At 43.9% G+C, this 68,944-nt stretch overlaps 1 protein-coding gene and 1 long non-coding RNA gene across 4 annotated transcripts; one reads left to right on the top strand and one right to left on the bottom strand.

Annotated features, from left to right (window-relative positions):
- Positions 1 to 22,072: 22,072 nt before the first annotated feature.
- LOC108895625 (prospero homeobox protein 1) lies at positions 22,073 to 51,795 on the top strand. 3 transcript variants are annotated; one of them, XM_018694513.2, is made up of 6 exons: positions 22,073 to 23,192; positions 26,352 to 28,427; positions 32,308 to 32,415; positions 37,677 to 37,871; positions 50,686 to 50,867; positions 51,152 to 51,795. In XM_018694513.2, the coding sequence occupies exons 2-6, from the start codon at positions 26,418 to 26,420 to the stop codon at positions 51,156 to 51,158; spliced, it is 2,502 nt and encodes an 833-aa protein (XP_018550029.1). In that variant the 5' UTR covers positions 22,073 to 23,192; positions 26,352 to 26,417; the 3' UTR covers positions 51,159 to 51,795. The 3 variants fall into 3 exon arrangements, with proteins under 3 accessions (XP_018550029.1, XP_018550031.1, XP_018550030.1); XM_018694514.2 differs by lacking the exon at positions 22,073 to 23,192 and adding an exon at positions 23,199 to 23,530; XM_018694515.2 differs by having other exon boundaries at positions 22,074 to 23,192; positions 50,686 to 51,795.
- A 2,858-nt stretch (positions 51,796 to 54,653) lies between these two features.
- Positions 54,654 to 57,582, bottom strand: LOC127142660 (uncharacterized). The gene is made up of 2 exons (XR_007813617.1): positions 57,255 to 57,582; positions 54,654 to 57,075 (listed from the first exon to the last, which is right to left on the bottom strand). It is a non-coding gene; the product is annotated as an uncharacterized LOC127142660 (long non-coding RNA).
- Positions 57,583 to 68,944: the final 11,362 nt, after the last annotated feature.

Genomic DNA, 68,944 nt, shown 5'->3' with positions numbered 1-68,944 from the left:
AAACTTTTTTGTCAAACTAAATTAATGTGTAGCGGCTGTCACGTGCGTTGAAACAATTTGGAGTATTTGTACATTTTCACACCATTAGCAAAACAAATTCCCTCAAAAGTTGACTGGCTTTTCTACCTGGCCACTACCTGTCACCCCCCCCCGTCTTCCTCCCTCCATCTCTGTTAACCTCCCTCTCCTCTTCTAAGAATGTAACGGAGAGGTCAAAAGGTCGGCGTGCTCCAGGTGCCCTCCTGGCATCAATATTTCAGAGCTGTGTGAATCCCTCCTTTCAGGGAGCCACTCTTGCTGACTGAAGGTATCTTCAGGACCCAGGGGCCGGCTGACGGATGAGCACAAAGCACCCGTCAAGCTCCGAGCAGCACTGCAGCTCGCACTGTCTGCGTCATGCGTGTGTGTTTGTGCGCATGTGAGCCTGTGTGTGTAAGCGGAAGGATCGGGCAGCTCCCCTGCGGTCTCCTTTGTTGGGTTAACCTGCCGTTTGAATGGAGTGGGAGCCGTGAGTGACAGAGGAAAGTGTAGCTGGCTGTAAAGTGAGATATTGACCTCTCAATCGCCATGGAGGGTGAGTGAGGGGGTGAGGGGGTGGGGGGGAGTTAAGCGGTCAACAGTTGTGTGTGAATGTACAGCATGTGTCTGTGAAGGTGTGTAGAGCCTATAAATAAGACTGTAGGTCAAAGGAAGGAAACTGGAAAGTGTAGATTCATTTGAGTTGGTGCTTGAGGCTATGCATTGAACTTGTCTCAGAGCCTTTTAAAGTGAACTGTTTCTGTCAGGTGAAGTGACAGTGCACCCAGCTAGCTGGCCCAGCCGCTCAGTAACATGAAACAAGATTCCCCCCAATGATAATATTCAGTTTCAGCTCTGCCAGCACGTCCTGTCTGCCCCTGTCCAGAGCCCCTCCAAGACAAAGGGGGAAGGAGCCTGGCGGGGGAACAGTAGCTTCTTGTTATTATGACATGTGGTAACATGAACTCCTTGGAAGACTTCTCCTGTCATCCCGGCCTGAGGTCCTCTTTATTCCACGGGCAGGGGATGTGGAGGTCACGACCTCCCGGACAGATTATGTTGGAACATGCCGCGCCGTGTTGAAACTGACTTGAATAAGTTTATTGGCTGAGCCGGTGACGGCCCTTTGTGAGGACTCCCTCGGGAGGCTGAATACAGATTAGTCCATGGATTGACTATTCATATCAGATTGTACTCAGTCTGAGTTTTGTCTCACATGACGCTACTCGCTGTCTTTATTTTAGCTTGAGGAATTCTTGCACTAAAATCAGAGGATCGCATTGACTCCAAATCCCATATGCTGACATTTCTTTTTCATTCTGATCTTTATTATTTCAGAGCAAATTTAAAGTCATACCCTTGAAGGTTTTTTTCTGTTTCAATCAAGATTTGTGATGTGAAGGAGACTTTGACTCATCACTGTTACAAGGCGCATTCAAATTTTATCACTAACACACTGTGCAACCCCTTAAATTATCAGAGTTTATAGTGAAACTATGACAAATATTCTTTCAAATGAAGTAGTTGTAAGTAATATTTTATGTTAACTGACATCAAAATGTCTGTACTCTCTGTTGAGCTGAATGCATTGTTTCCTGTAACAGCTCTTGTGTCTTATTGATGACCTGGGACACCTCCTGCAATTAAAAGGTGCCTGCAGGCATCTGTTGGAAACCCTTTTAACAACACTCGTAGTCTAACTTTTTGTAGCAGACGTTAATGAAAAGGATTTCTGGGAGCTAAAATCAAGAAAAGAAGATGTAAATGTTTTGGACCGGCTATAGGTTGGGTCAAAATGATTCTAAACATGTAATGTTGTTATAAAGGGTAGATATTTGTTTAAATGTTTACATGAGATAATGACTTTTGATTGCTAACTTCTGACGTCCTTGAAACTGTCACAAAACATGTGACAACATGCATTTTCCCCTCAACACTTTTTTTTTTTCCTCCAACCGGTCAGTCTGCTAGACAAAAAGTGTCAGTGACACTCGGCCTCTGACAGAACCCTGCTATTTTTAAAGTCTTGTTTGTTGCACTATTAATATTCTCACTCTGTAGTCCGTGGCAGGGTTCAAAGGCGCACGCCACGGTGTAGGAGATGACAAGTCTGCTGTGGCACCGAGCGAGCCAAAAAAGTGACAGCAACGTGGCCGCTCTCTCTTGTTAACGAAATAAATAAATGTGCTCTGAAAAGCCAATAAGCGGCGGGCAGGAAGCGGAGCCAAGGATCGCTGCGTCAAAAACAACCGCTTCAGCCATTAATCTCTCTAACTCTCTTAGCCCCCCTTCTCACTTTTTCTCTCCCTCTCTCTCTCTCCTCTGAGAGAATTACTGCCATAGATGTATAATTCACGGTGGTTTGGCTTTAGAAGGCAGCGGTTCTGTTGGAAAACACGGTGACAGCCAAGTTAGCGCACCCTCTCATTCAACTCAGCCACCTGTTCACTGGGGAGGGGGCAGAGAGGGACGCTTGATTTATATTTCATCTTTCCTCCCAGTCTAATGACTTTGTTGCGCAGTCGGGCTGGAAATCGTCTCATGTATTAAAGATGACAACTTAAAGGAATCCTAAAGCCCTGACATGATTGAGCACTTAGGCAGACACTTTTGGTTGTAGTTTAGATTGCTTGTGTCAAGTTTAACTTGTCAGGTTTCTATTCCCAAAGCCAACTCATCATTTCAAGTCCAATCAGTGTCATTAAGTTTAAAAGAATGGCAAAACTTTCTGCATTTATGGGTTTTAAACTCTGATGAACATTTTGGCAGCTTTCCCTGTCTTTCTCCGAACAGTATAAAACAAACATAATATTATTTCTTCATCAATCAAGACAGGTTCAAGAGATTTTTACAGTGAAGCCTATGTTGTTTGTGTGTTTCTGGATTTATGTGAACCTTTTTCCTGCGGTGTAACTGTACACGTGCATGCCCGCGTCAGTGCCATTTATTAGCGTGGCATGATTTTTGGAGGTGAGGAGGAATAACAAGTTAGGGCTTTGGCAGCCGCACGCTCTCGCCCATCTGCGCCGGCCCCTGCATCAGTCTCAGGGTTTCCTCGCCGATGATGAGGGCTGTCAGGGGCTTTTTAACCTCCTAACTGCTGCTCCCCACCGGCCCTAATCACACATTAATGACATCAGGAAGACCTCAGGGCTGGCCGCGTTGCTGCCTGCGCAGACAGAGTACTGATGAAGAGGGCAATTACCGACCAGCAAACAGCATAACCTCCACTGATCTGTACAGGGGTTATGGGCTATTAGCGGGCAGGTTACGCTCGCAAGATACAGCAGAGGCTTAAGGAAGGATCTGGTGCTGGACTGTAATTGGGGAGGTGTGTGTGTGTGTGTGTGCGTGTGTGCGCGCACACTGGTAAGGAGGAGGGAGGTTTTTTTATTCTTATTAAAAAGCAATTTTGAGTTATTTTGTCCATCTATTTTTGCATTACTTCCCAGATCTGTGGCCAAATTCTTACCTTTGACAAACAAGTGTGTGATTACTGATTACTATGCACAAGGAGTCTAACTGTGAAGCACCTCTGAGTGGGAAAACTATTCATATTTCATCAAAATGTCTTTGATTTCTCCCAGACACACCCACACAGTAGTCCCCTCACTCTCTCTCTCTCTCTCACACACACACACACACACACTCATGCTGCGCTCTCAGTCCTGTCCGCTCCCTCACTCGGAGATGAGTGAGAGTGTTTGTATGAAATATTAACAGGCCATTTGCTCCTCTGCTCCTCTGTTTGAGAGCTGGATGTTGGCCCCGTGTCTCTGGTCCCTCTTTGAGGCCATCTGCTGGGTACGGGCACCAGGGAGGTTTCTGGGAGGGGAGGAGGGGGCCCTGTCACCCAGGCAGGCCAGCCCAGAAAGCAGCACTGCCCTGGGGATCGATACACCCGACCTGCTGGGTGACGGAGCATCAAAGCTCTACCAACCTGCCAGATCACTGTACATGCTACAAGGGCCACTGATATGTAAACGCTGCTGCTTACCATCAAGACCCTCCGGGAGCCACCACAGTCTTTTGTGTCACTTCTGAGGGGCTGTTTTCTTTGCAGTTTATGTGCTATTTATGTTAGCCTTTGTAGAACGGCGGTTTTGGTCACAGAGCCCTTGACAAAATGCCCAGGATCCCTTTGGAGAGGTTTTCATTTCCTTTAAAGGCTGCTTCCCTTGTTTGAAAAACTACTTAGAAGATCTTTTTTATTCTCTCTCAATTTATATTCCTAAAAATTAAGTTTAAATTAAGAGTTCACTTAAGAGTAACAGGAGAGTTGTGGCAAGCTTGAAAACTTGCCAATCAGTGAGCCTCACTGTGACGATGGGTAACATCACCAGCTTTCTTCTAACGACCGGCATTAAAATATAAACTAATCACGTGGGCGTGTCAATAATTATTGCCACTGTTTTCTTCCCATACAGTAATTGTAGCATTTCATAGAGACACTTTCTTTTCATGACATCAATCAAATGCGCTTTGGAGCAAGTACATTCATTCTGTGTGTGTGTGTGTGTGTGTGTGTGTGTGTGTGTGTGTGTGTTTGTTGACATTTCATGTCCTTGTTTTGGGTAATGGATTTGTCCCTGGCAGAGAGAGGGGCTGGGCCAGAGGCGGTCTTATGAGGCCCCTGGGTTAAGGAGGCTGCATTAGCCCACTGCTAACTGATTACTGATCAGACAGCTGGTGCACACACACACACACACACACTCTCCACAGACATGCCTGTGTGCATACATATGTGCAAAGACACACATACATACATGCACGTGCACATGTACTCACCACTGCGCTATTACCGTAATTAAATGCTCCTGAAATTAAAACGTACTAATGTAAACGGTTAGAAACAAACGATGAAGAGTAATTGTATGAGGGTTTAAGAAGCTGTGGCATTATTTCTTTACATAGTGGTGCTAGTAATCATTTACTTATTTTTAACAGGCATTAAATGTGCTGCATGACCTAAATAAGCCCTGCAGGAGAATACAACATAGAACAAGATATGTAATATAAAGACAAGGATTAGCATTAGCATGGGGTTATCATCGTTATACTCATCTGCATTCCAGACCAACACTGGCCATCACTCAGGCAGAAGAGTCTCTCACACAGACACTCCACCAGGTCCAGGTCTAGTTTTAGCCTTGTATGCTACACGCACATATACACACATTTTCACTCTCTCTCTCAGCCACGTACACACACAAACACACACACCACGTCTTGGCCCTTCTCTGGTTGGTTGGTGCGTGTGCCAGGACACCGGTGCCATGAGTGTCCATGTGTGACACTGGCAGCACCTGGGGCCTCACAATAAAAATACAGCCATCATCAGAGGTCTTATTCACAGACCAGCACACCGTTACCTCTCAAACACAAGAGCACCCGGTATGATCCACTGGCTCTAATCTCCAAATTCAAACAGCATCTGATCTGTTCTTTACTGATAGTAAAACGGGACACTAACGATTTTCATGTTGAGAGATAAAGAATCTAAAATCTGACTTTGCTGAAAACATGTTACAGACTCATATTTTCACCAAATCTGAACTCACACAGTCAGTGTTTTGGCTTCAGGGCCAAGGATTTGAAAAAACTCTTTACCCATAAAGACGGCATCCTATTACTACGCACTGTGAACTACATTAAAGAGGCTGGATAGCCAAAGCACTAAAGCCACAAATGGCTCATGGAAGTGTGACACAACGGTGAAGAATAGCTTTGATAGTGTGTTAATGGACGATTTTAGTGTCGGATTACACCCCATGAGAGCAGCTATACTGTACAGTGTATGCTCACAATAAGGCTCAAAGGCACTCTCTCTCTCTCTCTCTCTTTCTCTCTCTCTCTCTCTCTCTCTCTCTCTCTCTCTCTCTCTCTGTCTCTGTCACACACACACACACACACACACACACACACAGAAATATTCTGTTGTTTAAAAACTGGAGTATAATTTATTAAATTCAGATTGGATTTCATTTCTCAAGAGATTTAGATTTGTGTTGGTCAGGGTTTGCTTAGCAAAAAAGGGGGGACAAATACTAAAACTGTGGGTCAGAATGTATGTGTGTGTGTGTGTGTGTGTGTGTGTGTGTGTGTGAGAAAGAGAGAGAGAAAGAGAGAGTGAGCAAGCGAGAGAGAGCGTATGTAATGGTTAAATAAGGCAGATTGAGGTGTTAACATCATTATTGCACATTTCCTCCCATGAAATAAAGCATTGTTTCCTCTCTTGCCATCACGATGGGAATACCATAATCCCAGATTAAAAAGGATGGGTTAGCGGACACACAGCAACACACAATGAGCCTTTTGTGTTTGCATGTGTGTATGTGTTTATGTGCGCAAAGCGTTATTGTTTACTGTACAGCTTAAACACCTGCGAGAGGGGGAGAAATGCTCTCATGCATGCACTTTCGCAATGTGCAGCTTCTCTATTCAGCACCAACGGCATCCTCAGATGCAGACACATGGTCACAAAAAGCAACAGAAGCGTCATATGGGATTTTAGTAATATGATTTGTAACAGGAAGGGTCTGAAAGTTGTCACAGTTTTCATGTTGATGCATGATTTCCTCATGACTTTAGTATCAGTGGTAGTGCAGCCTGGAAATACACTGATAACTGTCTGAAAACTGAGCAGATTCAGTATTATTCAGCTTTATCCTTCATGTTCGCTCCATATGATAGAGATTTTATTTAACCCCGTCCGTATGGGGTCTCCCAGGCCATGAGCAGGGGCTAAGACCTTCTCTAAAACTCTCATAGTTCTTGGTCAGTCATGCAAGAGAATCCATGGGTCAGAGGGAGGGCTGGAAAGCAGTTTCTCCATCACCCCTCTCCCCCGCAACCCCCACCACCCCATCCTCTCTCCCTCTCCACCTCCATCACCCATCCCTCCCGCCCGACCCCTCTCAGTGCTTCTAAGCTGGGAGAGAGCAGCGAGAGGTGATCCCCGGCCTGCTTAACCTACTTCCCAAGACCTTGCTCTTAAAATGGGTGTGTGTTTGTATATACATGTGTGTGAGTGTGTGTGTATATATATGTGTGTTTATTCATCAGGATAAACTCTCAGTACTTGTCCAACGCCTGTATTTGTGCCTGCAAATGCCTCTCCAGCACTTTGACAGACATGATATCATAGCACGGAGTCTAATGGAAGCGAGTTTTTCTCACTGATCTCAGGGTTATAAATGTTATTAACTACGTTTTACACTTTCCTCTTTTCGTCATTTTATTAATTTCTCTTTAACACTCTTTACTGTTTGAGTAAACAGAGTAATAGGAAAAGGGGTTTTCTATAGGCTCCTCACCTCAGGGTTTGTCTGCCACTACAGGGGATCACTGGTTTATTTATCAATGGGGTTATCAGATGATGATCATGTTTAGAGCTGAAACAATTAGTCGATTCACTTGACAGAAAATGAATTGCTAAATTTTTTGATGACTGTTTAATTGATGAGAGTGCCCTGGTTTCCACCTCTTAATAGTGAGGATTTGCTTCTTTTCCATGTTTGGCGTGATAGTAAATCAATATGTCTGGGTATGCATTAGCTAGACAAAAGAAACAACTGGAAGAGGTCACATTGAGTGTTAGGACATATTTGACAGTTTATTGGCACTTAAACAATAAATTAGCCAGAATGACTAATTACCTTTAAGTGTCTGAACAACATTAACTTTGTTGTGAGATTAAACAGGTATCTGAAGAGTATTTAATGTGTTTCTTCTATGTTTGAATTAATTTTAGTTGTACATGACGTACACTGTCATGCAAGTATTTCAATAGTTCAAACAGAGCAGACAGTGTTTTAAAAGACACAGCTTCTTCCAGGTGAATAAAGGTTAATAATACCCATTTGATACAAAAAAAAAATAAATCTATACGACTCTTTATATGATCTATATCTATGCAGTATTTACAGTGATGATACTGTAGTGGCTGTTTAGTTGGGTGGACAGTGGGAAATTCAGTTTAGGTGTATGGGTTTACCCTCTAAGCTGAGAAGAAATTCCAGTAAGGATCATTTCCGAATAATTAATGTAAATAAAATTTGTAATAATCTTGTCAGCAGTAAAAACAGTTTGTGCCGCGAGAAACCGATTTTTTTGCTGTGAGCATCTGTAAAGCCAAAGTCGCCCTCGTCTCCGCTCAGACACGGTGTCCCCGTCAGAGAGGTTGGATTAGGGGCCTCGCAGTAACTAACTCTTCCACGTCATTTGCAGTGAGACAAAGATCAATCAGTCAGATGAATGGAGGGAGTCTTTAGATAAAGAGAAATTAAACGGAGGGAGGGAGCGGTGAAGGGAGGAGGGAGTCTCTTAAATAAAGAGAAATTAAACAGATGAAGGGAATGGTGTCTTTAAATACCGCTCAGCCACTGTACGGCCTCCCTCATCCTTTAATGTAATGAGAAGAGGAGGAATAAAAGGCTTGGCCCTAGGATGAAAAGGTGATGGCATTTTTTTATTCTTCTTTTTTTCCCCCTGAGCGGTGAAAGCCTTATCGTAATGTAGATTAGATGTTAAATCTGACACACAGAAGGGTGAAGCTTTGGTTTGAGTCTGTTCACCTCATTTCACTTGGCCTGGCCGAGGGTGACTAGAGATTGTATGATGTTCTGACAAATATGAAAAGAAAATGAAAGAAAGAATCAGACTCTAAACTGTTACTTGTCTCAGTCCTGCATGGGTGTGTGGCATGTGCCTTTGAGTCATTTCCTGAAACTGGTAGAAAAGAAAAACTTGAATTAAATATATCACCAACTGGCAAAGACATACTGCTCATGTAACACACGCGCGTGCACACACACACACACACACGTTTTCTGCCACACACTCTTCAGTGTATCACAATGTCTGTTCGTCTCCCCTGCACTGAATTTGAGGATAAATACCATTTGTTGGTCAAGCAGGTCATTAGTGAGTGACAGAGAAGAGGAAAATCTGTGTGTGCATGTGAGTGCTTGTGTGTGTGTGTGTGTGTATGTGTGTGTGTGTGTGTGTGTGTGTATGTGTGTGTGTGTGTGTGTGTGTGTGTGTATGTGTGTGTGCATTTTCTCTGTAATAATAATCCCTACGAAATCCAGATTTCTCAATCCGGTAGCTCAAGCTGACACTTTAAATAAAATCATTCTAATCCCACATGGTAAGAGAAATGAAAATGAGGAGATTAACATGGGGAGGGAGGAGGGACACCCCCCACCCCATCTCACCCTCTCATCCTTGAACCCCTATTACTTCCTCCAATGCGACTGTCCTCTACTCGGGGTGACAGAGAGCGATATAAGGAGTTCATGGCAGGTACAGACAACTGACAAGCTTTTGGTATCTACTTTTTTTTTTCCGGGGGGGGGGGGGGGGTATTTATACTGTGACTTCTTAAATGTATGTGTATGTGTGTGGGTGTGTGTGTGTGGGGTTTGTGGGTGGGTGTGTGTTCAAATGCACACACTTCTGTCTATCAGGGGAATACAATAATTGGACACTGGCAGGACCACTGATCCAATCAAATGATGGGGAATGATCTCTCTCTGTATCACTCGGTCATCCCCCCTAAAAAAAAAAAAGACACGTACACACATGAATGCACACACAGTCTCCCAGTTCATTCACTCACACATAAATTCATGAATGGATGGAGTTCGAATGGGTTGGGGATTTAAAACATTTTGCATTCAAACTAAAACCCATGCTTTTCTTCTCCATCACACTATGAAGAAAACAACACAATACTATATACCCATCACAGGCAGGTATGTAATATCTTATAGTAAAACAATTACCTCCCCAAACCTACACCAACATTTTCATCAGAGAGAAGCACATAATGAATGTAAAAACAGCAGACAACACAAAGGTAGACCGTAATCCTGCCAGTTCTGCGTAAACATAAATTCTTACATGACACAACAGAAACAGAAATCAAAGGTTTCTTTGCCAATTCAGCAATTTAGAAGTAAAACAATAAGAAACTGAGGAAACTAGATCAAATGGTAGATGGAAAATCTGGATGATGAGAACTGTAAAGGGGAGAGCTGGAGGTGCATTTTAACTTACATACACCTTTCTCATAGAAGACATTTTGTAACAGTGGGAAAAGCAGGGTGTAAATAATAACAATGATGGCTGAATTCCATTTAGCTGCTTCAGTTTCAGGGTCCAGATATTGTTAATGCTGACTCACTGTCACACTGTCATGACTTACTGGGATGCATAAATAGAACAAAGCAGTTAATGTTATTAGTAACCCCTGAGGTTTTTCTACCATGACAAGTCAAAATATCTGCTGTGAAATAAAGCTGGGTACCATCACTAAATGATAAAATAAGCAACCAGCTGCCACTCACCACCGCAAAAACAATAACACTGTTGTAAGGGCTTTCACATGGACTGAAATTTCTCATTGTAAAGGAAAGTTGGGACTTTTTAAGAAGCGTTTTATGCGTCAGAGCTTCAGGCTCCAGACCTTATCTTAAAGAATCAACTATGGAAAACATGGATCTTATATTCATAGTTTGTGTCACTATTCCTATTGGCCACTTTACGAAAATCCGACAAGGCAAGAAACACAAGCACTCAGACGATTAGACAAGATAATGACACAACAAGAGAAATCTCTCACGTAAATTGACCAAAACTTCAGATTCTGGCAGAATAGACTTTTAATGTAGGATACTATTAAAAGGCCACAAGTTAGTCAAACTTATTTTGTACAGAAAATAAAGATAATACGTAAACTTGTCACCCAAACCCTGAATATTCTCTCTGTAATGAGGACATAAATCTAGGTTTCCACTTGCACTGTTGATGTGTGATAAATACAAGTCGGCATATTGACCCTATTACCCCCAAAAAGCACTGGAAAGGGTCTTCAGTTTGGGTAGTGAACACTTCATAATCACTGTTTTTACTGCTTAATCCAGCTCTTGTCCTCATCCTTCCTGCTTCCTCCTCTCTTTATCTCTCCATCTCTGCCTCTCTCTGTCGACCTTCCTCTGCTCCCTCTCTCTCTCGCTCTGTCACCTCAGCTCCATCTCAGCTTTTCATTTAGATGTTTCCCTCGATGCCGTATTTCTCTCCTCGCTTTTTTGTTAACCCTCTCCCACACACACTTTATCTCCATATGATTCATTTGCCCTCTCTCTATCTCTCTGACCGTCCTCGCAATCTCTCCCTCCATCCACCCCCTCTATTCATCTCTTAAGCACATCCTTTTTTCTCCTTCTCTCCTCCATCTCCACTGCCATCCCTTCCTTTTAAAGGATAATCTTCAGCTAAGTGGACAGCACTTCGCTCTCTCTCGTTCCCTCTTAAGTGACCATCAGATAATCTCAGGACTCTCGGATGAACCCCCACACAGAGGGGGAGAGTGGATGGATCAGGAAGCCCAGAATGGAAGCCCTAAACTGGGTCAAGACGAGGCCAGTGCCTGGGCCCTCTGGGTCTGATGGGACCAGAGTGGGATGGAGAAAAGGCTGATGCCAGATAAAGTTGGAGGGAGATCATCAGAACAGATGGACATCATCTCTTTGTCCCTTTATCTGTCTATCTTGCTCTCTCTCTTCAAGGCTGCATGGCCTCAACTTTGAGATGAAAAAAAAAAAATCAAAATAAGAACTGATCTGTTTAGAGCTCAGATAAAAGCTCATCACTTGGCTGATATGGGGATTTGTTGGGCTGTATTAATCTGGACACACAAAAGAGGCTGAAAAGAGGAAAGGAAGACGCATTCATGTTGGTGGGGGTCGGTTAAAGGACATTACACTGGATGCATACACATGACACACACACACACACACACACACACACACACACACACACACACACACATTCAGAGGTTGTGCTGAATGCACAAGATTCATCGTGCCTCCTTACTGGAGAGAAAAGAAGCCCTTAGTCAGGTTATACACACACACACACACTCTGTTTTGTTTTTTTCTCTTTCTTCCTCTGTCCTCTTCATGGGTCAGCGGGTGAATAAAGCTGCTGTCACTTTCCTCTGGGAGGCGTCAGTGACAGGCAGGCTGACCACGATAAACTTCCGTACAGGAAGAAGAGATTCCTGCAAGGAAAAGGCCAGGAGGATCAGGAACGGCCCCAGGCATCACTTGTCCTCTGGCTTAGCTAAAGACACTGAAAACAGCAGTGTGTGTGTGTGTGTGTGTGTGTGTGTGTGTGTGTGTGTGTGTGTCTGTCTGTCTGTCTGTCTGTCTATGTGTGAGGGAAGTTGGGGTCAGGGTAAACCATGTGTATGAGTAAACCATCACCCACTCACTATGCCAATTAAACAGGATAACTGAATTGTAGAATTGTATTGTGGATACTCAAACAAACTTTTTGAGGTTTTATTGTAACACAAAAATACCAAAACTGGATACAGATTTGAAGTAATTCTGGCTGGTTTCCCCTTTTACAATAACTAATTCATCTCAGGGTTAAAAGCAACAGCCTGTCTGGAGCTGTTCTGTTGATATAATGGAGATTTATTTACCTTTATTTAATTCTGAAACAGGATCCACTTTTTGTGCACAAGCCCCAAAATAAAATGGCTACTGTTATCTAATCTTCCTGGTTACATTCATAATCTTGTTTACGCTCTAGAGTCTCTAAATTAGTGTGATACTGCAGCAATAACAATACACTAATAAGACTAAACATCTACAGCCATACTTTGAGGTTGTACTTTGTTGTACTACACAACAGTGCTTTGAGCTAAATGCTAACAAGCTCACAAGTGACAATGTTAATACGCTGACGGTCAGCAGGTTTAACGTTTACCGTTCTCATCATCTTAGTTTGGTGTGCATGCTAACATTTGGTAATTAGCATAAAACAAGGTACAGCTCTGGCTGACAGGAGTGCCATTACTTTTGCAGCTGTCAGCTCATAAATCAAAGTACTGAACAAAATAACATTTTGACTGCTGATGATGGTGCTAAACAGAGATATATAGTTAGTTACAATTTATCCTGGAGGGGACATGAATATCTGTACCAAATTTCATGGCAATCTATCCAGGAGTGGTCCAGATTTCACTAAAAACCACAAATATTGACCTCATGGTGATACTAGTTGAAAAGTCACCAGATCACCACAGTCAAACGGATTCATCCTCTGGGGATCGTGAATGAATATTACAATGTTTCATGACAATCTACTTGGTTGTTTTTGAGATATTTCAGTCTGGACTGAAGTGGTGGACCAAGCAACCAACACACCATAGAGCCACTAATGCTGCAGTTTTCCTCTCAGCTATTTTTATCCTTATTTAAAAACGATTTACACAGGATCGCAAGGCCTAATGCTTTCAAATGATGTGTAGTTTAACGAGGCTGAGTGAGAATTGTAATAAGATTCTTTTATCAGCTGAAAAAGCAGGCAGCATGATCATATCAAATAACTTAACTATCCAAGACTGAAGAAGAGAAAACTGATGCAACTGATCACTTATACAGAAGACAGATGAGTACCAGCACTTTTCAAGAGGCTGCTGATGACCCAACACCAAATAAGACTTATACTAAAACCTCTGCAGTCTGTTTTCAAGGTAGTGAACTCTTCAGCACTTTCATTTTCGAGGGATTATTCTCCAAACTGGATTTTTCCTTCATCATACAACTCCCACAGGTACTTTCCCTGCACCTGGGGATGTGAACAGTCCATCTCAGAGCATTTACAGGACGGAGGAGGGGACATTATTCTTAGAGCTGCTATTCATACCAACCGAACAAAAGAGACAGCATCCTATTATGGGACTCTCCTCTGTCCTAACGCTGGATCTGTACCGGCACAGGTGCCACTGCTGCTCATTTATAGTCAGGTTAGCCCATGGTTAAGGCATGGAGCTGTGGTGTGACATTCACACACACACAGACACACACACTCATACTGTACGCGCACTGCATGCAGCTGGGTGAAAGAAGCTGCTTATGAGTGTATAAAGAGGAGATTACTCTACTGTCTCTTCTAGGAACTGCCCAGTGCGTCTGTAACTCTAATGCCTGCACAATGTGCGTGTGTGTGTGTGCGAGAGAGAGAGAGAGAGAGAGAGAAAACAATTGTGTGTTTCTCCACATGCATGGATGGATATGTGAGTTTTTAGTGGTTGTACCTCATGGTCCTGACCAGTGTGGATCAGTAAATATTTCCCTTTGAGTGTATGTTATGGTAATGAACACAGTGCATGATTGCTCATGCGTGTGCATATGTGTGTGTGTGATTGTGTGTGTGTGTGCGTGTGTGTGTGACCGTAACAGTGAGATCTTTTATCTCGATGACAATGATGCTACAAATAGGCACATGCCTCGCTATTCTTGTCCTCTCAAGGCTCCTCTGGTGTTCTGGTGGATGTACCCAGGCATACAAGGGGTTAGGGAGAGATTTGGATATGTGTGTGTGTGTGTGTGTGTGTGTGGTGTGTGTGTGTGTGTGTGTGTGTGTGTGTGATTGAGTGTGAGTGTGTTTGTGTAGTTTGCAAACACTCATGCATGTATGTACATGTGTTTTGTATAAGAGCAGTTTTGTTCCAAAATCAAAATTTCAACTTCTAAAACACGTGCCTCCTTTCTCTAACAGAATGGATTTTCAAATTAAAACACACTGTTGCATATCAGTGAATTTACTGGCAATTCTGAGCCTTTTCCTTAGAAATTACATTTTAGGGGGAAGTAATCAGTTGTGTGGTTGCATGCCAAGCAACATACACGTTTTCCAACATGGGTTTTGTCTATTATAAGACCTTCAAGTGGAATGCCAAGAACCAACTGCTGTGTGGCTTGTTTGCTTAGCTTCTCCCTCTGCAGCAGTAAAAATCAAGGGAAATAATCAGCAGATAACCCAATGCTTCACGCATTCTTTTTTCTTTGTTCGCTTTTATGTCTCTGTTGGGTGGTGGTGGGGGGTTTAGTGCTCTATTATGAGCCTGTATACTTGGCTCCTCTGGCCGGGAAGTAAAATCATCTCCTTTTCTTTCCAGAAACATTATACTTCCTCCAGAGGGGGTCATGAAGGAAAGGTGCACCTTCTCAGCCAAATGCGGCACACCCTGAGGTAAATGGAGCGGAGGGAGCCGATTGGCCCACAGCACCTGAACCAAGCCGGCACACGACAGGATGAGGGTGTCGGCATCCTCCTGTTAAACGTTTGCTTCCTGCTGTTTTGCTGTCCTTCTTTTTCTCTCCCTTCTTTCTTTCTCTCTGCTCTCTCATCCCACTCTCTAAGCAGGAAGTCATTAAAATGGGGGGAGAAAAAGTATTGGAGGAAAGATGGGAGAAGGGATGGGGAGTTTGCGTGTTGTTCCAAACAAGCAGAGCCCTGCCCAACCTGTCCACAGCAGCAGCTGAAATTCCTAAAGATAGAGAAGTTAGACAGAGGAGGAGGAGGAGGAGGAGGAGGAACAATGGCAGGGATGGAGTGAGAGATGAGCTGGAGGAAGGGAGGAGGAGGAGGGTGGTGGGAGGTGAGAGTGTGTGTGGGGGGGTCTTCTCTAGGGTCATGCTTCAGAGGGCGTCGGGCAGCACGAGAGGCAGGATGTTATGGTTTATTCAGCCCAGGAGTGGGGGCGACGTGGACAAGGTGTGCCTTGCCCTCAGCACCAGCCTGAACGTGATTTATGGCAGCGCTGGCAGACACCTCTGTCCACGGGGAAGTCTTTGAAAATACTGGGTGTGTGTGTGTGTGTGTTTGTGCGTTTGCATAAATGTAGGCCTGTGTATATGTATAGTACGTACTTGAGGGTGCATGCGTGCCCTCAACTGTGTGTTACATTTCTATGTGTGTTTATGTGTGTTCATTCACTTGTGTATGTGCACATGAGCACTATATCGGCGGCTGGTTTTTAACCTGTGGTTGGAGTGTGTTCATGCATGGCCCAACAGAGGATAGATGGTCAGGCTACTCTGATTAATTACAAGCTACACACATACATTACTCTACATAAAGACAGCTGGATATTACAGGCCATGTACAAGATTGTAATTAATGTAGTAATGAAAACAGTACTATTTCAGAAACTAGTGTGTAGTTTCACACTTCCACTAGTGTGAAACTACACACTAGTGGAAGAAACATCTACATGCTGCAGTACTATAAGTACTATAATAAAGTATTAACAGTTAAAGTCCTTATTATGAGAACGGTCCCTATCAGTGTTATACTATATTATTGTTAGTAATGCATTAATGTACACGTGTTATTTTTATGTTGTAGCTGGGCGACATGGAGTTAGTTTTAACTTTTTATATACAGTTGGGTAGCTTCACCTCTAACAAGTCATCTGGATTTTATGTAAAATCTGCAAAGTAATTCTAACTGTCTGAATAATGTAGTGGAGTAAAAAGTACCAGATTTCTCTCTGATATGTAGTGTAGTATAAGTATAAAGTAGAATAAAATGGAAATACTCAAGTAAAATACATGTACAATATCTCAGTAAATGTACTGGACTCATTTCAAAAACTGGAAATACATTGATTCAGCCTCATTTGCTAGAACCAGAATTTTAATAATTTTCAATCAACAAGTAACCAGAAAACACTGCTCTGCTCAGTCTCTGTGTGTGTGGTGTGTGTGTTTGTCTGCATCTGTGTGTGTTTACAGGGCCATTTATAACAGCGCTACCCTCCTCCTGACCTCCCCTTAAGGCAGCCAAAGCTCCTCTGGTGTGAAAGGTCAGCAAGGGGTCAAGAGAGGTCACCAGCGAAAGGCCTCTCTGCTGGGTGCCAGGCTGAACTTCTACAATGGAGGTGTGGGGTGGGGGGTGGGGGTGTCAAAGGTTACACAGATACATAAACCTGACAAGAGGGTGCCAACAGGTACAAGACTTGTGAATGTCCACTGCTGTAACAGGAGAGCGGACTGTTGCAAAGAGCTAAACTTATAACCGGAGACTAATGTGTGTGGTGAGAGAGGCACTTTAAAGCTACTTAAGCCTTGTACATGTCACTTCATACCCTATAGACGCCTCTCTTTATGGTATTTGGGGAAGTGCAGAAAGGCTGAAACACAGGTAACTGATCACTAATTACTGTTAATTGCCTCAGTCAGCTAGAGAAAGCTTTGTGTATGAGGGAGTGTGTGAGTGTGTGTGTGTGCCTGTTAACCAACCATACAGTCGTAGAAGCTATTAAAAAGTCATTAACCTGCGTTTTATTTGAAGCCCCCTGCCCCGGTCCATCATAGCCCTAATGTATTTTCCGTGAGGGTTTTTTTTCCTTCAGATTTAATTTAGCTACTCTTTGATTTTATGACTCGCCTCTGTTATTGTAGGATATCTTCTCCTTTCCTTGTAATTTTATTTTATGACATGGAGAGAGTCGAGTACAATACGCCCCCCGGGGAGGACCACTTACCTCCACGCCAACAAATATAATTACCGCTGATCAGAGGAGCGAAAACAGACCGCCGCTTATCTGCCACAGCCCGTTTTTTTTTTTTTTTTTTTTTTTTTTTTTTTTGTTAAGCAAAGCAGTATAGTTACAGTAGGTGATAATGGCTGTAAAAATCTAAAAAGGAAAAGAGCAGAGACCGGAGCTTGTATGAGCGACACTTCATTGAAAAATGTGCAAATTCATTGGATCTTGTTTATATACACGAAATGCATATATCACAGACAAAAACTTAAGACGGCACATGGATCACTGAAAGCTACTTTTTGATTCGGCATTCATTCAATACACGAATTAACACGCATTTTAAATTATCTACAACTTTTTTATAACTGTTAACCCTTTATTTCCTTAAGCGCCCATCGAAATACCCTACACCGTTTTATTAAATCAATGCGACTTGGATGGATGCCGGATGTGGCCTTTCGGTGGGACGCACACTCTCAGAAAACAACTCAAGTCGTGTTCTGGTAAAATATGCAGTCAAAGAGCGGCCGCATAAAAAATTGTCACATTACTGAACGCAGTTTGGCGTGGATTTAACCTCGCCTTGAAATGCACTCAAAGCACCCCGAGAACCAGCTGTGACCGCGGCCTCGCTGTGAATAAAACAGGCTAAGTCACCGCCAGAAGTAAACAGCTAAAGTCCTTTCGTGTTTACCAAGTAAAGTCCTCTGCTCCATGTTGACAGGTGAGAGTTCATAGGAGCAAAGTCGGTCCCCTCCCAATGGAAGCTGCGAGCCTGAGTGTGTAACCCCCAAGAAATAGAGTGTGTGTGTGCATGTGTGCGTGTGTGTGTGTGTCAGACAGAGGGAGAGATAAACAGGGAGAGTTGCTGAGGGGGCTCTTTGACTTTGAGCGCATAAGCCCTTATTTCATGGTGCCATTGTTTGTTTTAAGGACGTCAGGCTTAATACAGTTCCAGGCGATTTCCCAGCATGTCTGTCCGCCCAAGCACCTCCAAGGCGCTGTGTGTGTGTACGCGCGCGCGCGAGAGAGTGTATAAGTGTATGTTTGTGCGCGCGCGCCCTTCATTCCTGTTGACTTTAGCCTAACTCCAGTCATAGGCAGTGATTTTAAACATTTGTTCACTTTCAAGGTTGTTCCTAAGACATGTCGAATTAACTGCAGACATTGTGGAAATCACCGTGTTATTTTCTGCCAAAGAAATATTAAATATATAGATCATTTCGAGGATTTTACACACAGCTGAGACTAATTATGACGTTTTTTATGTATATGTGGTTTTAATGAGTTTGACTGCAGCCATATTCCCATCAGCATCACTGAGCAGCATGCTTTTAATTGCCTATTACCTCTACATAGGCCAAACATGGGGGGTGGGGGGTTATAATGTTAGAGCAAACAGTGTAAATGCTGAAAACAGGGTGTGTTAATACTGCATTTTATCACTCAGAGTGTGACCATGTGTGTGAGGAAAAGTAGATAGAGAGTGTGTGTGTAAATGTCAATTCTTATAGAAATGCTTGTGTATGTCATAAATGTTTTTCATTGCACATGTTATTATTATTAGATGTCATCATTAGGTTACTCAGAGCATGGTTCATATTTCACTGTTACCTTGTCTTTATATGATGTCACACATTTGCCTCTCCAACTATGGCCAATTCCCATTCATGCAAATAGAATATATTTGAATTTGAGTGCGAGTGTGTGTGTTTGTATAGTATGTTGTCTCATTGAATGGCTAAAACAGGCCACAGAGGATGACCAACTTATCTCTCTCACTCTCTCTCTCTCACACACACACACACAATCGCCTCCATAATCACCACTACTTGTAGCCTAGAAAGAGGGATGTGGGTCATCAGGGGCGACACTGTGCCAGCTATCACAGCCCTGGCAACCAAGAAGTAATATCACCAATAATCACATCCATGCAAATTGCTGTTATTTTACTGCAGCACTCAGACCTAACAGGCGTTTTCTTACATCATGTTCAGGTCACGCAGATTCCCTCCTTTTTTTTTAAAATGGGTTTTGCCTTGACAACAGAAAACAAGTGCACATTTTCCTGCAGCATCCTCATCTTTGTCATGGTGAAAGCTGAATACATCAAGTCCTGCACACAGGGGCCCAACAAGGACTTAGAGGATATGAGAGTCAGACGCCTACTCACTTATTACACTCAGGCAAATCCTGTATCCTCCTCTCCTCCTCTCTTCTCCTCTCTCCTCTGTCCTGTCTCCTAAACCTTTTTATTCAGGGACCCGGAGACCTCTCCGGAACAAAACAGCTTTTAGCGCTACCATCTCTCTCTGCTTGTGTTTTCGCAAATAGCTCTCTCTCTCTCTCTCTCCTTCTCTCTCTCTCTCATTTCTCTAAAAAAACTGTGTCTAGTGAAAAGAAATGGAGCTGTTGTAGGAGCTCATCAAGTCATTATCTGATTAAGGCCATTTTTATAACCGCTGCTGCTCAAGAGATAATATTCATTCTTTCAATAATAATTCAAGCAACTTAAATTCAGGAAAACTCAGCTTGGTTGTGTTTGTTGATTTTCTGCGTCAGAAAAAAAGAGATAAAAACAGAAGACAACAACCTTCTTTAGTAATAATAATAATAATAATAATAATAATAATAATAAGAAGAAGAAGAAGAAGAAGAAGAAGAAGAAGAAGAAGAAAAATAGCAGATAAACCGTCGTTGATCCAAATTAATACTGAGGAAAAATAGGCCACTGGCTCCTCTCCACTCCGGCATACCATCACCGCGTGCGCGCACTTACTTGTGGTCAGAACGTGATAAAAACGTACCTTTATAACACCTCTGGGAGAAATATTGTTTTCACTGCCTCCCTCCTTCTGCATTTGGGCCCAACTCTAATAAATATGTCAATAAATTCAGCCATCAGCTGTGCGCAGTGCCAGAGCGCATTATCAGTCTTGGGCATCGAGGTGTGTCGCACTCGACCCAAAAGAGAGAGAGAGAGAGAGAGAGAGAAAGAGAGAGAGAGAGAGAGAGAGAGAGAGAGAGAGAGAGAGAGAGAGGATAAAGTGTGTTTGAAATAAATACACACTCGTTGATCCACCTGGAATGGGCCGCGATAAGAGCAGCCCAGTGTTAACCAACACGTTTCCTCTACACCTCATCCGAGTCTTCCTTTTCCAAACACGCGTTTCTTTAATGTCCCGGCCTGTTTTTCCAGCCTGTGTGCGCACTGGACGACGGCACCCAGGGGAGCCGAGGCCAAATCAGCCACAGGCCAGTGAAAAAAAAAAGTGTAGGGGTAGAGGGGGGCAGCAACGGGGCCGGGACACCTGCTTTGGAAAAGACACTCCAGACACTAAACTTTGCTGACTTCGTTGCAATTCGTCGGTCCTAAAAAACACTTGCTTGCGGCATGGAAAAGAGACTCGCCTTTTCCTTTCTGGCACCTGACACAGTGGGCATATGGAAAATAAGATTTCTCATTAAGTACTGTAGGATCCTGTTTGCGTAGAGGATAAAAAAAGATGATTATACGTGCAACAAATGAATCCAGAATTTAAAAAAAAAAAAAAAGATGAAGGGGAAAGGGCAAATGCACGCTCATCTGATATCATGAAAAACTTTCTGAACTGGATTCATCAAAGTGACTCACACAAATAAACGCAAATCGACTTACCGATAATAATAATAATACCAATAATAATAATAGTAGTAATAATAAATGTTTTATAAAATACATTTAAGTAATATCTTGCACGTGCTTAATCCCAGGCGTATGATTTCTCTTACTGCAGGAGCGCAGGCTGAGTCGAAAAATTTATGGATGTGACCTGGTTTCTCCACAAATACGCTCACACCCGCTGACAAAAATAATTCTCCAGCATAAAGATTAATTTCAACGACTCAGAAAAATCGATTATTTCCTAATAATATTACTAAACAATTTGTGTTTGCACCTGTTGTAGTGAAAGGCTAAAATATTTTGCAGGGCGCAAAAACTGCAGTGTAATTAAGTGTCTAATTTGGAGGGACGCAGGAGGGATGAGGGCGAGCAGCCGTCATCGTTTCATAAATCAGAAGCGTCAAACAGGTTTTTTTTTTATGTGGTATGGATCAGATGTCAGAGTCCGCAGGGTTCAACGTTAACAGGTGGGGAAGTTTTTTTTCAAAGGGAGGAAAATGTAATCATTCCTTTAAAAAAAAAAACTTTGGATTTGTAAACTTAAAGGTACATTTTTGTGTTTGTTTTCCTGCCACTTTTACTTAATAATCACTTCAGATGACAGTGCCGTCTTTACGCACGGGGATATGTTAGTGGCAGCAGGTTGTGTGGATCCCAGTGACAGACGTTTCGTGATGATATTCAGCTCTTAACCGAGTGTTTCCACAAAGAGACGCTCGGCTCTCCTCTCAGTATACTGGCTTCTCTGAATAATCTGAATTCCAAAGCAAAGCTGGGAGCCTCTGTGCTGCTTTGCTTGTTCATAAATCAGACTTTTTTTGCTGCAACCAATGAGAAAACTGCACGGAAAAATATCTCCACAAGCCACTCTGAATCTCCAATACCCAAGTGACCCATTCCTGTTAGTCCCTTTGAGAAACTGCAGTCTAAATGTGGACTAGCTGTATTTGCAGAAAATATGTATATACTGAAGTTTAAAAAGCATCATTATTTAGACATATAAAAGGACCAAATTACAAAGTTGCTAGTCATTAAAACTGACTGGGCTTGAATGAATGTTAATACATTTTAATGACTCTCATAAACATAACAGAAACACGTATTAACACAAGCATAGAAAAAGTGGTTCGTATGTTCAAAGACTCTTCATTTATAATTTTACTGCCACAAGGAAGAAGTGTGGAAACATTTGCATTAAAACGGTGCAAAACTGCCTGCCTGTACAATTCATTTAAAGTTGAATTCATCTTAAAACCTTTTTTCTTAACTGTAATTTTACACAACAGGAACAGAGTCCCGAATAAAACCAAACCAATCAGCTTGTTTTAAGGATTTTCTCAGCCGTTATTATGGTGAAATTATTCTTATTCTCACCTATTTTTTTATACTTCATTTGAAATCTGAATACAAGCAGCCCTGATACTTTCATATTTATTATAGAAACTTTCAAAAGTGACATAAAGTATGCAGTCTATGTGTTTTATTACTGCGGATTAGGTGGTGTAATGTCAAAGTGCGGAACGATTCTTACTCGCGCAGCTCGGTGATTTGAGAAGAAAGAGATTAGTAAGAGTGGTATTTCCTTTTTCTCTCTCCCCCCTCTCTCTCTCTCTCTCTTTAGTCGCATGCTCAAGTCCCCGTTCTCTGGTCAAGTTCAGTGCGTTGTTCTCCGGACCGGACGGACGCCTCTTATTGGTTAGGTTGCGACGGTTACATCACGCCGCTCGTGACGCGCACGTCTTCCTGTTTCCTTCAGCCGTGTCTTAAAGTGAATCTTTAGTGGCGGAGGAGCGCTCCAGCATCCCAGTCCTCTGCAGCCGGTGCGCCTCGGAGACGCACACATACGCACGCACACATACACGCAGACTCTCTCTCGCGCTCGCTCTCTCTCCCTCTCTCGCACTCTCTCTATGTCTCTCACTCTCTCAGTCACAGCAGAGGATAGAAGGAGAGACCGACGCGCAAGAGCTCTTTTCATCTTCTATATTTTTCCTATTTTGTTCCTTGCGCTCGCGTCGCTGACTTTATTCCAGCTCTTCCTTCTCTGAGAAACTGTTATATCCCAGAATCCAGCGAATCCGCCGTGTCCTGCGTGTATTCTCTCTCTTTTTTTCCGCCGTAGGAGTTCAGGTTGTCCCCCTCTTCATCTAAAGGGTAAGTAACCTTGTCCTCGGATACCTCCCTCTCTTGTTCTGGCTCTGCCTCGCCTGCGCACGGTGGGCGTAATAAAAAAAAACAACAAACAAAACAAACATCATTAACGGAGGGGAAATTTATTCTGGTGATCAACAGTAAACGTATCTGTGCGACGTTATTTGCTCTTTTTCGCTCTCCTCGTCTTGATATGTTGGGTGAGAGTTGCGTGAGCTTGACCGTGTGTGTGTGTGTGTGTGTGTGTGCGTTTTTTTTTTCTTTTGGCGAGGATGATTTGCGGACGGTTGCCCAGCCTTCCTCATCAAAGCGGAGATCAAGTTGATTTGCAACTTTGCGAAGTAAGTTTAGGAGGCAAGTGTGTGTTTTTCTGAGAAACGCGATTTAAAATATGAGTTGACTTTAGCCGGAAACTTAGATTTACTTGTATTTGCTCTCTCATGTGAGTGCTGAAAACACAGAGTTTGCCAACACCTCAGTCTTTATCCTGTGGGTTAAATCTCATTGGTGTCTTTTTAATCACGAAAAAGAAAATTCGTCCAGGCGGTTACGCAGCTTGTCAGTTCCCCTGTTTTGTCAGTTTGGCGTCTATCTTCTGCGGCACCACTTTTTTGACAGCTGTGATTAAAAAAAACGCTGCCGGTATGTTGTTGTAAGTGTACGCAAATCTGTCTCTCACAGGTTTTGGTATCTGAGTCTGTCCACTAGCAACCAAATGTACAAACAAACAGTTACAATCGCTTCTTCTTCTAGAGTAAATGTTGTTGGACTTTTAGTTTAACTTTTAAGTCAAAGCAGCTGTATATTATTTTTTACTCAGGCCAAGTTTCAAGTTATTTATTTATTTGTTTCTTACAAGCTGAGTGTTTGGTTAAGAGATCAAAATAAGAGGAGGAACCGGGTTCACATGATGGGGTTTAAGAGTTGGAGTGGAGGTCGATACCTCGGTGTTCGTTTGTGTTGTACATAGTTGCTTGAAATTGTTGAAAGGTTTTTTTAGAGGAGAGAGAGAGAAAGGGAGAGAGTGCGCATGGGCAATGGGAGACAGGTGCGTGTTCGGAAAAGACAGGTGCTGGTGACTATTTCAAGCTCATTGTTAAGATCCTGAGGCAATCAAGTCAAGGTTTTTTTTTTCTTGGAGATGTATCACCTCTTGTCTGAACTGCTGGATATGGCTGTCAAGACTTGGGCCAAAGCCATTCATCAAAGGGTTTTATTTTAGAATCCTGGTGTTACTTCAATGAGACGTTTTTTTCTTTAAGGGGAAAAACATTTAATCCAACGGGTGCTTCTACAGAAAATTTGGACTTTTACAGTTTTTAATTGTCATTCTACAAAATGTCAGATTTGCTAAATGTTTTCTTCCAGAGAGAAAAATCTGCCAATCCATGTCACTTGTGTGGTGCATCACACTGTACAGTTTCTAACAAAGCCAACAGTGTGTGTACAGCGTGAATGTGTCTTGTGAGGCTTAGTGACAAGAAAGAAGCCTTTTAATTTATATATGTATGAAAAAGACACACATGATCACATGGAGTTAAAATGTGAAGATAATACACCTTTAGTTAGAGCAAGCAAATAATCACTTAAGGAGAATGTTGTTAAATCTCATCAGAGCTCAGTTTTCCTGCGGTTTGCCCCCACTTACCACTGAAACTGAGCCTATAAAATAAACATCTTTGGATGACTTTTGTCTTAGAATATCATATCAAAATTAAACAAGGATCTGAATCTGTCATCTACATTTTTGTATTTAAAATTCAAAATCTGTATAGCTACTTTGCAGCTATATCTAAAAGTCAACTTGAATCAAAGCAACATTTGAGTATATGTGCAACATGTAAAATTTAAGTAAAGTTTTGCCATGTAATTGTTTATTAAATTTTATTTTATTATTTTCGACTGAGCCTCTGTGAGTCTTAACAAGTGCTGGTGTTTTCCTGAAGAGTGTAAAAAGAAAAATGTAAATTGTTTCCCTACATTCCCCACTTTTATGCTGTTAAAAAAACATTGTCAAATTTATACATTTACTAACCTCAGCAATATTTTTAATTTAATAGAGGAATACAGATTAGTTTTGAATAATATTGTTACATTTAGATTGGATGCATCTGATATGGCTCTGACTGAGACACTGCCACCGCTGCTTACATAGCATTATTGATGCAGGCCTGTACTGACAAAACGTTTTGCTTTCAGAGGGGCATTAGGGTTTTTGTAAGAGCGCTTTAAGTTGCTCCTTGCCGGAGTTGACCCTTATGACCTATTCATTTGAGCAGAATTAACTGCCCTTGCCAGATGAAAAGACAAACAAAAAACACAGAAGTGAGCTCACGCTGGCACCAAAATCAATAGGCCTATTTTGTGTTTCTTTTATGTGTCACTCCCCCCATTGCTTGAGATATGATGGCCATATTGATTAAAGTGAACACAGGACTTGCATTTTAAAATTATACAAAGTGTAAACATGGTTTAAATGAGAATATCTTATTGAACTTACCAAATGATAGCTCACTTACTGAATAAGATTCAGTAATGAGTATATAATGACATGTACAATGTTCATTGCCTCTCCGTGTTTACCTTTTTTTTTTAAGATAATCTTAGCCCTATTTTTTTTATTTTATTTTGTGAGTTAATAGCTCCTATGTTGGCTCACTCTGCACAAGCATGGAAATGAGGACAAGTACTTAAGTAATTATCATAATTTTATGCAGCTTTGTGTTCCGTGGGAACTGGTTCAGTGTCGCGCGGCGTGTAACAGGGGACAGGATAAAATGTAGGACTTTGCCCTGGAATGTCGAGCCAAGCCCTAATTCTGACCCCATCTCGCCTGTTCCCTTTACCCCTCTGTCATTGGTCCTTACTGCTTAAATGTAATCATGGATGTCCCTGTCCTTGTATAAACATATTAAGAGGGATTGCCTGCTGGCTTGAGACAAAACTCCTCAGTTTGTATTCATGATGTCGGCTAACAGCAGTTCTCTAGAGGTTGATAGATTTTCATTGTTTTAGTCTATCAAAAACTTTCAAGTTTCTCTATTTGATGTACATTTAGTTTTGAAATTGAAGTAGTTGAGGACACTGCATGAGTGAGTGGCTTGGTTTCTGAAAATATTTTTCCCTTTTGTGAGTTATGCATCTGTGAATTTTTGCCCTCAGGTACTCAGAGGCTTTGATCCAAGAGGACTGGGTTTGTGGGATATGGCCCAATAGCAGCAGCCCGTGATGCCGGACCATGACAGCGACTCCCTCCTGAACAGACAGACCAAGCGAAGACGTGTGGACATTGGTGTTAAGAGGACCGTGGGCAGCACAGCCTCCTCCACAGCAGCAGCCACAACAGCAACCACCGATAACATTGCCCGCGCCAAAGCAGCCATCTTCAGTGCCATGAACTCTCTGAGCTCCCACTCTCACCACGGATCAGACACCGACTCCATGGAGTGCTCTGTAGTGCAGCCACATGGTGGGCCTGGCGTTGTTACAGCCAGCGATAGTGAGTCCAAGTCCAATGTACTCCGAAAGCTCCTGAAGAGGGCCAACTCATATGAGGACACCATGATGCCCTTTCCTGGCACCACCATTATCTCTCAGCTTCTCAAGAATAACATGGCTAAAAATGGAGGAGGACCTGAGAGGGGAGAAAGAGGGGACAGGGGTGATAGAGGGGAATCAGGATTCCCCGGATCAGGGCTCTCCAATGCAAGCTCAGATGCTCCCCAGGAGGATGCTTGCAGTAACTCCTCCCAGGACAGCACCCCTCAAGAGTGCTTGTCACCATTTGGCCGTCCTCCTGGCCTGGCCACCTTTGACATCGAACGTCTCAATGATGAACACCTGCGTGCCAAACGAGCCCGTGTAGAGAACATTATACGTGGTATGAGCCACTCACCCAGTGTGGTGGTACCCGCTGCTTCCCGTCACGAACGTGACCATGAGATGGATGGAGAGCGGGAGATGGACCTAGACTGCCCACCTCCTCAATCTCAGCAGCAGGCCCCCAGCAGTCCAAGGGGAGGCGAGGTGTGCAGCAGTAGTAATAGCAGCCGAGAGAACAAGCGTAAGCAGCGTCTGCCTCAGCAGCAACAGCAGAGTTTCACCCAGCTGGTGTGCCAGAGGAAGGAACAGAAGCAGGAGGAGCGACGGCAACTGAAGCTGCAGCTGGAGGACATGCAGAAACAGCTACGCCAGCTGCAGGAGAAGTTCTTTCAGATCTATGACTCAACTGACGACTCAGAGCACAACGACCTCCACAATGACCTCCACAATGACATAGGAAACATGTCTGAGGACAGCCCAGCTAGGTCTGACACCGGCGGCGATGACCGGGGTGGAGACGACTTACGCTCTGACAATGAGATGTCTGACCTGGACCCAGGCCATTTCCTGGACAGGGCGCGGGCATTGCTTCAGGAGCAGGCCCTGCTGGCTGACGGAGAGAAGCCAAGAAGAGAGGGGCTTGGCCGGAGCAAAGGACAGGGAGGTCCAGGCTCCTCCATGCATGCTGAAGGTAAACAGCTGGCAGAAACACTGAAGCAGGAACTCAATTCAGCCATGACCCAGGTGGTAGACACAGTGGTTAAGGTGTTTGCCAAACCTCCACGCCCTACACCGCAGCAGGCCTTCCCCCCGCTTTCCATACCTCCTGAAAGATTTCCTACTGCTGTCAATGGAGACAATCCCAATTTCCACACCACCAACCAGAGGCTGGGCTGCTTTGGTGATGTCATCATTCCCAATCCACTAGACTCCTTTGCCAGCATGCCAGGGATGCCAGGCGCCGCCAATGACCAAACCGAGGCACTGCCCTTAGTCGTGAGGAAGACACCCAGTGAGCACCACCATCAGTCCTCAGCTGTAGGTGCCCATGGTGGTCACCACCACCCCGCCCTTCACCCTTCATCACTCTCTGCCTCCATGGGCTTCAGCCCCCCATCCTTTAGACACCCTTTTCCACTGCCCCTCATGGGCTACCCTTTCCAGAGTCCCCTAGGTGCACCCACAGGTGGCTACACAGGCAAGGACCGTTCCTCTCCAGACTCCATGGACCTTTCCCGGGAGACCACCAGCCTGAGGACCAAGATGGCTCCAGGTCACCACATGGGGCACCACCATCGCTCTTGTTCACCAGCACACCCTGGCAGCACAGCCGAGGGGCTCTCCCTGTCCCTCATCAAGTCTGAGTGCAGTGATCTCCAGGACATGGCTGACATCTCACCTTACTCAGGCAGCAATGTATCCTTTACAAAAAAACTGGGTGGTGGTCGTGCATGTGTGAGAAGTGCATGTTTTGAGGGAGGTGACAGGTTATAAGGAGCGAATGTGTGTGTGACAGAGGTTATAACCCTACACAGCCCAGTTCAGACCAACAGTTAGGAAAAATCTGGTGGCAATTCCCTGCAGAGACAGGTGCGAAACATCCCATCTGAACCACAAAGAGTTAAAAATCAAATCTTTTTGAGTCTGTTTGAAACTAGCCCTAAGAAACTGAGAAATTGTTGATGAATCACTTTTCCTCCCACTGCTGTTCTCTTCTCCATTGTACTGCATTGTTGTATTTATTTTTATACTCATACCTCTTCCTTCTCACAGCACCATACAGCCCTTTCTTCCATCTTCAAACCTGAGTGCTTTAAAAGCTCTCTTGTCACATATCACTTACTCACGAAGATTAGGTCCCCACGACATTTACTGCCCCAATTCCTTTTATAAAAAATGGCCTGAAAGAACAAGGAGCCAGATAGCATCCTGAAACTTGGCACACAATGGTGTTATATAGCTTCCCTTATAGTTTAACCCCACTGTGCCCCAATCATGCCCTGTGGATAAAGAGGCTATCCCCTATGGGAGGCTCAAATTGAATCCCCCGGGGGCTCAGGACTAATAGCTTAAACAGATATTCAGTCCCTTCTCTGTTTCCCCTATACCTCCTTAGTCCCTGAGTATTCAACACCCCTTAACCCTTATGAAAGTTTGATTCGTGTAACACCGGCTGTCCTTAGAAAGCTTTGTCTTCGAGTCATTAACATTCATTACATGCTTTTTACCTGTTGTGGATGTATTAGTTGAGAGAATACATATATTTAACACTTTGGATCCCTCGTCTTTACTATTGCGTGCACCTGAGTGCCTAGGCTTTTTCATGTGTGTCTTTGTGTGTGTGCATGTCACAAAAGGTTCGCCTGAGGACTCAGTAAAGATGTATATTTATGATTGCTTGTGTTTTCTCTTGTGTTCCTCTTATCATCCATCGCTGTTGTAAAAAGCCCACAATCATTGTCGTTTCTTTTCTCTTTTTTTCATTTCATAAAGATCTGTCAACAGCCCGGGGGGCCCTTCGGCTGTTGCTTGGCAGCCAAATACTTCTTTTTTTGTTTTCCCTCCCTGCAAACCCCCCTCCTCCCTGTCTTTTCTTTGAAGCGGACGTTAACAGGTGTTTGCAGCGAGCTGTTTATCTTTCATTACCTCGCCTTGTCTTGTCTTCTGACCCAAGGGTGAACGCTTTCCAGAGATCTATAATCCTTTGCTTCTATGGGCTCCCGATGGAGGGATGAAAGAGAGAAAAGGGAGAGAGAGACATACAGAGACTGAGAGAAAGTAGAAAACAATCAAACAATAACCACATATGCCAGATGCTGTGGCTTTCATTGTAGCATTTATAAATTCAGGGCATTAACAGATGTACACCCCTAAATGGAAAGAATAGGCAGAACAACATGTCCACATGTGTTGTTCTTCTATTTTTTCTTTTTTTTTTTTTTAATCTTTTATTTTTGATTCCCAGAGTTTATTCCGCAGAACAAAGTTTGGTATTTAAAAGATATAGTTTTGTACATTTTTATTATAATTAGTTTGACATTTCTGAATCAGTTTATTTGTATTTATACTCTCTCTCTGTTTATAGCTGTTCCTATTGATGTATAATTTTTGATATTTCCGTCGCGTTCTTTTTTTTCCCCGAGCTTCTGAAGTCAGAGACAGCTTGTCAGACATTTTGCGAGGTGCGTTCAAGTTCACCAGCTCTCGGCAGCACTGTGGAGCAGATGGCTGCTATCAATTTCCTCATTTGTTCTCACTCCGACTCCAAATTTTCTTGTCCTTACACCTGGAATTAGGAAGTGGAGCAGCTATTTTCCTCTCATGACTTTGGGCTTTGGGGAAGTGTTGTGAGAATGATGATGTCTTGTCAGATGTGGCAGGCAAACAGTGGGCCAGCTGGTATGAGTGCACCATCATGACAAAATAATAGCCTTGCACGCCACCCCTAAGTCCAATCACAATTACATTTGCAAGCTGTGAGTGAATTGGAGATGAAAATGTCTCATCAGGAGATATGAAGCTTCTTAATTGTCGTCTGAAGGGAGGTGATATTGCGTTTATGGCTGGAGAGGTAAAAACCTTGGCGTCTTTGTTTTAAAATATTTTTTAATTTTAATGATAAGAGGAAAGCGATGTTAATCCTAATTGAAAAAGCAAAAACAAATTAATCTAAGTGTAAGTGCGCGGCTTTCGCAGCAAACAAATCCCACCTTGCCCTACTGAAAAAAAAGAGCTCTCTTTTTCTCTGTCTCTCCCTCTCTCCCTGTCTGAGGATCCATTGTATCCCCTCCACTTGGAGCAGATGGTGTGGTGTGGAGAGTGAAGTGCTGCTCTTTTGGCCAGGCCTGACAGAGTAACACCAGTCTGCCAGGGTTTCCCCCACAAGACCCTCGCCGCGTATACAACTAACTCTCTCTCTCTCCCTCTCTCTCACTGAATCAGACAAAGTAGACAGGGTCTTTAAGGAGCCAACCCAGCGTGGTTCAGCATTTGCTGGCTTTGCTGTGTAACCCTGAGGCCAAGGGCAATCCAATCTAGCAGCTGATGCCTTCTTCCCACTCTATAGTTACAGCTACATCTGGACACTTGACTGATTTTAACGATCACAGCCACCCCTGTACATCATAAATAATGTCAAGCAATGTATTTTGTCCACTCGAGTGTAAATAGTCTTCATGAAAACTTAGGGCTGTATCTTCTGTGTAATTTAAAGCCCTGTCTTGCTTCTGCTTGATGAAAAACCCTTGTTGAAACAGCCTGAGGTTTTAACATGCAGCCCACCCCCATCCTCGTTCCCTTTTCAATGTCTTATCCTCCCAGATTGATATTATCAGATGCATTATACGGCCGTTAATTCACCATGGAAATGGCTTGGGCCGTTCGGTGGCGCAGATGTGTTTCAGTCCCCCCCATCACTGGCTGAGTCCAAAGCCTCAGAGCCCCTCTTCTCCTTCTCCTCCTCCTTCTTTTGCTCCTCCAAGGGTTTGGCAGCGGCAGAGAGGCTGGGGGGGTGGTAGGGGTGGAGCAGAGGGAGGAGGAGGGGGATGTAATTGAAGGTTGGAACCACGCTATCCCTCAAGGTGCCCCCACCAGCCCATCTCCATCCTCGCTGTTGTTCAATCCAGGCGATCCATTAGGAGGACAAGGCCTCTGACATGTATTTGAATATGGCCTATGCGACTGTGAGAAGGATTTTCATGTGCTTGGGCCAGTGTTTGGGACTATCTCCTAGACCTTGTTTTGTCACTGATATGAAGCCAATATCAGACAGTCATATTCAGGCTTGGCATGTGTTGTCGCCAAGCCATTAGGCCTTCTTGCCCGTCACTGGCGTTAACTGCTGTCTTTGTCTGTGATATGCAAATGCCTTTTCTTCTTCCTTTTTTTTGGGGTGGAGGTTAGCGCAGGGTGTAGGCAAAGGCGTCTGCTTACTTTGACTGTGAAATGAGCCTCCTTATGTAAAAGCATCGGCTGTAGTGCTGGCCAGCGTTTTATTTACCGTGACGCACTCACACCTGATACGGACGATGCTAATTGCAAGCAAATGGTTTTGCTTTGGTGCACTGTCTTCAGTCATCCCCCCTCACTCACCCACCCACTCTCTCCCTGCATTCGTTGCCTGAAAGGAAATTTGGTTACCCATCATCCAAATGATCATTTTTTTGCCAAACTTGCTGCCAATTCTCAGCAAGTACATATTGTATTTCTAATATCTCCAGCTACATTTGCTTCATCTACCGTAAGTTGTTTGTCCCTCTGAACATTTGTTAATGTCCTTAACGGCAGCTGTTTGCAGATCCAGGAGGGTCTCTCCCCCAATCATCTGAAGAAGGCCAAGCTCATGTTTTTCTACACCCGCTACCCGAGCTCTAATATGCTCAAGATGTTCTTCTCTGATGTCAAGGTAATATGCTCTTGCCATTCATTGTTTCTTTTACTGTACAAACTTTGCCAACATTTTTTCTCAATTATCCTCCTTTTTAATTTTGGTAAACATTACTGTGACTCTCTCTAGTTATCTGGCTATTTTCAAACTCATTTCTTCTATCTTTATTTTCTTGAAATGGTGACTGTTTTTGCAACAAGTTTAACAAGTGTAATGACATACAGCACTCCTCCACCTTTGTTTTTTTCTTTTCTGTCTTCTACCGCATCTCTTCCGCGTACATTTGTTAATGCACCTGCTTTAAAAGGGGAAGTCTGATTTGTTAATTGTGATTTGCCGGCTTCAGTTGCTGTGTTACAGTGTACGTTTGTGTAACTTAAAATGGGGCCCTTTTCCTCACTAAGTTATGGTTTTATGCAAAAGATGAAAGAAGAGGAAGTTGAATGGGTTTACATGAGGGAGCTGGAGAGCCTATGAGTATTCTAAAGATAAAGACCGGGATGAGTAATGGAGGGGTGGAGAGGGCAGAGAGGAGGATGGAGCCTAGAGACGGAGGAGTGGTTATCTGAGCAGGTGTAGGGAGGATGGTTAGATGGAGGAGAGAGGAGAAAGAGTCGGTTTAGGGAACATGGCAAGAATGAGCGTTAGCTCCACCGGGAGTTTAATGAAGGAAAGTTGAAAAACAAAGCACAATATGTAAGCTGCACAAAAAAACTGCACAATGGCAGTTGTAGTCTGCACGACCGAGGTTGTACGCGTCGTTGTTGCTGTTGTTTTCTATGTGCGCCCCTCTCGGACCATACGGAGGGGTAAACACTGTGACAGATCCAGGCCATCTTATTCAAATCAGAAGATAAAGGTTCCCTTTTCTCCCAGCTGCCCCCTCTTGGATGCCATCACCACCAACCATGACTCGCTGCTCACATGACTTTCTGAGAATTTCATTGGTTTAGTTTGAAAACGGGAAATGCTGGTGGGCACCTGTCAACAGCGATTCATTACAAAACTCGTCAATATAACAGCAACCTACTGATTTGATATTTTTTAGTGTTAAAAATTTGCAGCAACAATTATTATTTAAGGCTTTCAGTGACTAACCATTCCCAAAGAGGTGGCCTCCTCATGAATGGCCTCATCATATACTTAAACAAGGTCAAACTAGTTAAGGGGATTATGAGTCATTGGTTTGTTTTTGTTTTCAGTAGAGAACAATGGACTCCAGCTTTAAGTTAGTAGACATGTATGGGAATGAGACTGACTATCTAATTACATTCAGCCTTGCATGGCCTCTTAGCGAGTGGCTGTCCTCAGACAAAAGTCTTGAAGGCTAATCAGGTCTTGACTAATCAGGTCTTGACTGTCAAGAACCTAATGAACGTGGGAAGTGGGTTGCCCTAACAACTGGGGGACGCTGCAACAGTTTTTCCCCTTGATTAAGCTCCTTTCAAGACAATTGTGACTTTTTCTTGACTTTTAGTGTTTTAGAAATGTTTTGACAGCCTCATAATACCATTGTTAGTGCTACTAATGACGGCCTGTAGTATCATCCCACCAGCTTTAAGACGTCTCATTATTATTGAAGATATTGTTTTGATTAAGGGTGAATAATTATAATAGATTAATGAACAGATTAAATAAATGTATGAGTCAATTAATAAAGTCAGCTAAAGTTATTGCCTTTGTAAAGAGATACAGTGTGTGGATGTACTGTTCTTTAGATATGGGGTATTTGCACCTTCATGTATTGTAGATAGCGGAATTTTCTTTCAACACACACACATGCACATACATACAACACCCCTTCTTTGTCCATCTCTCTGTGGTTTTTTTAGCAACAAGCCTCAGTATTTGGGCCAGTCATGTGCTGTGGAGTAGCGGAGGTCAGGAGGGTTTTCCCTTTTCTATATGTCATTCCTTCTCTTTTCTTTTTTTTTCGCTGATGGTGTGGCATGGTATGTGTGCCTCGGCGGTGCCGGGGAGAGAGAAAAGCCAGCGGCTGGATTTTGAGTCGCTGCAGTAACAAAAGCCCGCTTTCCAGGGCCGCTTTTTGTGTGCAGTCAGCCAATAGGCAGCCGGAGATTATCTCCCACAATTCACCCCTGCGAAAACAGGAAACGTTGGAAAGCCCTGATGACTGTGAAGGGGCTTACGAGAGAGAGAGAGAGAGGGAGAAAGAGAAAGCGAGAGAGAGAGAGAGAGAGAGAGAGAGAGGGAGGCCCGTACAGGCTTCTCTGTCTTTCTGCTCTCCTCTCCGGTTGTTCTGGATGTAGCTTAGCATTCTGAGGTCATCTGTGTGCTTTCTGCTCCATTGTTGACCACTGTGTCACACAAAGTGTTGGAGCGACACACTTGGCTTTTCATCCAAATGCTTTTCAGCTAAATATTTTTTATCCTAAACAAACCAAAATACAAAACTGTAAAAATCAGTTTTAGACAGTATATTAATAAATTAGCTGATATGTGTGTGGAACTTTGGCACTGACAGTCAAAGCGCCTGAATGTTTTTGGCAGGCGACTAATATAGTTTAGACCAAGGATACTTAAGTGTTCTCCTATTCTGGACTGAAGTATGTGTCTGTGCATGAGCAGAACGTGTGTGTGTGCGCGCGCCACTTTCTATCTTGTGCTGTTAGCACTAACCGCTGACCTTTCACAGGCTCTTGAGTGTGAGTGTGAGAAACACGCTCTCGCTGTCTCTCTCTCATCTGCCTCTCAGCCTGGCGCACACACACACACACACACACACACACACACACACACTCCCTTATACACTATGCTCAAATGCAGCGTGTCGACTCCAACACACACACACACACAGACGCACACATTTTCCTCACTGCATCTCATGTCTGTGCTGGCTGACCCCTGCCAGCTCTGATTAAGGAGCTGCAGTGATGTGCTTCTTTGAACCGATTCCCTCCTTTTACACTGAACACACTTGTCCTTAGCTGCTATCAGGGGGTCTCTGTCCCCCCACCAGCAACTTAATGAACCAAGACTGCTGGAAGCTGTGGGGGTGACTTGCCAAAATTGAGTCCCTAGGCGTAACTGACTGCTATAGATGCGGGCATAATGTAATTTAGTGTATTTACCTGCATGTCCTGTAAATATTGTATCTTTTGTGTGCTCTGCACTGTGATTGAGCCACAGCTCAGTTCAGATGCATAGGCCCTAATACATCTTCTCCTGAGCTGTCGGTATAATAAAGTAATCCTTGTCCAAAGTGACAAATCTATCCGTCACTCGGCTGCAGTGACACCAAAGGTCTCCTGCATGAGCGATGGCAACTCTTTCACTGACTTTAATCTCAGTATGTAGCACTCGGTCTCTCGCGCGCTTAGATGCATGTACACACACACGCTCGCACAGCTTGACGCCAATTCACTTATGTCTCAGATTCACACCCAGTAAGACTTGTTCTGATCTCACACACCGGGGAAAGGTTTTATACTGTGCTGACAACTTGAGTGTAACGGTGTGTTTGTGCTCTGTCACCCTCCAACTGTCTGCTACATTGTGTGTGTTTAAGAATAGCCCCGTGCAGCCAGTGTATTTGTAAGTGTCAGTAGTTTGTTTGTTTGACACTCCGATGTCACGACCCCAGCTTGCTGACTGCTCACGTTCCGACCCTCTCTGCGCTCACCCTCCAACCCCCCCGCAAGCAAAACGCCATTGTCTGACAGCGCTGACCTGCACCCATACTCCTCTCCTCCCTCCCTCATTTCCCCATTTATGCTCACCCTGCACTTTAGGACAGCCACCATGCCACCCCCCCCACACGCACACACCCTCCCGAACCCCTGCCAAACAATGTCGAGCGGACTTATTCTTTTCCACTCCGCCATTATGTCATCATTCCAGAAAGGCACGGCCCCCTCTCCTTTAGCCCCGTCCCACCTTGGTGCCCCAACTATTGCCCCCCCCCCGCCCTCCAATTCGCCAACTTTCCTGCCAGTCTGTCCGTTTGTGTTGTCTCACCCTCCCATCTTCATGTGCTTGTGCGTGTGTTTTGACTGCCATCCCAGATCGCGAGGAGTGTGCGTGCGTGTTTGCGTGTGTGTCTGTGTGTGTTGTCGAACAATAGCCAGAGCCTAATCTCCATGTCAAAACCGCTCTGCCTCCCCAGCGAGCAGTCCGCTCAGCGTTTAGTAGCGTTTTGTCCCCCCATTCTTCCAGCGCCACAAAAAGAGCAGAGGGGAGGGAGGAGTGAAGGCCTGTGTGTGTGTTTTTGTGTATGTGTGCATGAACGAAGGGCGTGGGTGATGGCTGGGGGTATGAAGTTTTCAGAGACCAAAATTTTGAATTTGTGAGATGTAATTACAGGGAGTCACTTAAGAGAAGTAAAAGTGATATTTGTATGTTTATAGGGGTTTGATCTGAGCAGACTGGGCTGGGAAGGATCCTGAGCCTCTGAGGTCCTTATCTAGTGGTTTGGATGTTTAGACAGTGTGTTTTCACTGCTGAGACCAAGCAGAAAAAGAGCCGGGACCAGTCGAGGGGTCTTAATAGGTTTACCTCGCCCTATTGAATCCAGCCGAGCGGCACAGATCAGATAGCCACAGCCTTCTCTGCAGCGCTTATCGTCTCTGTCTTTCTCTCTTTCTCTTTCTTTTTTTTCCCTTTTGCTCTTTTTCTTCTCTTTTCTTCCTGCCTGGGAGGTGCGGAGAGAGGGGAGGAGAATCAGGGTGTAATTGGTGAACGGGGTTAAGTACATGTTTGAGCCCCCTGCGGGCCAGGGCGCTTCAGATGATGACTTAATCGTTTTTCTGGTCAATTATGTGTTTGCGGTCCTGCCTCCCTCTCCTCCACCCCCTTTCCACCTCTCCCACTACTGTCAGGGTTATGATTGGGGGGGGTCTGCTCCCAGTGGGGCAAGATGAACCACACACACGCTCTCTCCCACTCTCCCCCCATCCCTGCCACTTGCTCGCTGTCTTACTTAATGTCTCTATTATCTTCCCTCACTCTCTCTTATTCTTGTCTCTTATCTTTCTCTCTGAGTTTCTTCACACTCTTTTAAGTCATTCCCTCACATCTCACCTCTCTAATGTGAAATGACTTGTTTTCATCCTTGCACTTGTTCCCTTCCTGTCCTGCTCAAATCCAGTGGCTTAATAAGGTTTAGACACAATAGCCTTGCTCCTACAAGTGTATTTACAGATCCCATGTATTTCCTCTCAGAATGTCTTAGGATTTTAGGTGATAATTGAGAATAAAAGCACAGAGGCTGACATCCTAAACAGTGCTAACCCCCAACCCCTCCTCATCTCTCATTTCAGTTTAACCGCTGCATAACCTCCCAGCTGATCAAATGGTTCAGCAACTTCAGGGAGTTCTACTACATCCAGATGGAGAAGTTCGCCCGCCAGGCCATCAACGATGGAGTCACCGGGGCCGAGGAGTTGAGCGTCAGCCGCGACTGCGAGCTCTTCCGTGCCCTCAACATGCACTACAACAAGGCCAACGACTTTGAGGTAAAACACCCAGCGCCTTGAGTGAATGGATGAATGAAAGCAGACCGGGTTGTATAGGGCTGCTGTTATGTGCTCAGGCGAGAGGAGGAGGAGCTGAGAGCTGACTTGATGCAGTTCCATATCAAAAAACGTTGAATTTCACCTGATGCCTCGTGATGCAGACGGGTAGTGTGACACCGTCTCACTGTGTCCTCTCTGACACCGCCTTGCTGAGACTGCTCTCAATGCTGAGTTCAAGTCTCTTATACATCCTGCCGCACTCTGCACACTGTACTAGCATGTACGTGGTCACTTTGCAGTGAAAACCATCTCCAAAATAGCCCGAGGTTTCAGCTTTGTGACAGTGTATTTTCTCAGAAATACCTAATGATTTTTAAAGAAGTACAACAATTAAGTGTAATAACTATTTTTTCTAAAGTGTGCATCAGCCATATAGAGATGTGAGGAACTCTCGTCCAATGAGGAAGAAACCTTACCGACACCTCGCTCGTTTTGCCTCTTCCTCACTGTTAATTTCCCTTTGGTGGTTCTTAGCGTGTCTGTGTGTTTGTGTGCGTGTGTGTTTGAGAAACCACATTTTACTTCCCTGTCCTCATTTACCTATCATCTGTGGTGAAATGTTTATGTGTGTGTAACTATCTTCCAGTGCATTGTAATCATAAATTCTCAGCAGGCAACTTCACCTTTAATATGTTTCATTTTTCACACACTTCTCCTTTTGCCACCTTTGTGTGTGTGTGTGTGTGTGTGTGTGTGTGTGTGTGTGTGTGTGAATAAGCGTTTCAGGATCACCACCGCTCTCTCAATGTCAGCTGACAATAGACCTTTAAAAGGCTTGTGTTAAGAAGGACCTGGAGTGATCTGGGCTACGTTGTGTGTGTGTGTGTGTGTGTGTGTATCTGTGTATGTTGTTATAGAGAAGGAGTCTATGTGCGTTGGTGTATGTGTGTGAGTGTTTTGTTGTTGCTGCATTTCCCAGTGTCCTGTTCACCTCGAAGGGTACAGCCGTCCCTTGGACCGGCCTGGCATGCTGGCAAAGCACTTCTCTAGCGTGTGTGTGTGTGTGTGTGTCACTTTGAGGGGGAAAAAATCTCACTGTTATCAAGGTTAAGCGTCCTACTGTTTTAGTGAGAGGAAGGGGAGAGAAAGAGGGGGAGAGGGGGGAAGAGGGAGATGGATAGATAGGGGATGGGGGTGAGAGCTCAGAGACAAAGGAGAAAGCGATGAAGGGAGGGGAGAAAGGGAATCAGGGGGCAATGGAAAGGGGAGAAAGAAGGGTAGAAGGAGAGGGGTGGGGGAGAGAGATGACGTGCAGGAGAGAAGTGCCCTTGCGAGCAGTGGGAGTTTTGCAAGCGCTCACATTTAAAGTGCTTCACTCTCTTTCTCTGCCCGTTTCCGTCTGTCTCTCTCTGTCCGTTATTTGTCCACTGGGGCTCTTCTGTGTGCACCCAAACACACACACACACTTCCCCACATCCATCTTCAGCCCTCTTAAGGGAGGCTTTGAAAGACTCTGGCAGGCAGAAGCACTTGTATATATGAGGTCTCAATAAGCCCAAAGTCCATCAGAGCAAAGCACAAAGAAAAATGACACCATTCCCTCCATTCAGCTGCTCACGACTAACACGGAAATTATTTGGTTAGTGACAGGAAAACAACTTTAAATCAATAAGAGAGTGACCCTTCACCTACAGCCTCGCACTGACATTTTACACTCATTCAGAGCAACCTTAAATGGCTGCAAATTAGACCGTTAAAGGATAATAGTATTTCTTTTGAGTCTGTTCTAATCATTTCGGTTTCATTTTTCCTGATCCAGGAATCTTTTTATTTTTTTTATCTTGCAGAAGCTTGTTTTCTGTTTTCATATCAAATTATGCTCTGCTTATGGTAAATCACCTGACACTCAACAGGAAATGGAAGTCCCTGTTGGGAAATAATCTCCTAAAAACACACAGCCCCACAAACTTGATTGTTCATATCCATGTCCTTGTTTGGTGGGCATGGCGGGGTCAGAGCAGAAGTTAAAGATTTCCACCAGACATGTTTTGAGAAATGTTTTTAAAAAGTTCAATGGTTTTCTTTCACTGAAAAATACAGTAACTGAGAATATACAAATGTTTTTTTATTTCAAATGTTTAACACCTGAACACAAGATGCCTACTTCGCTGAGAGTTCCATATGTGCAGTGGAAATTTAAAGTTTCCCCATTACACATGTGTAAATTGTATATTGGACAAAGGCTGACCTTCAAACTATTTGTGAAGTCACATAATCACGCTCTTAAACTAAAATTTTAAAGGTGAGCACAGAAAAACTTTTCCCCTTCAGTAGATTAACGTGAAAAGAGCCTTCTAGAGTGAAAACACACCTTAATAATAAGTAAATGTTAAAAATCTATTAAAAATTGGAAACTTGTGCGGCAGAATTTAATGCTTCAAATGCTTGAAATAGATCCAAAAGATTCATAGACGGGTTTGCCTGACTCATGACCAGCCACAGAAACGGTGCAATTGTAAAAAGTTTACACACAGCACCCAACCAACACACTGTGCCTGTCCAAACTGTGGTAACGGTAACATGCCACCCCCCCACCCGACAAACCCCTTCTTTCTGAAGCATGCATTTCCTGTCAGACCTCAGACAAGACTGTCATTCTTCTCCTGGCACCAGGAAGCTACTGTTGAAAAAAAGGCTTAAGGGGAACAGCCTATTTGCATACATAAATGTGAAAATTTGCAAGAAGGTAGACAGAGAGGAAAAGAGTGAGAGAGGCCAGGTGAATAAGTCTTCTGTTGGCCGAGGAGCTGCAGTAGTTGGGGGAATGAGGGTGTAGGGAAGGGAGGGAAGGTGTTTTGCATATTAAGGTTTTTTTTGCTGGGCAGGTGTCTGAGAGATACAGGAGCTGATTAGAGTTTAACACAAGGAAAATTTGCCCAGCCATGCAAATTCTAACCCCCCTGACAAACCAACCGCCTTGGTGAGCACGAAGACTGTGTGTAAGTGTTTGTGTGTGGCTTTCTGGTCTGTGTGTGTGTGTGTGTGTGTGTGTGTGTGTGTGTGTGTGTGTGGGGGTGTTATTTGTGTGTATGACAGTGTGTGTTTGTGAGTGTGGATGCGTGGGTTGTGTGTTTTTTGCTGTTTGATGTTTGTGTGGGAATGATGTGTTTGTGTGTATTATATATGTGCATGGACACATTTGTTATGTTTTTCCGTCTTATACGTGTGTGTGTGTGTGTGTGTGTGTGCATGTGTGACTCATAGAGGTAATGTGGAGATGGAAATGTACTGGATGTGTATCAGGATGCCCCCAAGGCCCTTTTCTGTGGATCTCTCCCCTTTCTCCTCCACCTCCTCCTCCTCCTCCTCCTCTTCTTCCTCCCCTACCTGCCTGCACCACCACTTGAAACAGGAGCCTACGCAGATTCAGCAAGCACACACACACACACACACACACACACACACACACAGAGTTTTCCCTTTGCCAGCTTCTGCATCATCAAAGTTCCATCCACCTTGGTGGCGTCTTTGGAATGAATATGTCCTCTGTTTCAGTGATCACACACACGCACACACACATAGACGCACACACACACGTCTGTGGCCTTTCTTGTTTGATGCTAATCTGCTCTGTCACTGTGCTGGCCTAATACGCTCCCCATCTCCCTCCCAGCTCCTCTTTTGTCGCGATTGTTTCCCCTTTTCCTTTCATATCCCTCCTCCCTCACTCCCTCTCGTCGTTCTCTCTTCCTTCTGTTGCCTCTCTCCTTTCATTCTTTCATCCTCCTCTTTTGCATGTCTTCCGTTATCCACCACCCCCCTCCTCCTCCTCCTCTCTCTCGCTTTTTCCCCCCATTAGGAAGTTTTAATGGCATAATTGTCACATTCCTTCTGGCACAATGAACACCAGCAGTAATTAAAGAGCTTGCCGTTAATTACCTAGACCCTGGCTCTACTTTCCTCTTTTCTCAGCCCCCCTCCTGATCCCCTCTCTTCTTCTCTCTCTTCTCCGCTTCTCATTCGCTCTGTCCATCACCATCAAAGTCTTCCGAAACACACCCGGCCTCCCAAAGCCTTGACTTTGAGCAAGCAGCACTTTCATGTGAGGACTCAAGTGAAAATTCTCGCCTAGTGTCCTTTTCTTTTTCTTTTTTCTTTTCTTTTTTTTTAACTCCACAGCCCCCTCTTTCTGTCTTTGAACCCCCAATGACAACACACATCATCTTTCATAAGACAGGAATGTGTGTGACCTGGTAATGGGTTAGAGACAGCGAGGGAGAGAGGGAGAGAGAGAGGCGGGGTCTGATAAAGAGGCAGTTTTATGATGGCTCTGGGAAACTCTCAGATTTCCATAAGACAGACTAGGCCAAGTTTCCTCTGTCAGTGACCACTCCTCCCACAGAAGACACACACACACCCGCACATACATGCGTACATACACACACCTCGGCATTTAAAAGAGGAAGTCCCTATGATCTCTATGTGAGAGGGTGGTAACCAGCGAAAGCGGTGAGAAGCCTTCATCTGCACACACACACGCAGGTATCGTGTGTCCTCTCTTATCAGCTGCTCTTTCTCCTTTTGGAAAGATGTGTCATCCCTTTTGTCTCTCTTCCTCTTTTGTCTATCCATCCGTCTGCCATCCCTCTATTTGAAGTGATAACACTCTTCCACAGGCACGCACCCCTCTGCTGTGCTTCCATTTGTTTTTTCACCAAATGACAGAAAACTTTCTAAAGTTTGACTTTTCCACTTCTTTCCTCCCCTCCTCCCCTTTGCCTTATCCCTCTACAATCCTCTCTTCCTCCCTCATTCACTCCCACTTTTCATCCCGCTGCCTCTCCCTTTCCCTCCTTCCCGCTCTCTCTCGGTGTCTCTCCAACTCTCCATCCATTACCAGAGCCACAGAGAGCTGAGAGCAGATGCTGTCTGTCCAACCGCCGTGCCCCATAGCATTGTGTGCTTCACCTCTCCTTCCCCCCTCTCTCCCTCGTTCCTCCTCTTCACGTCCCTCTCGGGGCTCCATTTGTTCTCCACCCAGAGAGGCTAATGTCTGTTTTCTCCTCCTCCTCCTGCTGCTGCTTTCCCCCTTCATGTCTTCCACTCCTTCATTCTCGTCTTTTTTTCACATAGGGCACGATGTGTTTATGTCCGTGTGGGTTGCGTCTTTGACCGGGGTTCAACCTCAGGGAATTTGAGGTGAAAAGGTCGCCACTGTTGCACCGGATGCACAGGCTGAGACACAGATACAGATTTGAACGCGTACAAATGCGTGTAACTACATGAAAACACACACAGGTTTGGTGTTTTCTCTGAAAGGCTCTAGGGTTCTCTTTGAAGAGCGATTGAAGACAAAAACAGGTAGAAGATACAAGGAGAGAGATGAAAAGCCGGCCGTATAGATTTAGGTTCAGAGCTGCCAAAAATACAACCGATACAATTTGCCAGTGGGTTTATGTCAACAACAACAACACACACACCTCCCCCTCGCCCTCTTCTTCCCCCTCAAATCTACAGCATCTCCTGTCATTCCCCTGGTCTCCTTCAAGATCTCACCGCACCAAACATCCTGACTCGCACATGTGCATTCATCACTGGCCCCTTACAGCTGCACAGGACTCTGTCATATCCAGCAAAAAAAAGCAAAAAAGTAGAGTACTTGCTGTTTTTGTATACATGCAACCATGTGTGTGTATGTGTGTTTGCACCTGCTTTTCCCACCTGCTTTTTAAAAATTATCTTCAACGTGAACTCAGACACATATTTGATAGATGACCATAGATGCAGACTAAGATGTAGAGACCAAAATTTGTGATGCTAATAGCCTTGACAGATTGGTGTAACCAAACTAAAATACAGGTTTTCACAAACCTCACACAAATAGGTTCAGTTTAATTTGCCCAGGTTTGAGGATCCCACATCCCACTCTTGAGATTTCTGCGGCTACCACACAAAAGCAACATCTTTCTAGGAATGGGATCCCTGTTGCTTTGGGTAATCCACAGAACACACTGTCAACAGTTTTCATTGGAACTGCTTTCTACTGAAGAAGTAGTCCCTGTGAAACCATTAACAGCATGTCCTGGAGCAAAACCAGGGCAAATAAAACAAAGCCGATCTGCGAGGGAGGATACCACTAAAGATAAATGAGAAGGTGTTCTTTTGGAGTGAACGTGAGACCCAATTTGTCTCTTGCAGTCTGCAGGCGACAACAAATATGTCCACAAAAGATTCAAACAAATCTTCAGATATTATCCTGGACCTTCACCGTGTCACGAGCATCATTTCCAACTTGTCTTATGGCTTTTTAATTCTCGTGTTGAGAAGAGTTAGGGGAAGAAAAGAACAGAGAGCGAGATCATCTGCTTCTCAGTGAATAGCCGGGGGCTATTGAGGGCCCCCGTTTGACGTAGCCTGACAGGTCTTTTCTTCACCGTGTGTGTGTGTGTGTGTGTGTGTGTGTGTGTGTGTGTGTGTGTGTGTGTGTGTGTGTGTGTGCGTGCGCGCACGTGTGCATGTGTGTATGTGAGAATAAGCCACTTTATTCTGTGCACTGATTAAATGACCAGAGCTGCGTGTAAAGCCTGGGGCAGCAGGGCTAGCAAAGAATCACTTTAACATAAAGAACTACATGATCCCCTCTCCCGTCTTCTCACCTGCTCTCACACACAAACATATCCTCTCGCTGCGCTCACCCAACATTTGATTCTCCCTCCTCCCTGCTTTTCCACCATACACCCCCTCCTCCCTGCTTCTTCTCCCCTCTCCTCCCTCCTTCATCCCCTCCTCCTTCTGTCCCTGGTCACCTTGTGAGGGGCAGCCTGCTCTGTGGCACAGCTGCTGATTATGTCATTATTTCTGGACCATTTTGGTCTCCCTCCGTGTGTGTGTGTGTGTGTGTGTGTGTGTGTGTGTGTGTGTGTGTGTGTGTGTGTGAGAGAGAGAGAGACTAATGAAGCGTGGCAAAGGGACTCATGCCAAAATGACCAGGGCGTGCATCAGAGCTGCAGATGTGTCAAAGCAACTCCCCCATTCACACACACACACACACACACACACACACACACACACACACACTTTCACTTCCCATTCCCCCTGCTGATGCCAAACTCTGCCTCCTTCAATCCAATCTGCAGTTTATTATTTTTCTTTCTTCTCCTGCCATCTTGTTCCCTCACTTGCCCTTCCATCCTATCTCCTTCTATCCACCCATCCATCTTCCATCCTCCCTCCTTCTCTGCAGCTTCTTGCTCCCCATCCTTTATTGTTTGCCCGCCCACCCACACCCTCCTTCCTCCTACCCTTCTATTCTTCCTCTCCCTCCCTCCCTCTGTTCTCCTCCTCTCCAGATGTCCTGTTCCTATCTTCCAGACTCCCTTGCTCCTTTCTTTTCCTTCTGCCTCCTGCTCTCTTGGTCTCTCTGAGCCGAGCTGACTTCCTGACCTCCAGAGGCCCCTGTTACAGCTCTGCATGACCCTCCCCCGCTAACCCCCCTCATTTAGATCACTTTCTCTCAGCCTGTGTCCACCATACAAGCTCAGACAATGAATTTTTAAGTCTCTAAACAAGGGCTGAGCGGTGATTTCTGGCTTCATCTGCTGTTTGCAGTTGTTCTGAGTACAGATTATTTTTCTGTCTGTTGTCTGTCTGTTGCTTGGCTTGATATAAAGCCTGAAATAGAGGGATCAGCAAGAGGGGAGGAAGGAGATGTCAAGCGAGGCCATGATATGATATGAATTCTCAGCCCGTGAAAAGTGGGGGGATGAGGCGAGTAAAGGTGGAGGGAGGAGCAAGGAAGATGGGATAGGAAAGCGACTTCATCACTGTCTTTGACCCTGTCCTGTCCTTGACTCCCCAGCGGAGGTGCACCTTGAGAAGAGCCCATGTGACGCTAGTGCCAATGTTCACATATGTACACACGCACACACACATACACAAATGTATACACAACAGTCCCTCAAGGCTCCATGTTTTCAAGGCTATCAGTGGAGTGAGGGTGGCTGATGTTTGCTCAGCTTTGAGGCCAGTTTCCCGTCCCAGTCATCTCCTGAGGAATGAGCCACTCTCTCTCATTCACAAACAGGAGATCTGAGAAGGTTGTGAAAATGAAGAAAATCAAGCACTTGAGATAAATTTTTAAAAAGCCTTAATGAAGAATCTGCTGTGTTTCTGTCCAGTCAAGTTGACTGGACTCTTCCGCTCATGGCACAGTCTTATCAGCGGTAGAGGGGGCTGGGAACAAGCGCAGTGAGGGGTAGGAAGAAAGGGGACATGGGTTGTGTTTGCCTAAAGTGACAGTGCAGGCCAAGGGCTTATCAAGGCCTTTGTAGATTATTGATCAGAGCAGATACGTGAGGCACAGGGGCCCATGTGTGAGCGTGTGTTCGAGGTTCGGGAAGCTCTGGTTTGACTCACTGAAATGTCACAGGCCTGCTTCAGTTTCAAGTCTTGTTTTTAAACTTAGGTTTCACTGTCAGCAGAAGTGAGAATGTTCTTAAGATGCAGTCGCTTCAAAGAGATATTAATGACAAAATGACCCCATCTGGAATTTTGTGCAGTGCAAAATCTATAAATTTCCTGTCTCACACACAAATGCAGGGACCGAAAACCATGGGAAGTGCTGGTATTCCCAGGCTGAGTCGGGGTTAGGAATTAACCTGGCTGGCAGTGGGGGCTGATGTTGTGTCCCTGCATTTCATCCTTCAAGGCTGCAGCTCGCTAAAGCGTGCACACTCACTTGCACACACAGCCTTATCTTCCAGGGTCTCGTCTTGTTTGGCCAGCGCTGTGCAAATAGAAGGTGCAATACATCTCCTGACAGTTCCCAAAAAGCAAGGGGGAGAAACACGCTGGCCAAACAAACAGCCAACCCTGAGTCACCGAGAGAGAAGAGATTTCTCAGGCTTTACCGAAACACATGCAAAAACACTCTTGCGCGTGCACACACACACACACACACGCACGCACGGTGTGTGTAACAGTAGCCTTTATTTGAGGGGCTTGGGCCTCTGGCTACCTTTTTAAACGTTTGTCTAAGCAGTCTTAAGACAGGGGCCGCTGCTGGAGTGAATAGCTCCCAGCAAGCCGTCCACAGGCTCCTATTGTCCTCCGTCATATTTTATTATCTCATCAAAAAGCAGGAAATCCGATTCCCTCTCTCTGAAAAAGAGCTTATCCTTCTGTCTCAAAGCAACCTGTCACGAGAGAGGGAGATGGAGAGAGCGGAGAGAATGGGGGAGAGAGATGTGGGGGAGAAGGGGGGAGTCGGTTTATGAGAGTGATTAACTGCCTCACTGCTGTCAGAAGTCCCTCATTCTTTTTTTCTTGTTCTCCTTTCTTTCTGTCTTTCTTTCATTCTTGATTGGTATTTACCCAACCCACAGCACAATGCAAAGTTTAGGGTAAAATGTGTGTGTATATTAGAGACCAGCTTTATCACCTCTTGCTGATTCTTTTCTCCCTTTTCCCCTCCCCGTCTTCCTCCTTTCATATTGTGTTACACAGGGGTAGAGCAGCAATAATATCCCTTTTCATGACAGCTTTTGTTTTTTTTGGACCCCCCGCCACACACACACTTCCATCCTCTGTTTTTCTTGCACCTCACTTATTTTTCAGAGGGCCATATGCTACAATGTTAGCCATAGTCATGCTAGATCTTTCTTCCTCTCTTCTTCCTCTTTCAGTCAATGAACGTCAAGGAGAAAGAGTCTGCTCTTCATCGTCACCTAAATACTGTCAAACTCATGATTAAGTTGCTATTTTCATTTTTCTTTGCAGTTTAGAAATGCATGCTGTTGACCAGGTGAACAGTATTTCCTGCACTGCTGTGATACCGATCAAATCACCATTTCATGATACTGAAGTCACCTGACTAAAATGAACATAAATTAGGGTCGATGACAAGAGTTTTGGCATGTGATTGCCTATATTGACATTTAAAATTAGTGATTACGGAGAGATCAAACTGGCTTATGTCTGTGTTTTCAATTTTCCTCGTCCCCACTACAGCAAACAGCATTTCCAGAGTTATCCGCTCTGAAGGTTGTTTGTCGAAAAGTTTGCTTTCCAAGAGAGCAAAACACTGTCATAATGCAGCCAGGAAGGCTAAAAGAAAAAGGTGTTTTCAAATTTAACCAGCATAATGTAGACAAACTCTCAATCACCTCATTTGCCTTTTCCAGGCGTCATTCACACACACACACTCACAACTCTCCATCCCTCGCTCCATACTTTTTTTCCCTGCCTCTCTCTCCCTCCCTCCCTCCCTCTTTCCTCCCCTCTTTGTACATCTGTCCTTTAATTTTGGGCTCTGCTGAGAAGTTGTTAAAAAGCCCTATGAAATATGTATGAAGGATTGTGAGCCACGCGATTGGCCCCATTTACTGGACAGCCCAGCGAATGAACGGCCACACTGGATAATCCCCCACAATGCCTCTGGAACAAAGGCCCAACAGCTGACCCGAGAGAGAGAGAATTGGGGGGGGGGTAGAGTGGGACAAGGGAGGGGTCGCAAACAGTTAAGGCTCACTGCTGGTCAGGAGGCAGCTCACTCACATACACAACTCACACGTACTCACAAAACAAAGGCTTGTGGGACAGGAATAACTCCCTCTGTTCTCTCACTCCGCTCTCTCTCTCCTTAGACTCTTCTCAGCCCCTCCTTCTCTCGCCATCTCTCTCTCTCTCCCTCCCTCCCATTCTCACTCTCTCACTCTCTCAGTCAAGAGGATCTGAAATACCAATACCCTTTTCTCCTTGACATTGCTTTCTCCTTGCAGTCAGCGTTTTGCTGTCCTTTTATAGTCAAAACGTCAGGAGAAATTCCATGCAGGAATATTCTTAGTAATGCGGCACTCCCTGCGTCTAACGGCTAGGGCGCTGCGCCGCACCAGCCCGTTAGCGAGGTCTTTTGGGAAAAGCGTGCGCATGCCCACTCGCACTGTTACTGTATAACGCATACACACAAAGTTGCCCTCAAACCGGGGTCATTGTGCCAGTATTTCAGAGACGACAGAAGTCCAAACAATGAATTATATCCACTTCTATCCCACCGAGGGGGTGGGGTGGGGGGATTCAATATTTGGGAATTGGGTTAGCTCTCTCTCTCTGTCAAACAAACACACACACACACACACACACACACACACACACACACACACACAGACAGCACACAAGCTCCTTATTCACGACTCACCTTTTCACTCGAGCACTGGACAGAGATATGCACACACACTCACACACACACCAGACACACAGGCATCTTAGCCTCCATTCATCACCCCGAGGGGGGCGAGTGGCTGTCCCATGTGTGTATGTGTGCGTGTAAAAGAGGCCTGACTGTGTGTTTAACTGTGTGTGCACATGTCCATCTATGTGTGTGCGTGTTCCAGTGGCCACTAACCTTGCTGTGTCCTGACACTCCTGATGAGTATCTGCAGGACACTGGAGGAGAGGAGCGGTGTGGAGTGCGCACTGTCAGGCATTTGGGCAAGCTGCTGCTGTATATGTGTGGGTGCGACTGTGTGCATTTGTGTGTGTCTGTGTGCGCGCGAGCATCAAGGGAGGTGGGCAGGGAGACAGTCAGCATTATCCAAGCAGGTGACCCCTGAAGGCTGCGTCGCCCTGGAGCTTTGAGTCGAGGAAAGAGACTCAGCCAAACACACCAGGGGTAGCTAGCGTGCGAGTGTGTGTGTATAGCAAGCATTATGTAGAGCTCTGTCACAGTACAGGATGTGTCATCTCCTTGGCACAAGGAGGTGTGTGCGCTGGTGTGTGCGCTCACGCCTGCATGAGCGTGTGTGTATGTGACAGAGTGTTGGCTTGGGGGAAGGTGTCACAGATCTTTGCCAGACTAATCATCTCCATGGTGTCGGTGAGCGCTGCTGTCAGGGACACTAAAGAGGCGGCGTGTCTCCCCGTTCCCAAAGCATTTAGTACTTCCTCTTTCGCCAGCACCTCTCTGTCGCTCTTCACTCAGCTCCGCTCTCTTGTTTGGTCACAGATTTACAGTGGGACTCATAAAGATGTCATGCTCACCGTGTTTGTGGGGAGGGAAGTGTTGGGTGTGAGAAACCTGAGAAATCACAAGAAGTGACTTTTCTCAGGCCGACGCCTCAGTGGACTTTTAAGGAAGTAGATACTCAAGAGATATAAAATTTATGGTTTTACATCCACTATGAAAATTTTAACATATTCTACAGCTGAGGAGTTTATTGTGTTGAGGATAATGCAAAAGAAACAGACTGTACAAGGGTTCTGGAAGTAAAAGTCCCATCCATTTGTGTCACTGTTAGTGCTGGTTGACTGGCAGTAGGAGCACTTAGGTTAGGAAACTGAAGCTGTCCTACTTGAATCATAGGTACATGTCTGTGCACATAAAATCATATGACTCCCAAGGGGCATTTCATTTAGCAATATACAGCCACTGAGCTAAAGATTCTGCTGTGTGCATTGCTAGCATTCAGCGGGAGCTAAAGCTACACATTGTAGAAGCATGTTTTGTTAACATTTACAATGCTTTTTGTATCTGAGTAATTCCTCTAACTTGCAACAGAGGCTCATGGAAATCGCAGCATTTAGAGCTTTCCACCATGCCAAACTGACATACAAATTTGGAAATACTGATAAAATAATCAAGACTGGTGGCCATAAAATAAAGCTTTCACTACTGTTTAATTATCTGGAAGACTCTGTTGTTTTCATGTTGAGAAATATTAAGAATGTCAATAATGAGGGGGAAGAGGGATAATGCTTGTAAAAAATTATCAAACATTTCCAGATGACAAACCAAGTCTCTTTTTTTTTGTCCATAAAGGTCCCTGATCGCTTCCTGGAGGTGGCTGAAGTCACACTGAGAGAGTTCTTCAATGCCATTGTGGCCGGCAAAGATGTGGACCCGTCCTGGAAGAAGGCCATCTACAAGGTCATCTGCAAACTGGACAGCGAGGTCCCTGAGATCTTCAAGTCCCCCAACTGTCTCCAAGAGCTTCTACACGAGTAAATTTCTCCTCCTCCTCCTCGCTCGACGCTTTGCGCTTTTTAAAAATTTTCTCTGATTTCATAGAATTTCAGAATGATATTCTCTTTCGTTTTGTTTTCATTTCCTTTTTCCCAAACTCTACGTTTGATTTCCTGTTTTTTTTTTTTTGAATGTATGAAAGTTATGAAGTAGCATTCCCAATCTGAAGCCTCTGTGGCAGTTCCTAAATGACCTAGCTATTGTGTTGTTGCTCTTATATGATAATTATCATGATGGTTATTCTTTGTTTTGTTTTTCTAAGATTCTGATGAACTGAAGAGACTCTAATTTTACTGGGTGTTTTCTGGACTGTGTGAACCCTCATCTGTTTTGGCCTGTTATATGATCAACACTAACTAAGTCCTCAGTGTGTGGAAGGAGTTACTGAGTTCCCATTTACGCTACCAAGAACATAGGCTGGGTTCCTTAAAGACTTTGTTCAATGGCACCCAGGGGTGTCCCTCCAATCCAGTGGGTGTCCACATGAACTGTCCCCGCAAAGAGCAAAGTGGGTGACCAACAGACTGTGCTACTGAAGATGTGCCCGACAGGACAGTCTCACACACACACACACACACACACACACATACATGCACACACAAACAAGGCCTAGTGAGGTTATTGACTGGACTAAAACTGGACTCGTGGTACTGGTCTGTACTGGTCTGTGGGACTTGGACTAGTTTCAAATAGCTACTGAGCTCTACCATGTTTTGAAGTGTGTTTTCCCTGCAAGTAGGGCATTGTGTTTATTGGGTGTACATTATTATTTTTGATTATTATTATTGTTGTTGTTTATGATTATTATTATTTGTCATCACTGCTTGCTGAAGATTTGGCACTTCGAGATTTGTTTGTCCCCTTGATGCCGTTGCAGAAAAAAATAAATTATTGCTATTAATATTATTCCTTGAGAGTTTAGATTCTGAAATATTTTGCCCCCCATTTCCTAATTCTTCTCCTTACTCTTGTTTTAGATTGTCCATCTCTGAAGTGGACTTTGTTTTTTGTTTTTTTGTTTTTTTTTTTATTTTTTTGATAGTCAGAGTCTGGGGCAACTTACCCTCTAGATATGAGTTTTAATTGCAGGCCATTAGAGTGGGCTTCTCTATAAGCCTGTAGTGACTAGCCTATCCTGCACAGGACCAGTCTGGCAGCAATGTTGGAGCAGGAGTTGAGCTGCAGAGGCACATGAAGTCAACAGTGCAGAAATACAGAATTATGCATAAGTGTGGCCTTTTGGTGCGTGACTTGCTGTTTTTTTAAAAGGCTAAATTCCCATAGCCACTCCAGCTTTGATAACTACACTGCTCCCACTAAACGAGCCATTTGTTCAGCTATTACATAAATCTTATTCATCTAATTATCTGTTCACAATTGGTGAATATACACACTGATGACTGCATAGTTTTCTGCCTTTTTTATAGAATTGTTCAGTTATTAGCTCATGCGTGAGATGAAGTCAGTCTGTTTATATGGCAGACTTTTAATGTGATTAGCCTATACAAGGTGTAAATTATATTATGAAGTTATTTCAATAGCAGTTTATACTTGAATATATCAGAATACTGTGGCAATCTAAAATACAGTGTTGCTGAAACAAAAAATAATTGAATACATACAAATAGAAGCATCATAGACAGGAAGGTAATTCAAGGAGGGCAAAGAGAGAGGTGAAAATAAGCTGAAACACAGGCGTTAATTAATTCTGCTTCAAGTGGAACTTACCCACAAACAATATATACACACACACACACACACATACACACATACACACACACACACACACACACACACAGCTCCTTCCCTCCATGTTCACCTGCCTTTGAGTGATCTAGCTCTTCTCTCAATGCAACAATGCTAGGTCGAAGGTGAGCACTCACCCCAGGGGTAGATGGAGAAGCTCTCAGCACTACAAAGAGAGCGGACAAAGGCGCAGAGCGAGGAGCGACACGCACCTGAAGCCCCCCGCTCTGTCCCACCGTCCCACGCTGGCAGCTTTTTTAAGACCCAAAGTATGATTCTGTTGAAGCCACTGTGCCCAGTTTGTGAAACACCATTCCTTTCACTTTAACCTGAGATACTGATCCCAGATTTTCCACTTGTGTTGTAAATGTAAATCTTGTGTTTTATTACTTTCCTCCAGCCTCTCAGGCTTTTAAGATTTTTAAGAAGCAGTTAGCGTTAGTTGGCCTTTTGATGAGGTAAGTTTGACGCAATGAGAGGACTTAAATACATTTTTAAAGTGCGTGCGAGCTAGCTGTTGATCTCACCTTGGCGACATTAGCTTATAGTGTGTCTGCGTGTGTGATCAAAAGATCAAAAGGGGCAGGTTGCTTAACCTGCTGACTTGTCTAAGTGAGACAAAGCGCCTGACAAAAGGAGGCAGAGAAAGACAGAGAGCTACTCCCTTCATTATATCACCCCCCCCTTCCTCCTCCCCAGACAGTGTTCTTCTTAAGATCCGGAGGCCTGAGAGAGCGAGCCGGACACTTTTCTCACTGAAGGATGGGCTAGGCCCTTCATGTCTCAGAGTCTCAAAGCACCAGCCAAGGGCTCTAAAGCGCCACAAACAAAGGGGAAGGGAAAGGACACTTTTATCTGATGCACAGATTATTATCGCTCCCTGCCCTCCCCCTTCCTGCAACCCCACCCTAAAGTTAAAGAGTTCCTGCACCTGAAAAGATTACTTCAGGATAATGAAGACTAATGTGCAAAAATGAAAGGATTAGCAAGACCTTGATACGGTGTTGAAAATATTTTTGTCTAGTTTTCCTTTTCTGGCATCATTTGATTTTTAGGATAACATTATTGAAATACATATATAGCCTTTTTTAAGAAATGTAAAATATAAATCTATGAAAAAATATATACTGTAGTGGAAGTTCTCTGAAAGGCACTGTTAGCAATTGTTTCATAAAAGAAATCTTGAGGGTATTTTTAGTGACGGCTTTGTTTAAATCTGTATTCTAAATAAGTGAGTTGTTGATAGATTAGGAGCAATAGTTGTAGGTTTTTTGCAGGTTTTGTGACCAGTTTTTCTTTTTGGTTTCTTTACCTTTTTGTATCGTGCTGAATGGCTGTCTTCTTGAGATCAGAAAAATAAACTTGGAATCCGTTTTCAGAGTATGAAATATTGTTGTTGCTGCTGTAAATACTGTCAGGATGAGACAAAGAATAGCTGTACAGTTTTTTCTATTATCACTCAGAGTGCTAGAGAAGGGTGAGAGTGGTTTAAAGACAAGGAGGGTGGGAAAAAAGAGAGATGACCTGTTCTCTCCAACTGAACTCATAACCACTTTTCCAAAAACTCACAGAGGAGAGTTTTTTTTGTTGTTGTTTTGTTTTGTCTTTTCCCTGCCATGCCTTTAACGGGGGTCTGTTTCCCGTCGGCAGTGCCCTTGAAGTTGCACCAGCATCCGTTTCTTTAATTTCTGCTGACAGAACGATGCATTAGGCTAGCGGTCGGCTAATGATGATGTCACGGAGCGTCCTGTTGGCAGTCTGCGGGCCCGGTCTCGTCCAAGAACAAGGGCAGACTGCCACCGACGTAGCTCTAGATTTGACCCGGTAGAGAGACAGGAACTCATTGTCATCAGAAGACTAGTGTCATGGAGGGGGCACATGTTGTACAGTAACAGTTTAAAAATAAAAGATAGAGACAGACTGATGACAGGAAAAAAAAGTGATTTATACCCCTTTTTTACTGGGTTCAAACAGTTGGGAAAAGTTTGGACTTTTGTGGAATTTATGTACACTTTGCATTGTGTGTGTGTGTGTGTGTGTGTGTGTGTGTGTGTGTGTGTGTGCGCGCAGATGTATATGAGTGTGTGTCTGAGTGAGAGAAAAGACCGATTATGAGAACCTGTGAACCAGTGAGTGACACAATTCTCAACACTGTGGCCCCTCCCCCACCCCTGGGAGTACCATCCTGACATGTAAATGATTCTCATTAAGCGTTGGCAACGTGTGTTTGGTGTGTGTGCGTGTGTGTGTTGTGATAATTTCCTCTGATCTGTTTTCTGACCTGTTTGAAAGGGGTTTTTGTTTCTCTATGCTTTCAGTAGTAATTCTTTTTTTTATTATCATTACATCGCTCCTCTTTTTTTGTAAATATCAATGATGTGGACTTACAGTGATAAATACTGCCTTTGTATAACTTAGCAATATGTTATGTAAATAGTGTTTTGTTGATGCTTTTTGTATGACATTATTATTCGATTCTAGTGCAGTAATTCCAACTGGAACAGCCATGTTTCAAATACAGTCTGAATAATTACACACAGGTTGTAAAATAAAACTCACGACATGGCTGCTTTTTTTTCTTTTATTGGTGTCTATTTGTCTTGCAGATTTTGTGTAATTTATTGGTTTAATTTATCCTAATTTATTTGATGTTGTTTTCTTTTGTTTTTCAAACAGGGAAGGCTGTACTGCATTTCATTAAGTAGAACCAACTTAAAAGATTTTAATCCTTATCTACCTAAAAGTGAATTTTAAAAAAACTTAGTATTCTAGCGTGCTCATTCAATTGACAAAAATGATTAAATGGAGATCTTGGCAGCTAAATGGAACTAGTCAGTTTAAAAAAAAAAAAAAAGGCTGTTATGTTTTTGTTCCTGGACAGGGCCGAGCGTGGGCTAGAAAGCTGAAACTAGTTTTAAGCAGTTTTGTATTTTCTCTTGAGATTTTTCCCCCTGTATTACTTTTGGCCCAGCCCAAAAACAACCAGTAGTCAAATTGCCTTTCGTGCCTTCATCCCCTATGAACTGAATGTATGTGCAGTATATATGCAAGCTTGTGCAAAATGAATAAAAAATGGAAATAAAAATGAAAAACAGAGCGGAAAAAACATTTGTTGTTTGTGGTTTATTTATATCACCTTCCACAAGGTACACACACAATAAAAAAAAACATTGAGTGTGTGTGTGATGGGTGGGAAGATGTGATGGGTGGAAAGATATCATTAATAGAGCTTATATAAAGATATTGTATTACTTTTTTCAGTTTTGAGTGTGTTCCTGATCACAGTTTATGGATTCACTGTACAGTGCATCGTTTTCGGGTGAATCAGTGCTGCTTTGCTCCCTTAGTCATTCAATGCACTAATGATTTGGGTTTGGCTGTAGAGCACCAACCTCCCAGCCTAGTTTTCTCCACAGGCTCCAGACAACCGCAGGTGCCTCCTCATCAAGCTAAATGTAACAATCGCCAAACTCACACGCACAAACACACATACAGTGGAATCACCTCCACAACCTACAGTATTGGAACGGACTACAGTAATCATTTTTACAGGTTGTAGAAATTAAGCATATATTAAGCTTGAAGACAAACTGCTTGTAAATTTGGCTCCTTCAAACTGGAACTGCAATTAACAGTTATTTTCATTCTTAGATAATCTGCCTGTTATAGTCTCAGTTCATCATTTTGTCCATAAGATGTCAAATATCGTCAAATCTTCACATTTGATAAGCTGAAAGCAGCAGCATTTTTTATTTATAATAAATAACTAGAGCAATTAATCATTTATCAAAATCACCTGATCGACTAATCATTGCAGTTATACATGTGACCAATACACTGTGTGCATTGTGTGTATGTAGTTGGTCCAATTCACAAAATGTTGTAATATAAAAAGTTACAAATTACATTTTTTTTTTAATCCAAGGAGAATCTAACTGCATACAATAAAATAATTGTCCACAATAATTAGAACACATTCTAATTTCCTACTTATCTTTAAAAGCAAACGTTCAACACATCACCACACATTTTATGGTTTGTGAGTGTGGATTTTATTTGCTGATGAGTTTAGGAGTCTTTGAAGAAAAATACAAGACTATTTTAAAAAGGCTCAGTGTGTTCTCTCTGTGTCATTTTGCAGTTTTCTTATCATGACCTCTGTTGTATTTTCCACCACGCCTGCCCGATGCACTGTTCCTTTTCTTCCTTTTGTTCCTGCCTGACTGCTTTTCACTCTTTTTGCTTTGATGCTCATTTTTGGAGTTGCTTCTTTTGTGTCTTTCTTGCTTGCTTGCTTTTATTCTTTTTTTTTTCTCTCTCCCTCCCGTGTTGCTTTTCCCTCTCGTCCTCCGCCTGCCTCCCTCCGCTTGCCTTAACCGGAGGCTACAGCTCCTTAGGTTGGGCTGAGACAGCATCTTTGTACAACACCGACCGTCTGCTCTGTAATCAAATACCATCTGTCGCTACATCTGAAGACTCACTCTCTCGCTTCCTCCATCACACACACATGCACGCAGGCACACACATGCACATACACACACACACACACACCACATCTGTGCTTTCCACTCCTGAACAATGTGTGTGCGCTTTTTATGTACAATGACCCGTGTACTTACAATCATTCCACCTGATTCATTCTTGGCCTGCAGGGAGGAAGTCACTGGAGTCACTTTCACCACTTCCTGTTTTTTACCACCTCTCCCACTGGGAGTTCAAAGGTCATTGTCTTCAGGTATCCATGTTTGTTCTGTGGCTGTGTGTGTCAGCAAGACCTTGGCTGCTGTATCAGACGGGAGATAGTGGACTTTAGCTCCTCAGTCTTAGATCAACGGCCCACTATCTCAAAGGCTGCCAGCCTTTCCCAATGTTTGCCCAATGTTTGTCCCTGCTCCGGCACAGAAAACTTTGACACGGTCCCCAAGGTCTCCTCTCCAAGTCCCCCCTCCCTTCATGGTCGCTTGTTATCACACACTCAGGTTCAAGAACATTTTCCATTTGGTGTTAAGAGTGCACTTTTTTCTCTCAGATGGGAAGATTTAAAAGTCTATTTTACAACTTGACGGCAGTGGGGGATTTACAGCACGCCAACCTGACAACAAAAAGAAATCTTTTGGTAAATATCACCACACACAAGCACTGATGTAACTCCCCGTGCTGGGGAACCTTTGTGACGAAGAAACACAAGGACTCAGGACCTCATTTCGATTTCTTCTCTGTGCAATCCTCCTACCAACGACCAAAATGAGCTGTCCACCGTTTGAACCATTTTGACACCTACTCCTCCAAAATGACTGTGGGCTTGAAACTACAACAGCAGAATATTACGTTTTATTTACAGAGGCTGGAAATCTGTATTTATGTATGTAGCTTGTTACGTGCCTAACAGTGAATTTACTTTATAACTGCACCTACAATTTAACACGTCACACTAAAAAATTATTCCACACACACAAACAAAAAAGATTTTCAATCAGAAACCATGAAAACAGATTTCCACATTGCACAGATTGATGGATTCATTCTGCATGTGTTAGTAATTAAACACTGGATTTCATCTATTGTGGATAGAGCAACACACTGCATGCTCCAGAGCCACTGGCACAGTCTGGGGTTAACTCTGGGTTGCCCACATTTGGCACCAGTGATGGGGACACCTAGTGGCCAGTATGTGCAGCTTACACTCACTGTGAGCCGTTTTTGATGTCTTCCTCATCCCATCCTTAACCTTCTCTTTGTTCTAACTGTTTTTGCGCAATTTGTTCTTTATTCTTTTTTTATTCATTTAATCATTTTCTTGTTCTTTCTTTCTCCACTCCTTCCTCTCTTTCCATTTCCACATCTCTTGCGTGTGTGCGCATTTGTTTTGCAGAACTGGAAGATTCCAGTTGGACAGATCATTGTGCCCCCTTTTTCCTCCCAGCAACCCCCGCCCCAATCTCTCTCTCTCTCTCTCTCTCTCTCTCTCTCTCTCTCTCTCTCTCTCTCTCTCTCTCTCTCTCTCTCTCTCTCTGGAAGGCTTCAACGCAACTGGAGCCTCAGAGGCTCAAGAGAGGAGCCTGGGAAAGGAGGAACAAAGGGCCGTCCATCTGCAGCCATCACCACTCTGCACCCCCCCCACCCCCGTTCTTCCCTCCCTTGGTCCCCTCGCCTCTCTTCCCTCTCCCCACTGGCCAGCGCCCCAAATTAAGACTTCAGACAAGAAAATGGGCTCACTAAAAAAGGGAGCGAAAGCGAGAGAAAGAGAGAGAAGGAAGTCCATAACAAGCCAAGAGGAGCAGAGCGACAAAGCCTCTGTTGTTGGATGGCAGGGCCCCTCTGTTGCTCTGCGAGGAACTGTCACTGTGTCAACTTGGACCCCTTGTTGCAAGGAACATAAACCATAATGAACACGCACACACAGAACATACACACACAGGCAGTAACATGCTGCAGCCGACACTGCTCACACACTCGTACCTGCAAAAGAGGCTGCATGGGTGTAGAGTATGTAAACAAGCACATACAAACCATGCCAAGCACATACTGACACTCCAAATTAGTACAGACAGTATAGGTGAGAAGACAGCAGCTGTGAATCCCCCACTGCACACCTTCCTTCTGACTGCCAAGACAGGAGAAGGGGGGGCAAAGTGAGGAGGGGGAACTTCCCTTAAAAGTGAACATAAGTGAATATTGGTGAGTGTGTGTGAACATGTGAGGACATGTTGGAAGCAAGTGATGGCAGAATAAATGATATATAAATTATATCAGAACACCCACTGATACACAACCTTTACGGTGCAGCAGTGGCCCCAGGGGCAAACACCTGTTCTTATGACGCACACACACACACATAAAGCAGAAGAGTCCTTGGTAAATTTCTCAAAGAAGGATCAAAGAACTGCAGGTGCCTCTTACATATTTCTGACCCCAAAATACACTTTGTGTTCACTTCAAGAGAGGAAGAGGTCATAGGCAGTGTGTGTCTGTCTGTCTGTCTGTCTGTGTGTGTGTGTGTGTGTGTGTGTGTGTGTGTGTGTGTGTGTGTGTGTGTGTGTGTGTGTTCACAAATAACATTGCATTGGGGGTAGAGCTAGAGACTGAACTGGTTTGGCTTCTTCTAGTCTAAACTGGGTCTAGTGGGTCCAAGACAGATGGCACTCAGGGCAAAGCTGGTCTGGGCTCTCGGTCTCTCTTTCTATCTCTCACTCTTTCACGCAATCTCTCTCTCTCCCTCTCACACACACACACACACACACACACACACACACACACTTTTAATAGCCATTATTGGCATCCTTTGCCTCTTCCAGATCCCTGAATCAGAAATCACAGAGGCCCATTATATTTCCTATTGACCCATTTGGCAAGATGGTGGGAGCATCGAGTGCTGGATTAAATCGAAAGCAGTTTATAATCCCGTAATTCTAATGTTTTAATTACTTAGATGAACAGGAGGTGTTTGAGCAAGGGCTAATCTCTGAGACATAAGGGAGAGAGAGAGAAACAGAGACAGACAGAGAGAGAGAGAGAGAGAGAGGAGAGAAGAGATTTGTCTTTTTCCTTTGCAACACGTAGGCTTACTCGTGGAATATTAGCGGTGTATTAAAGTTCATCACCTGTTATCAACACAGATTAAAAGATTCACAGACTTTATTATTCATATTAAGGTGAAGCCCACAGAGCAGAGGTGCAAAATGATTACCAAGGTGAGATGTCACTGTGTATTGGTATGTAATTTACATTTGCATCACTCATTTTTAAACCATCTGCACCATGTTCTGGTTCTAAAAAAAATCTGTATTTCTGGGTTAAATTCCATGAATCATTACAAGTATTTTTAATTGGAGACCTACTATATCTTGAGTGACATCCATGGCTGTAACCGATCCCACAATTGTCTTTGATAACCACCCCTCCTGCCAATCAGCCTGTAGGACAAAGGCTGCTAAACCAAGGCTGATGACCTCATGCCTGGGGTCTGCTCCATACCGAAGGGGTCTTAACACCGTTCAACTTGCCTTTTGTGTCTGGAGCCGTTTTTCAGATGCTGCTGAGTACTGAGAATCGCCTCACAGTATCTCCCGGGGCTTGGGATGTACGCACATAGACATACACACATGTGCCGACACACATCCCCTTGATCCATGGGGCTGGAGCATTGAGCCAGGAGTGAGCCTTAAGACAAGGAGTGACAACCGGGACAGCTGCAGGGGCTGGAAGCCAGTCTTAGCCCCCCTTCACCCCCCACCAGCCCCTTCCACAACCACCACCTCCCACACTGCCTCCAGCCAGCCAAACAAGCCATTGTTTCTGGCCAGGGCCTGTGGTATTTCATTTGTCATGAAATGGATACGGACACGGGACGAGCATGAGGCTCTTTCTCCAAAAAAGACACTGCTACTGCTACTGCTGCTGCTGGTTGCTGAGCCCAGATTTGCTAACTCCCCTCATCCTTAACCTTCTCATGCAGCTTGCCCCAAGCACCCTGCTCTGAACTATTAATAAACCTGCTTTTTCCAAGGTAGAGAGAAAGGTATGGGGGGGCGGTCCGAGGGGTATTGTTTTCCGAAGGGCTGTAAGAAGAAAGAAAAAGAGAAGGAGTGAGAGTGTGGGAGGGAGGGAGGTTATGTGGCTTACGTGCCAATCTGTTTTTGTCATCCTTTATGATCTTCACTTTCTCAGGTTTCTCAGTGGACATTAGGCAGGTTAGGCCTGTGAGCCAGGTAGGTCATCGACGTCCTGCTCAGCTGTTGTCAGTCTCTGCTGAGAATGAGTTTGGTTCTGCCTGCATTATGAGAGAGCAGCTCTATCAGCCACCCAATAATTGACCAACCTTTACACGTTCGTGTGGTTGCTTGACGCTAAGCTGCTTGCACATGCCACGTCTTAGAGCAACTTTCAACACGTAGTTAACAGCAACAAGAAGGAACGGACAACAAACAGCCACGCTTCTCATTGCATTTGTGATAACAGTAAAGACGCTAAGATGTTCATCGCCATCCCAGCTCCATCATCTATCAGTCCCCAAGTCCAACAGAGTTCATGGACATAAAAACAATACCCCTCTATCTCCGTCAAGGGCATTCCTTGGCACAACAATAGGACCATCTCCTCTCCCCGTATTTTCCTTTCCTCCCCTCCCTCCTCATTCTCCAACCCCTCCATCAAAGAGCATTCCAGCTCCAGAGCCCCCTAAGCCCTTCACTTTGGGCTTGTCCATGTGACACGGCACGCAGACAGTCATCTTTAAGAATTGATTCACTCTGGTATCCAAAGCCTAGGGAGCCTGGCTGCCAAGATACCCAGCATAGGCGCCACTCATGGGGTCCAGGTACACAACAGCTGCTCCCCAACAATAAAGGCAAAAAATGGGAGGCACTCAGGGGGAAGATGCAGCACTAACCTCCCCCTCAAGCCGGAACTGGTCACCTTGAGCCAGTTGTTCCCTGCCCGCCTGCCTTCAGAGACGACAAAGGATTGGGTCCAACTTTAGGATGAGGGTGGTGGAAGGGGGCGGCTATTGAAAGACACCTATAATTCACAATTGAAATGGGGAGAGAGGCGCGGGCCAGGAGAGGGCAGGAGAAATATTTCTTCCTTCCTTGGAAGAAGCGTGCAGTTACGGCTGTGCCACCAAGATGGTACGGAGTGACACATGGAGGACCATAAATAAGACAATGGCATGTTGTTTTCTTCTGCGGCACATTGTGTAGTAGCCTGGAGGTCAAGTGAAGGAGATGCAAGCCCATCCCAGAAACCTAACACACACATGCATGTGCACACATGCGCACACACACACACACACACACACACACACACACACACACACGCACACGCAGACATATCACTGGGTATGTTGTGGTACCACAGATAGAGATCACAAATCATGCAGAAGGAGACAGGAGAGATATTACCTCACCTGAAGTGTTTCCATAAACTCCAGTGTACCAAAGCCTTGGGAAGTGGTATCACTCTTCAAGCAGGTCATGACCCACACACACTGTGATTTATGATGATACAATCTAGCACATCATCCATCATAAATAAGGGAGATTAAATGAATAGACTGTGGCTGTGGATATAGCAATTCCACCCCCAGAAATTATGTATACTGTTGAGGCACAGTGTAGTCTTAAAGCTGAGACGTACATTCTGTGACTGTGTGGGATAGAGAAGAAACACATCTCTCACTTTTTTGCTGAGAGTTGAGGAACAGAGCAAAGGCGAGAGACAGAAAAGAGAAAGAGACAGGAGAGACGGCAAGAAGAGGAGAGACAGACGAGGACAGAGATGAACTTCAGCATCATCAGTCTTCCTGTTAAATCAGAAAGGGAGAAGAGGAAAGCGGGAGCCATGGAGAGCTCGGGAGAGAGGGGGAATTTACCAAAGCAGCTCAGGAGGGCCCTCATTACGATATTAAACAAGATTTAATAAGTGAGAGTGATTTGATGAGGTGATTATCCTGGCCCATTAATCAAGCAGGCTTCTGGCCTCACTGTAATATGGCCCATCTTTCCCCCCATACCAAAGCCTCTTTAGACGCTGAGCTCCTTACTGCACTAACGCCGCTTCAGAAACAACACTGGGCCAAAAAAAAAAAAGAGAGAGAGAGAGGCATATTACGTCTCATCTCTCAAGCCTGCGGGTATTTTCGATGCTCACTCATCCCTCCACCTCCCTGTCCGCTCTTCTGGTGCATCTGATAAATTGAACTCCTTAACATCTGGGTCAGAAAGTAAAGTCTTATCAGAGGGAGCTAAGAGTGATAACTGGCAATGATAACGTGAAAGCATCTGTTGGCTTTAAGGCTTTTGGTTTGAGAACAGAAGGAAGTTGCACAGATTCCACTGGATTGTTGGGTTTTGTAAAGAGGTAGGGGGAGCGTGTGTGTGTGTGTGTGTGTTTGTGTGTGGGTAAATGTGTGTGGATGGGCTGATTCATAGAACTCTTCTTAGGAAAACAAAGTACAAGTTGTATCAGGACGTGTGAAAGCGAGCATAGTCCCCTGTTTACCAGATCATAACAGACTAATATGACCAAGACTGACCTTGGAAAACACACCTTCTAGGACTGCAGCTAAGACTATTTTTGCTATCGTTTAGTCAGTTGTTGTTCGCGTTGTTTTTTAATCAATTTGTTTTAATCAAAATTGTAGAAAATAGTGAAAAATAGCCCATTACAAATTCCCAGAGTCTGAGATGATATCTTCAAACTGCATTTTTGTCAACCAAAAGACGGTCAATTTACAATGATTAGAGGCGAGAGGAAAGCATCTGTGAAGCTCAAACCAGCAAATGTTTCACACAGATGCTTGACTGAACTGACTGAAATCATGAACAAATAATGATTTGTTAACAAATCAAAATAGCTGCAGATTATTTTTCTGTGAATTGACTAATAGATTAATTGACTGTTGTAACACCATAACTTTTGTGACAGAGAAGAGTGGCCCAAATAAAAACAGCCTTTTAAGGTTTTCAAATAGTTTAGCATTTTTGGTCAAATTAGTTAATTAATATAGTGTGACATCTCTGCCTGTTTTCCATGTGATGGGCTTTGATTTTCTGTTGGCTACACTCTTTTTAAGCCACTGAGGTTATCACATCCAATACTCTTTATCCAGTTCTTCTTCTTCTGTGTATAAGATAAAAGTCACATGTGTAAAGTTTCTACTTGGCATCCAACATCATGATCAGTTGGTGAATCGATCAGTTAATTAATTGTAAAATATTTTGATAACTGGTGAATTGACTCAGTCAGTTTTCAAGCTAAAAATGCCAATTCTGCCATTTAAGTTTCTTCTCTTCTTCTCTTGAGGATTTGATACTTTTTTGGTCATATAAGATAGCAAGGTGAAATCGACAGTCCAGACTCTAGGACGTCACTTTGTGATCATGATATGCTTTTTTCACTACTTCCTGACATTTTATAGACAAAACAATTGATCAATAAAACTCTGAAAATAATCAACAGATTTCTCAGCAATGAAAACAAATTGCTCTATAACAGACTGAAGCTTTCATGAACAGAGTGTTGGTACTTACGGTATGTATGTGAGAATACTTTAGATTATTGCTGTAAAGGTCTAGGTACAGCTAAATCCTATCATTACAGCACAATAATAAGACATCCTGGTTGCATCTCAAGCAATGTAATTTTCTCCTCACAGTGCAATAAATCATACCTCTAAGGCAGCCATGAGCCTTCAGAACTTTCTAAACCTTTAGTGTTTACTGACTGAACAAATCCAGGCAGGAACTACCCAGATCCCTGTATTTATTATATAATTTACAGTGTAAAACGATATGATAGAGCAATTCAGAAAGACAAGAGGTCAAATATAACCTCAAGAGTGGGAGAGAATAGGTATTACAAAGACAGCCAACCCCCCAAAAAACATTTTAAAAGCTCAAGTGGAAGAAGATTACCTTAAAGCAGGCGTGGGACGGAGCTTTTTCTGGGAACTGCCAGAGAGTATTAATACAATAAGCACAGAAAATATAATACAAGAATGTTTTTATCAACGTAATCCGGAGAGATGAGGCTGAACCAACCTGGAATATAATCCCAAGGAGAAGGTCCCCTGGTTATCAGGCACACACACACTCACACACACTGTGTATCGCCCTCGCTTCAAATAATCTACAGATAATCTTCAAGAGGATGTCAGTCTCAGTCTCATCATTACTGTAACGTCCCCACCAGCAGTAAGGGTCGAGAGGTCAGTTGATGGGTTAAGCTATCAATGGGAGGTCATCTTGTTAATATTTACATTAATTTGACATTTTGGACATCATACTGTATGATTACTTGAATCCTGAAATGCTTATTTGCTGGGTAAGATCCTATATTTAATTAAGACTGATCTTTGACCCATCAAGAGCTATTTCTTTGTGATTTAAAAATAATCAAAAGCATGAAATAAGTCACTCAGTACGTCCCTTTTGATCTTAAGGTGGCAGTCATCTTAAGTAGTAACTCAATGAACCTGTATATAGCGGCACAGAGACGCAATCAGCTGCCAGGTGATTTTAAATGAGCCCCAAACATTAGTTGCTTTTTGTTCTAAATAAACAATCTCCTGTTTTGAAGGCTTTGTTTTATTAAATTCACTACCGCACCTTTTTTCCATTTGTCCATTTATATTCAGATCTTATTTAATTCTATAATGTCCTATTTGGTTTTGTTGTTCTCTTTATCACGCTTTTAAATGTTGTTCTAATGCATTTCTTTGCCTTATTTAAAGCACTTTGGATTGCCTCCATATATGTAAAGTACAAATTCACTTGCCTTACCTTCATAATAAAACAATTAGATAATAATGATTAAGGAAATAAGACAGTACAACTGTGATTGTGGGACACTTCGAGGGACAAAAGCAGGGGTTTGCTTGAAGGACAGAAGCAGAATTTGGTAGCTGACACTCAGAGGGCTGTAAGACAATGTCGCCTTGGCGAGTAACTTTCTCTCTCGCACGCGCTCTCTCTCTCTCTCTCCCTCCATGTATCTAAGCAGCGTAATTTGAGTAAATGACAGGGGAACATCTGCTGTGCATAAGAGAGAGGCCAACACTTTAACATGCAGATGTCTCTCTCCATCTGCATTAATTCAATAATTACCGCAATGGAGGGAGGGGAAAAAATCTTTTTTTATAGCTTAAGACAATGTTATCTGTGCCAGTTGGTATGGGGTGGGCAAAAAGGGAGGGGGGTGAATGAGGGTGTGTGCGTGTGTGTGTATGTGTGTGTGTATGTGCTGCAGAAGGTTTGTGAAAGGGGGGGTAGATTATTACACCATTTAGCCAGAGCAAGCTGTCACATTGCAGAGAATCTCACTAATTCCATTGTGCCCTTGGTGAGTCACTGGCAGACTCCAAGTGACCGATGATGCCTCAACGCCACCACTTGGCCACCGGACAAGCAACCTGCTTCCCTAAGGGTAACAATGGTGTGTGTCTTACACTGTATGTGTGTGTGACTGTGTGTGTTATATGACCAACCTGTATGTTTTAATTTAGAAATATGTGAGCGCGCGCATGAGTGTACATGCTTGTAAATGCAACCATGTTTCAACTACACAATCAACATACTTCACCCTCTGTGTGTGTGTGTGTGTGTGTGTGTGAGATTATGGTATAGTGCAGCCCATCAGCCAAGGTCTCTGAATACCAAATTCAGGGGAATTTGAAGCACAGCAGTAACGACAGAGGCTGACAGGTCAAGGCTTTGAATATATTTCTAGATCTACTGAATCAGTCCTTGTGACATTTAAAATGTCAGGCAATCATATTTTGGCTGAGCACCATCAATTACAGTGTAGATATAGGGCCACAGAGAGCATTAACATGTAATGGTTTCCATTCAAATTAAGCTAATTACTTTATTGAAAGGTGGCCTCAAATAACTAATATTCATCAAAACCATTTATAAAGCAATCAGACAAATCTGATTATAATGTCTTTGTTCGATAAATGGAAGAGATGAACTGTGGAAAAAAGGATTACCATGATAGTAAGAGGTTACTTTTGTATATTAAAGACACACATACATCACATACATGGAAACTGTGAACACAACAGTAGCCTATGTAGAATAGATTAACATGTGTTCTACCAAAGAGCATACCAACACACCAACAACCAGCCAAGCACATGACCTCTCAAATAAAAGGTCACACTGTCTGTGAGTGGCTTACAGGCACACTCGCGCTGACACACACAAACAATTAAAGGATGTATCACTGTACATATACGATTACACACATAAATAAACATACAAACTGACATAATACCCATGAGCATGCACACACTCGCTCATACAGCCACACAGACATGCACAGTCACACACACACACACACACATATCTGACTCTTACATGCCTGCTAAACATAGGGACAAAGGAAAATATTTGTATACTTGGCAGGCCAACTTCCTTTGATTGCAGCAGTGCTGCTGTAGGAAACAATGCACAGGCACTATTAATACACCAAGGAGAAAGAGAATTCCTCTTAGAGGAAAGCTCAAAGGAGCCATCGGCCAGGCTATTTACAGACTTACTGACTGATTGGATGACTGACTGCACTATACTTACTGTAGTCTCTGCATCTTGTCTTACTCGACTCTTTTTTCTGCAAGGACTCTGACATGCTGACACATACAGTACATTGTGCATTAGAGGGCCAATGGTACATATTCTTGCTTAATACCTTCTTTTATACATTTTGCTGACTATTCTGGTTATGACCATTTCAATGTACAGATATCAAATAGAAGCAAGTGCTTGGGAAATGTAACAGATCTCTTATGTACTTCCACTGCTGTATCGCGTCCACACGCCCGTGACATTTGACTGGTGGTAAATAGCCGCCCGGCCACACTTATGATCGCCTCTCCTTTCTAAAAGTGCCCAGTTAAAGAGCATCAAATCCCTACTCGCTAAACCCACACAAGCCCAACCTTCATTAGCATAGCTAACAAACTCCCTGAAAGAGCAACAGTGGAGGGAGAGAACAATGGCAGTCTATTAAAGGGGGAGATGAGGGAGTGAGAGGAGGAGAGGAGGGGGGAAGCTATTGTTCTGGTCTTATTTAGCCTTTGGTGTCACCCTGCAACTGTTGTCACTTCTAAGTTTAGCTGGACGGCTGAAGAGGACAGCGAAGAGAAGGAGGAGGGAAGGCAGGCAGAGGAAGAGGAGGAGGAGGAGGAGGAGAGGAAGATGGGGAGCAGAGGGAGTTTGGACAGGAGAGGTGGGGTGAGGAAGAGGGGATGATGAAGAGTAGAGGATAAAATGATGGCAAAAAGAAAGACAGAAAGAATGTGTGAATAAAATGTAAAGGAAAGGTAAGGGGAGGAAGAAGGGAAGTGATGAGATAAAAATGATGGAGCGAAGTTGGTTTAGAGATGTTCACCAAAAGTTGTGAGAGTAAGGCTGCAACTAACAATTACTATTCATTATTGATTAACCTCCAATTATTCAGATTGACTGATTCCCTGATTAGATGTTCGGAATGTAAAACATCAGAAAATACTAAAGTTAGTTTACTACAGCGTGAGACTGGACAAAGTGGAAAATCCTAACACTAGAGAGCAGGGAACCATCAAATGTTTGGAATTTTTGCTTAAAATTGGACATAAACCTTCATTAATCTATTATCAAAATAGTTGCCAGTTATTTTTCTGTTGATTATTTGATTCATCAAATTGTCTCAGCTCCACTCAACCATTTCCAAGATGAAGTCCAACTAAAGTCCCAAGTCAATTCAGTCTTTGAGTTAGACACATGAGTCAAGTCCTAAGTCAAGTTCAGGCTTAACAGCAATATCTCAC

Source organism: Lates calcarifer, linkage group LG7_1 (genome assembly GCF_001640805.2).
Source record: "Lates calcarifer isolate ASB-BC8 linkage group LG7_1, TLL_Latcal_v3, whole genome shotgun sequence".
Lineage (NCBI taxonomy): Eukaryota > Metazoa > Chordata > Actinopteri > Centropomidae > Lates > Lates calcarifer.
The sequence above is the reverse complement of the archived record's forward strand: the minus strand, read 5'-3'. Positions and strand labels throughout refer to the sequence as shown.

Bases quoted from the DNA above. Each gene is read 5' to 3' on its own strand.
- LOC108895625 (XM_018694513.2), top strand. From the start codon at position 26,418: ATGCCGGACCATGACAGCGACTCCCTCCTGAACAGACAGACCAAGCGA. The intron at 28,428-32,307 runs GTATCCTTTACA...AGCTGTTTGCAG, and splicing joins CACCTTACTCAGGCAGCAAT to ATCCAGGAGGGTCTCTCCCC. The intron at 37,872-50,685 runs GTAAAACACCCA...TTGTCCATAAAG, and splicing joins ACAAGGCCAACGACTTTGAG to GTCCCTGATCGCTTCCTGGA.